Below are 71,277 nucleotides of genomic sequence, written 5' to 3'. Positions count from 1 at the left end.
ATTTTCTCATTTTTTAAACCTTTAATCCATTATAGAACAAAATTTATTTCCTGAAATTCTCTAGTTGAATCTATTATGATTTTATTTGAATAAAGTTTTTTTCTAATATTGTTGCTTATGTCCGAATTTATTAAATAACCTTCATTTTGAGCATATGTTAAAATTATTATGAGAACATTTTAGGCGCTTTGGGGGAAAAACATATTAGGGAAAACTAACTTCACCCACGGTAAGGAAAAAATTACACAAATTTGAGTTTAAAAGTACAGAGTAAAGTTTACATTATGGATCCAAATAAACTGAAATACTCTTGAGAGTCCACACGGTTTCACAGTTAAGCTATAAAACGAGGAGTCCTCTTTTTATTCAGATGGACATAAAACAGGAGAAGGAAACAGAAACCAAGCCAGGCTGTATTCCCTACACATGGGCCATGGGCGGGTCATCCAGCAGAGGGCGCTCCGCAGCGTGATTTCTGTCAGTGGGTGGAAACTAAGGGGTTCTTAGTTCTCATTTACTTTTCACATTCCAAATGGATTGCCAAATTAGATTTAATGCAATATCTACTCCATGTTGTAATTTCTTTTGGAGTTTTATTTTTAATTTTCAAGTATTTAAATTGCTTTGAGTATCATAATTTGTAGTTTTGTGGGTTTTTTTTTTTATTTCATTGAATAAATCAGATGATGTGACCTATGAGTCCCTCCAATTTTAATTTATGGAGGTTTCATTTGAGATATTATCAATATTGCTAAATATTTTCTGAATTATAGCATATTCTGAAATTATTTGCAACAAATTAATTTAGTCATAATAATTAAACTATGTAATGCTGCAAAACTTTTCAAAGATTAAAAAATTGGAGAGATGGAAATGTTGATACCCAAATTTGGTCATCGTAGTTTATACACATGCCTTGAAAATTCATGCTGTGCCCTGTAATATGTACAATTAAAATAGTATTTAATTTTAAAAACATTTACTCAGTCCTTAGATGATAAATGGAAAATAATTTTGATTACTCAGGTCTCAGTATTTTGGGAGGGCAGTGTAACATATAGAACCCAGAAAGCAAGAGCCCTCCCTGGGGGTCCAACAGCTGGCCCTGCAGGAAGGCTTCACCACTAAAGATACAGCTCGAGTTGAAAGGAAAGCCCCAAACTGCAAAGGACATCTGAAAGAATATGCATCTCAGGGAGGGCAGATATGCAGGCAAGTTCAGAACAACAAAACACTGTAGTCATCATGGCTGGGAGGTGTGGTGTCCCCCAAGCTCATGGTGAGGCAGTGAAAGGATTAGATTCCAAGAGCCAAAACCTGGTCAGTGCATTAATCCACTGACAGATTCACTGGGTGGTGACTTGGGAGGTGGCGTGTGGCTGAGGACCTGGGTCACTGGAGTGTGCCTTTGGGTTTCTGTTTTGTCCCTGGTCCATGGTGCTCTCTGCTACCCTCTTCCCACCACCCTGCCTACTGTGATGTTCTATCTCACCTTGGGCACAGAGCTATGGAGTCAGCCCTCTATGGACTGAGACCTCTGCTCTATATTGTTCTTGTCAGTCGTTTGTCACAGCGATAAGAAAGCTGACTAACAGAAATGGTAGCATGTAGGACACCTAATACCAGCACAAAAATTAAAAGGCAAAAGTACTAAGGTCAGCTATCGCCAAAAAAATCTGTTAACATAAAGAGAACTGAAATCAGAAATACATAAAGATAAGTTGCTATCAGCTTAATTTACACACGTCTCAAGACGTGTGTAAATGCACTTTATGCAAAAAAAAGATGAAGAGGAAAGTCTCAAAGCACATCACCACATGTTGTAGCCGGCTTTCTCACTCCTGGGATCAGAAGAATTGACGAGCAGTTAGAGGAGGAAGAGTTTATTTGGGGGTCTCAGAAGTCTCAGTTCATAGATGGCCAACTCCATAGCCTCTGGGCCCAAGGTGAGGTAGAACATCATGGCAGAAAAGTGTGGCAGAGGAAAGCAGCTGGGGACATGGCACCAGGAAACAGAGAAAGAGGGGTTCCCCTCACCACCACAAAATACATACCCCAAAGACACATCCCCATGACCCGCCTTCTCCAGCCACAGCTCCCTATCACACAAGATGTCTCAGCAAGCTCAGGAGCACGCAGCCTGGGGCTGCAAGGAAACCCAGACCCCAAATCAGCAGAGAGAAGGAAATAATAAATACAGGAAAGAAAAACAATGAAACTGAGAATGTAAAAATAGAAAAAGGAAAAGAGTGGTAAAATTGAAAAGTCACCCAAATTGACAAACTTCTATGTGAAATAAATTTAAAAAGAGAAAATTCACATAAACATTTAGAAAAGGAGACTTTATAACAGATCCTGCAGAAAAAAGGATCATAAATAACTGGGATTAACAAGTGTTTCCCAATAAAAAGGGTAAACAGAAGAAATGGATAAATTCCAAGAAATCTAGAGCCTCTCTAGAATGAATCAACAAATGTAAAAAATAGGAACAGACCAACAGCTAAGAGGAGATTGAACTGATAGTTAAAAAGTTCCCAATAAAGGAAGTTCCAGAATCAGATGGCTGGGACCTTGAAAACCCCATTGCAATTCAAGGATTATTGGAAAATGTTGTGACTGTTTTAAATAACACTTAAGAATATCAATTTTTAAAATATCTTCCAAAAAGCATGTTAGGCAAAACTTACAAACTGATCTTGATGAGACCAGAGTAAGCTACACTCAAAGCCACACAAAGTCACCTGAGCACAATAAAAGCCAGGGCCATATCAGAGGAACCTGGATATTAAAGATCCTAAACAAACTGTAGGAAAAGATGCGTCGATACATTAGAAACATCCAACACCTCTATGAAGTGGGATTTATCCCTGGCTTGGAAGACGATCCCTGTAGGTACCTCAGTGATTCGCTGCTCGGAAAGACGAAGATTAAAAGTCACACAGCAACCTTAGCACACGTGGAAAAACGTTTCATGAAGTTTAATACCCGTTCCTAACAGTATTCATCAAGAAATTAAGAGTAGGAGGAACTCAAAGCAACCCAAGAAAGGTGTTTATGAAAAACACAGCTAACGGACTTATAGACGAAGAATGATCACCTTTCCCTCAAAGGTGGAGGAAGGCAAGGACAGACCCCCTGATTCCCCTCACCACGTACTGGCAGCCCTAGCCACAGTTAGCAGGCAAGCAGAAATAAGCTATACAGTGTCAAAAATGGCCTGGTGTGGTGGTCACCCCGCGTCTCCTATTTTCAGAGACTGTTATGTGTGGAGTCATCACAATCCTTGTGACAAGACATTCCAGTGTTTTTTCACTAGGTCATTGTTCTTTCTCCCTTGGGTGAATTTTATGGGTACAGAAGTTCTCTCTTCCTACGATGGTCTGTGTCTGTCCTCAGGGGCTCTTCTAAGTCCTGGAAGTGGCTGGGGCCTGTCTCTCTATTAGTTAGCTCTGCTAAGGAGCCACCAGGTTCAACTGAAATAAGGGCTCTGTCTCCAGGTCTTGCTCAATTTGTTGCATTTGTGTTTCAGGTGATGCTGAGGAATCCCGGGCTGTCAAGAAGGCTCACTTGGTGCTTTGCAGCATCGGGTCCCACATTGGTCCCAAAAGGGACATGGCCCTGAGAAAGAGCTGAGGGGCACAAGGGAGAAGCCCTCAGGGGGACCACAGGGAGCAATGGGCCCTGGCAGGGGATGCCCTCCAGGGCTGGTTGGCGGGAACTTGGTCCCAGTCCCCGAGACACTTATTAAGCAGAGTACTCTTATTGAGTTTGACTTTTGCCCTTTGTTTCTAACATGGTTTGTTTGCTGATGATTTGTAAGGAGCTGACGATAAACAGAATTTTTCCTTTCATCGTTACTTTGAGTGGTTAAGGAAAGACAGGAGCTGGTGGGTGAAGCAACTGGTGAAGTGCCCGGGTGTGCTGTGTTGCAGGAGGGGCGGCCTGGTCCTGCTCTGATGGCTGGCTGGGCCTGGACTGCTCTTGTGCTCTGGGCTGTGGAACTGCCACTGGCAGGAGGTGCCGGCTTTGCTCACTCAGGGGCTCCCCAGCTGGGATGCGAACTGCAGCCTGTTCCTCACGCCATGGTCCTGGCTTCTAGGCTTTGGAGGACAGAAAAAAAAAAAAAAAAACATGCTAGTGAGTAAGGATATCTGGGACCTTGAAAACCCCATTGCAATTCTTTAAAAGGATTATTGGAAAATGTTGTGACTGTTTTAAATAAAGTTACCCCTTCCCCCTACAGGAGAACCCGAGCCATTCATTTGAACACCCTTCTCCAGGGATGCTTCACATGCCATGAAATTCACCCCATAGAATATATACCCCATGGTCACCCCTTGGTTTCACAGAGAGCCACAGAGTTGTGAAGCAATGGCACAATTATAGATTTACATCTCATTTATTGGCATCTTTACTTGAATAATAGAAGTATGTATAATTTAATGGTATATTAAATATTGCATTATGTGGTATTTTATTGTAATGTAAGTACATTTTATATTTACATGCATCCATTTTTATTTGTTTCTGAATGATTATATTCATGTGGGTTTCTATATACGTTCATAGTGTGTGTGTGTGTGTGTGTGTGTGTGTGTGTGTGTGTACTGGGGATTGAACCCAATGGTGCTTAACCACTGTGCCACATCCCCAGCATCTTTTGTATTTTATTTTCAGATAAGGTCTCACTGAGAGCTTAGGGTCTCAGTGTGTTGCTTAGGAACTCACTGAGTTGCTGAGGGTGGTTTTGAACTCGCTATCCTCCTGCCTGAGCCTCCCAAGCTACTGGGATTACAAGTGGGTGACACCACGCCCAGCTATTTTAATATCTCAAGAAACCAAAGAGTTTTTGATGAATTACACAGGAACTGAGCATCTCCTTGTTATGAGAATTCAAACTTTGCTTTGTGCTGGAGCTGAATTGCCTCTCCTCAGCCCCCTCCTCAGCTCCCACAGATGCCTGTGTACATGTGCTTATGATGTCACAGTTAGAACAAGACAGCCGGCTGCGGCTCACCATGTGCACGCTCTGCAGTGTGCAAAACAGCCATCAGATAAGACCCAGTGACACAGATCATGCTTTCCACAGCAGCAGTGCGTAGCCCCGCTGCCTCCGCAATTCTGTCAAGGACTGTATGCAGAACTTCAGTGACTATAGGGGATACCACCGCACCGTTTCATGTGGCCAGGGGAATCCTGCTACCAGGCTCAGCAAGACATTATGGGGAATGGGAACTAAAAGCCAAATGCTTCTCTGCTACTGAAATCCAGGACCATATATTCCCGATCTTGATTCAGTGATTAAAAAAAAAAAAAATCACATTTTTTCATAGGAATTCTCAGGGTTCATAACAACAGATCACTGATGTTTGGAATCAGTCATGGAAGAGTTGAGAGAAGGCACCTTGCCACTGAATTAATGCAGAGGACATTTGGTGCCAGAGGGATGGTGGACCTGGGTGCTCCTCAGGGTCAGTCCTGAATTAAGGGACATAGTCTGTGGCTCATAGGGGTCCCTCAAGGAGAAGACTGGACTGTGTCTCCTGCCACTGAGGAGTCTCAGGATGAGAGTGTGCAGGCACACCCTTGGTGAGGAAGTAGTGAGCAGGGAGGGCACACTCAGATCAGCCACAGCCCGTGTCCATCAACAGCAGGACTTGGTCCAGGCTGCAGAGACAGCTCTCAATCCAGGTTAAGTGACACAGTGAGGACCACAGACCTACTTCAGAAGACACAGAAACTCCAGCCCAGTGCCACTTACCAAGGAATCAACAGGAAGTGCTGCTTTCCCAGCCTTGGTCAGTTGAAGAGAGTGACTGTTGGCAGTGACAGTTGGTTTGGAATGTCCTGTGTTCTGATTCAGTTGGAGAACCCGGTGGATGCTGGTCTGCAGAATGCTGTCCTCAACACCAGGAAGGTCCACCACAAGGTATCTGGCACTGTGAAGTGTGGCCTCACAGCTGAATCTCATCTTGTCCTCCAGAGGAGCTTCTTTGATGTAAAGTGCAACTCATTTGGGGTCAGGGACTGAACCATAATAGAGACAGAGCTGGTCAAGGACCTGAGCCCTTGTGTTCAGCCACCTCTTCTAAGGTGTCAGCTCTTCTCCATGCAGAAATGCCTGGTCATTATGTTTGAGGATGAGCTTGGGGGGAGCTCGAGGTTCAGTGGTCCAGGGTGTGACTAGAGGTCTCAGGACTTGATGGTCTCTGTCCTCAGGGAAGCAGCTGCATTACTGTCCCAGGTCTGCTATCTCTGGCATGTCCCTTCTTGTAAATGCAAATGCCCTTAGCTGTAGAATCTCTCTATTCAACTCATGTCACAGGGTCGACTTGGGGATCACAAGCCATGATGCAAAAGCTCCCCAGAAGCTGCAGATCACCACACCCAATAGTGGAGGAGAGGAGCCTTTCCCCCTCCCCTGCCTTTAACCATCCAACTCCCTCCCTGGAGGCAGCCACTAGCCAGGGTGTGGCTTTTCCTCCTAGATATTTAAAATTGAAAGGCCATGCATGTCTATGCTGAGCCAGCCATTTCATGCTAAAGCTTCACCTGCATCTGGTTACATTCAGCCTCGTGATACCAATAAGGAGGCACATTTCTGTGCTCAAATGACAGAGCAGAGGACCCAGGACACAGGATTGCATGACTTACCCAGGTCCACGGCTCCAGGCTGGTCTGAGCCCAGGCCCTCTGCACCAGCACCCAGGCACTCAGGCCCTTTGCTCTTCTTCTGGTTCTGCACGGTTCCCACCCACCCCATCTGCAGGTGTGCTGAGGGCTCCTCTCCACAACCTCCCTGAAGCCCCACTCTGACTCAGGAGGCTCTATGGGGCATCAGTGAACATTGATATCCAAATTTAAACTCTCAATCTCAGCAGCAATTCCACCCTGGACTAGGAACTTTGTATGGGCCACCAGGAGGAATGGAAGCCATGAGCGTCCAGGAAAACACAGCTCACAGGCCAGCGCCATCTGTGGACTCAACATTTCAGGCTGACCCGAGTGTCCTTCAGCTGCACAGCTGAGGACCTGAGCCCCATTCCTGTCCTCTCCTCCCTCTCCAGGCTTCTTCTGCCCAGGATGGTGGCCCAGCATCAGCTCGATCCAGGCTGGTGAAGCAAACTCCTCTGTCCACTCTGGTCCTGTGTCCACATGGAGCCAACTCCCTGAGGAATTCATGAGCAGCCCCACCAATATGCTTTCTGACAGGTTCTCTGTGCCCTCCTGGCCTCCTGGGGCCCTGCTTCAGGAAGAGGCCCCTCAAATGCCAAGGTAAGTAAAACTTACTTCTTAAAAAATAGATGTGGTAATTTGTTGGTTTATTTTTAAATAAATTCACACATGAACGTTCCACCATGTGGCTTACAGATAACAGGTGCAGTGTCCTAACAGAGCTACGTCATGGGTCGACATCTCTCCACTGCCTCAAAGTGCACAGCCCACTTTAAATGTGTTCACTCCAGGCACACACATCAGTGGACTGATGAGCCCTTCAGCATCACCTAAGAAGTAGCACTAGCCCCTGAACATCAGAGTAGAGCATTGGGGGCCCCATGTGTCAAGAGGAGCCTCACTTCACACTGCTGGTCCTCTGCCTGGGTGGCTTATGATCCCTAGTGGAGTATGAGTGGTGATGGGAAGACCAGCAAAGCCCAGGGGAGCTGGAGGACCCTGCTGCCCACAGAACCTGGGTGAGGAGCTGTGCTGCAGTCAGGTCCTCACCTCCAAGTCCCACACACTCTGCCACAACCGTCTTCCTGGGGAGACTTTAATCTCTGCTGTGGGCTCAGCACCCATTAGGATGTTTACCCCTGTGGCCTGGCCCCCCCATGTGGGGCACTGACCAGGACTGAGTCTGCAGGATCTCATGTCCTTGCTCTTCCATATAATGTGGCATCCAGTGGTGGGGTCCTCTGAGGCCTCACACCTGTCCCTTCCCTCTTTCCCTGAATGTGGTTTTGCAGGAGGGATCAGAATGCCCTGCCCTGGTCTTGAACACCTGATGGCTGGGCAGGGCTCCTTCCTTCTGCAGCTAGACCCAGGGCAGCCCCTGCCACCCAGCCCTGGTGGGGACCTGAGAGAGGAGGAGCCTGAGGAGGACTGGGGAGGCTCACTCCAGGCCTCCCCACCTGAGCTGTGACTCTTCGCTTCATGTTGCCCCAAACAGAAAATGTCACTGCACGTGGACAATCTTCCTCCCATGTCCTGATCCCCCGTGGTGTCTGTGTGGTGCCAGAAACACTGTGACCAGCAGAGGAGAGAGGCCTCCTTCAGGGGCGGAGGGTCAGGGTGGGACATAGCCTCCTACTTGGGAGGAGGAAAGGCAGGCTCTGTGTAGGAGGGAGGGTGACCTCAGCCTGTGATAGGACAGTCCCCAGTGTCCCTGTCCAGCCTCCCTGGGGAAGCATATCCTGGGCTCTTCTGTAGGACTGAACAAAAGACTGTGTTTCAGGTAAATGTAAATATAAGTGGACTCAGGCTTGGTTTTCCCTTTGCATTGCCAATTCCTGGGGAATACATTACAGTAATTAGCACCCGATGGCCTGCAGGGGTCAGCACAAGCTGAAACCACTGGACTGGGAAATGCCTCCTGTTGGCCCAGATCTGCAGCTCCCTTCTCAAGGCCACACTGCCCTGGAAGTCCTTTTCCTCTGGATCCTAGAGGCACTGAGGGGGCCCTGCTATGTGGGTTTGACATATAACTGGGGGCATCTGCAGGCAGCCCCTGGCCTTGGGCTGCAGAGGGAGGATTTCTAGGGGCAGCAGGAAGACAGCAGGACACCTGGCCTGGGAGGGGAGGGGCATTCCCTGTGCTAAGAGGAGGAGATGAGCACAGCATGGCCTGCCCCAGCCCAGGCTGTTGGTATGGACACTGTGTCCCTCCCTAGGCACAGGGAGGCAGGGGCAGCCCTGTGTCTGCTGTGAGCCCTTGAAGCCTGGAGGCTGGAGCTTGCTTCCTGCTCCTCCCCTCAGGGCCACTGGCAGAGGCAGGGGATGCAGGTCAGGTCAGCAGTTTAGGAGGAACTGGCCTCATCTCCCAGAGTGTGGGGATCTGGTCACAGAAGTCACCTCCTTCAGGGTATCTTGGGCTCCTCTTATCAACATTATTTTGGGCCTGCATTTCCCCTCCAGTGAACAGGTAGTTTGCTAAGGAATGTGACATATCCTGTCCACTTAGGCCATGCAGGGCTGCAGCTAAATTGCTTCTTGGAAAATAAAGCATGTGGGGGTCAGCATGGTGGGCCCATTTGATAGAATCATTCTCTTAACCTCGTGGTCCCACCATTCACATCTGACAGTCCCCTAACAGAGGGATCCTGGCCATGCTGGTCACTGTAGAAGCAGACACTGTGTCCTCATTGATCCTCATCCAGAGCTCAGCCCCAAGTAGCCCATCTTGGGCTCAGGGCATCTCTGATGATACACCCCGTATACATCTGCTCCAGCTCAGGTGAGGAAAGGACCCTCCTCAGCTAATCCAGGGTCCTGCTTAGGGTGTGATCCAGGGTAAGGCCTGATGAGGAGGCTCCTGGACAGAGCAATGTGACCCCTTCCCTGCGCCTGCTGCTCTGCTCCTGTCCAGCACAGGAGTGGCTGGGCCCCTGCTCCTCACCTCTGTTTACAAACATGCCCCCTGCTGGGAATTCCTCAAGGACCCTGATATTAGCCTTTGTGTCCCTGGGCCTCAGATAGAGGCAGACAATTCTGCACATGCAGGCTATTGATAAATACCTTCTTCCTTAAGTGTCATCTCCAGAGGTACCCTCCCCTGAGTGGTGGAATGAACCAGATGCGCTGCTGAATTTCCATTAATTACCAAGAAACAAAGTAACCATCCCAGTCCTTCCCTACACTATACTCAGTCCAGGGTCCAAACAGTGCTATTCCCATGCAGAGGAAACTCTCACCCTCTCAGAACTGTCTGGTGGGCAGAGGTCTGGGCCTGGCCTGGGTCCCTTCCTTGGAGTCATTAACACAGTGTGTCCATTGCAGCTGCAGCTCACCGCTCACAGGACTGGTTCTGAGGGCTGCAATGATCCTAGGCATGTGGGAGTGTCACCTTGAGTTGTGAGGTTTTGCAGGTGTGAGCCTTGACTGCTGAATCTCTGACCACACAGAGCCCAGGTGAGTTCTGAGAAGCCAGGGGAGGAGCAGGGCGAGGTGTGGACAGTGTGTCCTCCCTGCAGCTAACGACTTCCCACTGTGTCTCTAAAGGTCCTCTGTCAATAGAAGATATGATTCCAGTAGTGACCATGAAGAAACTCCAGGTAGATCCCATCAGTGAGACAGGATCCAAGGGAAGGGCGTTCCTGGGAGTCACTGAAGTATAACTGCTCAGCTGGAGACAGAGCAAGGGGCTATGAAATCAGAAAGAAAAAAGAAATGTGACTTTTCACCTTCAGCAGCTAATGGTGCAATAAAAGAGCTGTGATGTCTATGGGCTTTGAGTGCTTGACTCCCAGCCATCTTGCTCTGCTGTCAAGGTGTCTTTCCCACAAGGTCAGCTGTCTCCTGAATCTGCCTCTGACACACCTGAGCCCTGGGGTTGCCTGGGTAACACCTGTTGAGAATGGAGCACAAAGTCTTTGGGTGGGGTCTGGTGCTGACCTATAGTGCAGGTGTCTCATAGACCTGGATCTCTCATGGCTTCCCGACCCTGAATGTGGAGGGGATGCTGTCCCAGGGAGCTCAGGTGTTGGGTGGTAAGGAGCCCTCTCCTCTGCTAGACTTCAGGTCTTGCTCAACAACCTCAGGGGTGTGTCCTGGCTGTTTACTCCTGGTGCACTGATGCCCCCGGGGTCAGGTTACCTGAAGAATCCCCTAAGTGTGGTGAGGTTGTAGCAACTCAGCCACGTGCACGGTGAGCCCTGGAGCTGGTGTGGCCCCCAGGTCCTGGAGAGTGTGCCAGAGCTGGAGCTTCTTAGCTGTGCTCACCTCAGACACATTTATATTTCATAAGTTAGCCATTTTTGAATGCTTACGTGCTCTGTTTTGTTTCAGAATTTTCTCAAAGGTCAATGGAAAAGATACATAATTTCCTATTTGTAACATTGTTTTTCTAAGTTTTTCTTAAAATTTTGCTGCTATGTTAATATTTTCATGTAAAATTATAGTGGTTTTATATCATTATTTTATTAAATATTTTGTGTGGTAAATGACCACTGGCTGACATGAATTCAGACACACTGTGTGTGTGTGTGGTCACCTTGTCCTTTAATTTGTACAATTGGTGACATACTGTTGCACTGACTTCAACATCACATTGTTAGCAAAAACCTAAAAAAAGAAGCGAAACTCAGGAGTATGGTGTTGGCCTCTTCCCCCAAGGTGGTGATCAGTCTCATGAGCCCCGGGGCTACACACAGCCCCTGATAAGAAGGCAGGAGGGTCCTAGGAGCAAAGGGCGAGGCTGAGCCAGGTGTGTGTGTCACTCAGCAGGCTGTGTCCCTGTGGAAGTGGCTGCTGCTCCCCAGAGCACAGGAAGAGCAGGCTGTGCACTCAGGCTGTACCCCTGCGCTGGTGCGGGCAGCCTGTCTCCAGCCAGGGAGGCTGAGAATCTGGCAGGGCTCCGGATCCCAGAGCCAGTGACCTGTTAGGCCTGGAGGTTCGGGGAAGTGGTGACGCTGGACCCAGCTGGCCGCGGCCCTGGGCTACAGGGGAGGTGATGGTCCCCCAGAAGTCACCGGGGAGAGAAGTGGCCCCCGGAAACGGGCGAGGGGCGGAGCTTCAGAGGTGCCCTCCCCACCCAGCCCTGCGGCTCCCCAGAGTCACCTGGGCAGGGATCAGGAGAGGAGCCCCGGCCTGCTGAATTCAGCCGGGCTGCTCTACAGGACGGCACTGGGCAGCCTCAGCTCTTCCGTCACTCCAACACTGGGGGCGCGGCTCTCATGCAGGTGAGCTGCCACCTGATGCGGCGACCACAGGTTAAGGGGACCCAGGGCCCGAGCTGCGCTTCCCGGCAGATCTTCTCTCCGGAGCCCGACCCACAGCGCCCTCTAGTGTCCTAGAGTGAAATCGTCGTTCCAAATTTCACTCCAGCTACTTTCTCTATTCGCACCTGGGAGACAAGGTCAAAACCAGGCCAGTATAAGACTCAAGAAACCAGGCAGGTTATGTTCGCTGGCCATCCCGGCGACTGGGAAGCTGAGGCAGGAGGATTGCAAGTTTGAGGCCAGCCTCAACAACTTAAGTTAGACCCTGACTCAAGATAAAAAGTAAAAAAAAAAAAAAAGTTTGGGAATGTAGCTCAGTGGTAGTGTGTGCCCCTGGGCTCATTCTGCAGTGTCACAAAGGAAAATAAAAAGGATTTAAGAAAAAAAAAAAAAAAAAAAAAGAGAAACAAGGCAATTAAAGTGGCCCAGGATTGTTGAATTAAAGAAGAAAAATACTTTATACTTTATCACTTCAAAAATTCATCACATCACCCAAGAAAATATGTAAATAGCCAATAAACACACTGATATATTTAATATTGTGGTTCTAAAAAATGCAAAATTAGATTATCATATTATCCCATTCCAAGAAAAACATACACAACCGAGTCCATGGGGTGACCTGCCACCTACTGGCAGCATATAAAGTAGGTGGACTCTGACACACTCTGGGCAGAAGGCAGCCACTTTGTAAGAAGTTAAAATAAAGTTAACAAACTTTCTTGAGTGTGGTATTGTTAGTGAATTGTCCAAGAGAATTACACAGTAATTCATAATTGAAATTGCATAACAGGATTGTTCATCACACAGCCTAAACATCTGACAGTAAGCCAACAGATAGAATTTCAAAACCATTCTGCTTACATCAGAAGACCCACAGGACAGAGTGCAGGTGACATGTCTCATGGAGATGAAACTCTGTAAAAGAGAAATCTGTAGTGACACAGACAAGGTAAAGTCAAAGGAATATTGACTGAAAATTGCCATAATATCATGGTTGATAGAAAAATTTTAATTTTCATTTTGAATTCGTGAAAAATATGAATATATAAATATGATATGTAAACATTAAATAATTATAAGCAATAAATAATATTAATTATATATTTATAATGTTAATTATAAATTAAATATATTAATTATTAATTAAACATACTTGTTATGTATTTCTCTCTCTATTTATATATATTATTTATATTGTGTATACATATTTTCCCACTCACCAAACTGTTCTTAAATGGATGCATATTATTTTGTATAAGTTCCACCTTTATATTAAAACAATGATCACAGTATGCTGAGATGAAATCACAAACACTTTTATGAACTACTTTTCAAAAAATTATGCCCCTTCTAAAGAGAATATTACTGGTGGGAAAACAAAAAACTTAAAGGATGAAAAAATAGTTGAACACTCCTGCCTTCTGTCCTTGGTTGCAGACGAAGTGATATTTTCCTAAGACACCACCACTTTTGGAGTCAGGGGTTTCACCTCATGGGATGCGCCTGGCTGGTTCCCTCACGGCTCCTGCCCATGGTGGCTCAGCTCTCCTGAAAGCGAGGATGTGGGTGGGGGGAGAAGGATGCTGCTAGTGGGAAAGGTGGCCTCTGCTTTTAGCTCACTTGCCAGCAACCTTCAGATGGGAGCTTCAGCAGCATATGTAAATACCGAGAAATGAAATAAAAACAAATGAAATTAGTTTTGTGCAGTTTTCGCGTATGCATTTACAGATGTGAACTGTGAGTTGTGTGACTTGTTGGATCAGCATAAAGATTTACACTTAAAATGGTGCTGCTCACTTTTCAGATAAATAGTGAAATCCACAGTAATAATTTAAACTTACCATTTTCTCATAACAACATTGAATGGCCAACTCATTCAAAGGTCAGAGCAGACAGAGATGCCGAGAAGAATGAAAGCCACATGAATCAGTGCCTCTGCTATCCAGCTAGGCCCACTGTGCCCCTTGTGCAGGTGCCAGTCACTGCAAAGATGAGCTTGGCAGAATTTGGGGTCTATTCAGCCCAAGGCTTGCAGGAAGAAGCCTCATGTCCATTTCCCAAGGACAGGATTTATGGATCCTTGTGCAATAGAGTAGCAGGTTGTCTAAGGCTTGGGAAAGGTGACTAGAGGCCAGGGAAAGAGGAGCCACTGGTGGTCATGAGGAGCCAAACATCTCAGTCTTCATAGGACACATGTTTAGAAAAATGGCAGCCTTAGCCTGGTGAGGCAGAGGCTTGCCCTCCAATGTCAAAGACATCAGGTGTTGGAAGCTCAGCAGGCCCAAGGTCAGTGGTTTCCATTGGTTTCAGACAGACATGAGTGGCTTCCAGCTTAGTCCACTGTGACCACCATCATCCACATGACCAGGCATTCTCTACAGCAAAGCTAGGGGGCTCTTAGCTTCCTGGCCTCTGGAAATGGTGTGTCCAAGTCAGCTGAAGCAAGGGGAGGAGGCAGCCTTGAGGGTACACTCAGGCTCAACTGGAACTCCTGCATTATGGAAGAGGGCCCCCAATCTGGGACCTCACAGATCCCAGCCCCAGGCCAGTAATAAAACACGGACAGCGTGAATGTTAACAGAACATGGTCAGCTAAAATTCACATATAGGAGTGCTCTGGGGAGCCCCAAAGTGCCCTCCCTGGTCCCTCACTTCACTGTCACAGTGGCCCTGTGGCAAGTATCTATTGTAAGGGCTTCAGTGGCAGGCTTCCTTTTGCCCAGGCAGGTATGTCCCCGTCATGTGAATGGGAGACTTGATGGAGCTCATTGGCCTGATCACTCAGAGGCAGATGCAATCCAGCAGCTTCCCCTGGAGTGCTGCTGTGCACCTGCCCAGGGGCACTCAGTCTTGTCCTGCAAGCTGTGGTTGGGCTGTGCAACTTCTCCTGCCCCAGCCAGTTGACTTCCTGTGCAGCAGCTGCAGCAATATTCAAAGTATCAGAAATGTGTGACAGAGGGCAGATGACATTGTACCACCTCTTACATGAAATAGTGGTCATAATCCACTTTAGTTTATGATGGGTAAGAGAAGTACTGAGAAGGTGATGAGCCTTAAGACTTCTGGTCAAGGAGCTCACCCCAGCACTGAGCTCAGGAATCCTGGCCCCACGCAGCACCCTGCTCTTTCAGGTGGGGTTTTGCATTCTTGGAAAGCATGGAGCGTGGTCATGGGATATATTTGTGTGGGAGCTGGGAGGACCCCAGGATCCATAGGAGGAAATGTGGCATTTCAATTGGGCCTCCAAGTGTGCGCCGGATAGGGAGTGCCAAAAGTCAGGGCGTGTAAGTAGCCAAGGGCGGAGTGGAAAGAGCCCAGGGAAGAGAACACTCCCCAGTATCCAGTTCCCCACGTGTTAGCGTGCTGTGAAGTGTGCATGCACTGAGGAGCCCATTACATGGAAATAAGATTGTTACATGCTCCTTGACATGTAGAGTATGCTGCTTACATTTCATATGTTAAAATTCCATAAAGTGCCACTAAGTCTTGCCCAGAAATCTGGAAATGGGGATTTTGTCATTTACAGGATCATGCACAATCTAACTATAAAAGTAGGCTTTTTTTTTTTTTTCAGGAAAGAAAAAAGTAACCTCAAATGTGAAAATTTTCCTAATTTAAGATCCATTTTTTAATTCAAATTCCCCCTGGAGGATGATCAGCCCATTATCATTCAATACTATGCGGTGAAATTTAACGTAACCTAAGTGCTGCCCACTTATCTACCTGCTCATTTTCATTTTGGGACCATGTTCAATCAGCGGCCCTCCACTCCTGCCCATCAGGGTCAGCCCCACCCTTGCCTCCTGGCAGCTGCCCGCACTGGCCACACCTCCACCTCCTGCAGGGCATTGCTCTGGCCACACACATCCTTGTAAAACGTTATTGTCACAAACTGAAGCAACTGCATATTTCATGACATCTAGCTGTGCTCTTCATTTTCTTGTTGAGATTTAATATAAAATGGCTTTAGATGATGACTATATTGATTACATATCCAATAGGAAATGTGATACCCTACTACATGCATTTTAGTAGTAACATGTTTTTATTGACTTTCTGATAAACACATTTTACCTTTAAAATAACTTTTATTGTGTGCACTTAGGATACACAGCATAGTTTTGTGGGATACACACAGACTGAGAAAAGGCCACCGTCAAGCAAAGTAAGGTATTCTTCATCTCACAGACCCTGCTGCTTTTCCTGTGGGTATTTCCTGGACAAGCTGCTAAGATGCACTTGTTCAGCAGGAACCTCAGATATGCTACATTTCTTACGTTAGCCCCCAAGCTGTGATTGGATTTCTAGGGTTGTGCTTTCTTCATGTCTGATACTCTGTGTCCTCTGACCTCTCTCCCTGTCTCTCCTGCTTTCTCTGCCTGGAAACTCCCACATTTCCCTCTCCCTTCCCTTCTGCCCCCTGTCCCTTTCCTTTTCCTCCTCATTGCCTTCCTCTCCCTTTCCTTCCTGTTTTATACTCCACACCTAAGTGAGGGCAGGTGATTTTTTTTTTTTTTCTGTCTGACTTATTTCGCCCTCCATGTTCATCTGGATTTTGGTAGATGACAGGATCTCCTTTTTAAGACTGAATGGCTTTTCAGTCCAACAGTATACCATGTTTTCTTTACCCATGGGCAAAATCCTGGGCATTTAGGTTATTTTTATGCCTTGACTAATGTGAACGCTGCTGCAAAGAACCTGGGTAGTCAGATATGTTTAGGAGATGGGGCTTCTTTTCCTTTGCAGGCTATTGGGGGTCTTTTGTGGTTTCATGAGGATCATAGGGCTGTTTTCTACTTTCTGTGAATAACACCTTTGGAATTTTGATAGAGGTCACACTGAATCTGTGTATCATCTGAGTAGTGTTGCTGTTTTGATATTAGTGTTTCTGATCCATGAACACTGGATATCTTTCCATTATTTGCACCTTCTTCAATATCTTTCATCAATGTTCTATGGGGTTCAATACAGAGATTTCACTTCCTTTGTTAAATTTATACTGCAGTGCTTTTTAAAATGCTACCTTTCATGGAATGGTTTCCTTGACTTATTTTTTCAGATAGACCATTTTTGTGTATAAAAATGTTTTACTTTTAAAAAATATAGCTTGAGGTAATAAGTGAAAAGATGAGACACTGAAACCAAAAACCTACAAACTTAATTATCCATCCCCATAAAATTCAGTCACCACTCCACGCCCTGTACCAAAGGGACTCAGGGATACAGGGAACCCTCTTAGGAGTCAGACACGCACAGGCCCAGAGATTAATTTCCAGATTATTTAGTAGTTGTTTGAATTGTACAAAGCATTTTGTTTTAATGTTATGTAGAAGAAAAGGAGAATTGGTCTTAGAAACTTCATAGATTTTAAAGCTTTTCCTAGCATGCTCTGTTGTTGGACCCTAGGCTTGCCTTCTCTTCCAAACAGAGAGAAACAACTATCACCATGAGAAAAGCTGTGAGGAGGTGAAATTAGAACTCCACATGGCCTCTGCAGTGCTGAGCTCAAGGGACAAAGTGTGCCTTGATCATGGCCTGTCCCTCTGAGTCACTCAGGTAAACAAATTACTGCTATTCCCAGAAGAGAGGAGCGCGCCCCTGTCCCTCCGGTTCCTCTCCTCCTTGTTAATCTCCTCTTAGGATCTGAACCCCTGTGCAAGTCCACCTCCGCTCTCTTGGTCTGACCTTCAGAGAGAATAAAAACGTACAGGTGGATCCCCTCCCGACAAAAAGGGTACGTACTCGGAGCTCTTCTCTGTCTCATCAGAGTCACCCTGAGTATGTGAGTCCCAGAATCATGACACTCAGACTTTTGTAATGGCACCGTCAAGGTTCCTGTGGAAGAGTGGGCTAAGCCCAGGTTGAGGAAGCCACCCTAGAGCTCACGGAGGTGCCCTGAGGGAGGCGCTGTAGGACTCTCTCCAAGAACCTCAGGCTGGTGCAGTCAGGTGCTGCTCCAGAATGTGGCTTCCGCTGTTTCGATAGCACTGTGTGTCACCAACTATGTGCAGATTCTTCCTCCGGCAAGTCACCGGCCACAGGGAATCAGGCAAACAAGGTGAGCTTCCATTCTGGTCACGAAAGGGGCATTCAGCCTGATCACAGGATGGGGAAAGGGCAGGAGATGTCGTCCTGTAGCAGAGGAAGCCAGTAAAGCCCCTCACTACAGAGTGGGCACCTGCCCAGCGTGCAGTGACCCCGCCCAACACAGACCTCATCCCGACTCACCTGCGCTTGGGTGAAGAGGTAGAGAGAAGTTAGTTAGATGCTATAGGGATCAGAGGGAGGGAACTGTGCGGGTCGGAAGCTCTGGGTAAGCTGGGACTGGTGGCTGGGTAAAGAGCAAATGCATGTTCCATTTAGTGGCAGGGCATTACCGGTGCTTGTTACACTGCCTGGCACAGGAGCTCGGTGCGAAGAAGGAGGCCTCCTGAATGGGCCTTCAGAGGAGGCCTGTTCCGTGGTTGTGTATTTGAAAGGAGAGGTCTTCTTCCTATATCACACATCTGGAGGATGACAGTGAATATTCCTATAAAACATAAGGAGCAGTTACAAGTTCTGAATTTGGGAGAACCTCCTGAGACTTAGAAAGAGTCTCCAATATGTACACACCAGACATGTTTTATAAAGAAGTTCATTAGGATCCCAAATGTAAAATCAATAACAAACAAGCCTTAGGTGATTCAGGGACACTGTGAGAAATAATAACACCCGCACTAAAAATGGCAGGTCCCCACCAGCCACTGTGATTTTATAGCCACACTTCCTGTTGAAGGTCATAATAGCCAGTTAGATTTACAACAATATAAACTAAAAATATAAAGTTTTGAAAAAAAATTAAAAGCCCCCAATGTCAGGAAGAACGTTCTGGAACACATAACTTAATCAATAATTCAACTCCAGTCAGAAAAAATAATATTCAGTGTTAAATGAATTGTGCCCAGAACGTGGACCGTAGGCTGTGTTTGGGACATATTTATTGAAGGAAGACACTGGTCATGTGAATGGATGGATAATTACTTGTTTGCCAATAGTTATAAAAACTTATACCTTGATAATATTTAGAATAAATGCGGGTATTAATTACATCATATTATAGTAAGCATTTGGAGAGTAGAGACACTGTGAGGCTGCAAGACACTTGGTGAAGGATTCTTGTAGGGCAGGAGCACTATCACATCTCCTAGGGAGAGCAGGGCACAGGGCTGTGCTGGGCTGAAGGGCCTAAAGCCCCTGAAAGGGCATGGGATGTCAGGGGAGCCTGCATACCTGGCAGAGGCACTGTGCAATGACCAGCAGAGAGCAAAGAAGCCAGAGAGGGGGCCTGGGATCACCAGTGACCAACATTTATTCTCACCCAAGTGAAGAAGCTGGCACAGGGCATCTGCCATCCTGGTTGGGATACATCAGATGAGCAGGGACACTGCTCAGCCACAGTAACTAAATCTGCTCGGGGCAACTAGCATGGCTGCCAAAATAAGCCACTTTCTAATAAGGTCGGTATGGACAATGTGATTATTGTTGGCAAATGAAAATAACGGGTCCAGTTAAAAATCGGCATTAGTCACAGTTCATTTCCAATATTGGGGAAGAAACCATGCTTTCTTGAAAGCAGTTGAGACTGAGTCGCAAGATATTTCTGTGCGTATGCAGACATGATGCCAGAGACACAGACATGAGTGGCAAACATCGGAGGTAGCAAGGCTTAGGGTGGCATTTAGTTTCCCACACGTCATGAGGATACTGTGGGGCTCCACCATTAAATGTTCTCTTCTTCTAGATTCAATGGGAAGATGGAAAGAGGAAACCTAACAGCCATCAGGGAATTTGTCCTCCTGGGACTCTCGGACTCCTCAGCACATCCGCACATCTTGGCCCTGCTTTTTCTCTGTATGTACTTGGTCACCGTGCTGGGAAATGCGCTCATCATCCTGGCCATCGGCGGTGACCCCCGCCTCCATTCCCCCATGTATTTCTTCCTTAGTAATTTGGCCTTTGTTGACATTTGCTTTATTTCCACAACAGTTCCCAAAATGGTAGTGAACCTCCTGACTGACACCCTGACCATCTCCCGCGAAGGCTGCCTCGCCCAGCTCTTCTTCTTCATTTCTTTTGTGAACATGGACAGCCTCCTTCTCTGTGTGATGGCCTACGATAGATACGTGGCCATTTGCCACCCTTTGCACTATGCCACCATAGTGAGCCCTCAGCTCTGCCTGCGGTTGGTGGCAGGGCTCTGGGTGGTCACCTGCCTTCATGCCCTCCTGCACACCATGTTGATGGAACGCCTGTCCTTCTGTGCCTCCAATGTCATCCACCATTTCTTCTGTGACCTCAACCCTCTCCTGCAGCTCTCCTGCTCGGACGTGTCCCTCAACATCATGGTCATTCTCACGGTGGGGAGTCTGCTGGCTCTCACACCCCTTGCCTGCATCCTCACATCGTATGGTCTCATCTTCTGCACCATTCTGAAGGTCACCTCTACTCAGGGGAGGCAGAGAGCCTTTTCCACCTGCAGCTGCCACCTGTCAGTGGTTGTGCTATTCTATGGCACAGCCATTGCGGTCTACTTCAGCCCCACCTCCTCGCACACGCCCCAGGGAGATGCCCTGTCGGCTGTCATGTATACAACTGTCACCCCCATGTTGAACCCTTTCATCTACAGCCTCAGGAGCAGGGATGTGAAGGCAGCGCTGCAGAAGACACTCTGCATGTGAACTGCTCTCAACGGTGACCACGACCCAGAGGTAAATCCAAGTGCCAGAGCAAGGGGCCAAGGCAGGCATGTCCCACGTGGGCACCGCAGCAGCCATCAGGGCAGACAGTCAGCCCTATGCCTCTTCACACTGGAAACTGCGTCCAGTGCTTTGTGTGTATCCTCACACTCTGCCTGAGCAAGCACTGGGCGACCCAGGAAACCCATGGTCAGGATGAGGACAGTGCGTTCTGGAGAAGCAGGTGGGGAATGCCAGGTCCCTGATTTCAGTGCAGCGAGGTGTGATCAAACTTCAAGCTGTCCAGATGAGAATAAGTCCTGCTGGGGCAGCATCCGAGGTTCAGACTGCACCGCGGCTGGGCTCCAGTGCAGACCCATGGGTGGTGGGAGCAGGGCTCCTCTTGAAGCGCTCTCGGGAATGCTTCCCTGTCTAGGGAACACTCCTTCCCTTTGCTCTCTCTCGACACACCTCAATGTCCCCATTCTGTCCACCGTGTCCTTGTCACATGTGTGCCCAATTGTTTCTGGCATAGAGGAAGATCACCTTCTGCTCAAATCACGTTCCCTGCCAACAGGCAGAAGCTGGCAGAGCTCTCTGCAGATGTGCCTGGTGCAGCCCACTCCCGAGGAAGAGTCATGGACTGTCCTCCTTCGGAGGTAACAGGACCTCATCAAGGGAAGCCTTGCTCCAAACCTCTGAGTTTTGTTCCATCCTGTCTTGCTAATAGCAAATCAATATGCAATATGCAAAAGTGATTACATCAGCGGTTATTCCGTTGAATAAACTCTATGTAGGATATGGCTCCAATCCCTAGTGCTTAGGGACTCACTCATTCCAGTTCACCTTTGGGAGTGTCACCTGTCCTTCTCCAGAATCAAAATGTCTGCTTTTGTGCCTCTGTAAATGCTCAAGTGAACACACACATCCCACTTTTAAAACCTAGTAGAAATTCACACCTTCCCAAGGAAAAACAAATACAGATGCAAGAGTTCAAATCCCTTTGAAGAAAAAAAAAATGTTTTTCAAAAAAAAAAAAAAAAAACCAACACAAAAACCAACCAATTTGGCAGATAAACTTCAGCTCTTTTAACATACCTATCTAGCTTACAATATGGATAAAAATGTAGATTCATGAAGGCAAATCAGTAAGTAAATAAATAATGTATGGGGAGGTGGCTTATAGCTTCAGCTCTACCTAATGAGCATGGGACTGGCTTCCTATCTGTATACCTAAAAGGTCACCTGTCCAGAAGTTCACTTAATGCTTTGCTAGGATTTTAGGTATGGAAAATCATTTGGGATGATGGGTTTAGAAAGGGGACCCTTCTGAAAATGGAGATTATGTGTGTCAGGCTTTCAGATGTCACTCAAGCCAGCCCTGCCCTGAGTGAGATCGTCATGAAGGTGGATCTATCAGCAGGTACAAGCACCATCCTCACCCTTGTCCCCATCCCTGTGCGTTCTTTAGATGGCATGTTCTCTCCATCACCTCGAGCCCTTGAATTACCCATTACAGAGCCATGGGAAAGCGCAGAATGTTTAGTAGCTTCCCTGAACCAAAATAGGGACCTCAGAGTAATTATTTAAGGGTTTTCTTTTCTAAACATCCAAGAGTCAACTAAAATGGTAAAGGTACTCCACATCTTCCTTTCAAGAGTACTTTGCAACTTCCACCTGGCTGCGGGTGGACTTCAGCAAATCCAGGAAGGAGGCTCGGAGGACCTGGGGTGCCACCACTCACAGGGAGCGCTCTCTAAATGTGCTTCTGCTCATCTCACACGTTCTTGAAGAAAAAGGAAAAAATAAGAAATGCACGAGTATGTAGAAAGGAGGAAGACGACAGTGGTTCCTCTGGTGGAGGGAGCAGCATGGCCAGACACCAGGGACTCCTTAGAGCACAGCAGATACTGGGAGATAAATGGGCACCAAGATGAAACAAAGAAAAGAAGAAGCAAAAGGGAGATGCCACCCAGTGTCATTAGCCTGGTTTTCATGATATAGTGCCTTTGCATCCTTCAAAACTTCTGGGGAGTGCAAATTCCTCCTTTCCCATTGAGGTGGTAAATTGGACTCCTGAGAACTGGAGATTTAGCCAGTTTTCATTTTACTAGTAGTTCAAAGCGTGCAGAGGACTGCAAGACACTGGCAAAACGTGAAGCTTGAGGCCATCTGTGCAGCTCCCAAAGCTGTATTTACCACGTCCAGACGCACCCTGAGCCAGATGCAACTGTGAGGCCTCCTGATCCCACGCAGGTCATTGCATTGCACAGGATGATTTATGTGTGAATGAGGAGAACTCTCCACGGTCTGGCTGTTACAGCACTCAGTTGTCCTTGAACTCTTTCAGCAGGCCATGTTGTGTATCTGCTGATTCTAAATTTGTTACATAAGCAACCTGGAGAACTAGGCATAGTAGCCTATGCACATTCCATAAATAAGACCTTCAGATGTCTTTCCACTAGAAATCACCATGAGGAATCTTATTAAAGTTAATTGCAAAAGCATTTGGCTCCACTAGTTTTTCTTGCCTGTGTCCCCAGGGCAGGCCACAGGCTCAGCTGATAGCCATCCCTCCTGGACTCTCCTGGGGTGGGCGGATGAGGGGCAGCAGTGCCTAGCTGGCTGTGGGGCTGGTGTGGGTCAGGTCTGCTGCCCCAGGGCATTTCCTCCTCCCAGCCCCCTGGCTGTCCTCCTCTGTTCTATTAGTTCTGAGCAAAGTTACAGTTCTTCCAACAATGGGAAGACTATGGATAACCACAGCCAAATCACACAAAACAAATGCTTTTCATTCAAAGTCCTGGAAGACACATTACTCAACTGCGGGCATAGTCTATCTTGACATGTACAAGAGCTAAATTATATTGCTGATGGCATTTTTTTTTTTTGCCTGGTTTCTGTTGCTCAGTATTGTGTTTGTGAGAGTCATCTATTAAAGAACATCAGGCCAATTCCCCTCCTGAGCGTACATGCAATATCCTTAGCAAAATCCTAGCAACCCAAGCTCAACCCCACATCAAAAGGGTCATTCACTGTGGTCAAGTAGCCTGTAGCCCCCAGGATGCTGGTGGGTCATTATGAAAAGATCAGTAACGACGTTCAGGTAAAAAATGTCTCAGTAAGCATGAGATCCTGCAGCCAGTACGGAACCAAGTTTGAGCAAGGAAAGCCCCCAGGTCAACCGCCCCAAACCGCCCATTGGCAGGGCACTGGAGCAGAGCAATGGCACAGAAAGGGACCTCAGAGGGCCCAAACAAGACAGGAGGAGGTGAAAGGGTCTCACTGAGCACATGACTGCATTCAGAGAAAACCTTAGCTGCTCCCCAAGAGCTGCGGGCAATGAACTAGGAAGGAACTATTAAGCCACAGGGAACAGAATCAATGCAGACAAATCAGGGTGGGTTCACTGGGAAGGACAAACATGGTGAAGCAAGTTTCCGCCTCCTGCTTTAAGGTCAACTTGGTGATTTACTGCACTCTTGCCATGACATGGAGACACGCCCAAAAGGGCTGATCATTGGGCACATGCAGATTAGACCACAATGAGGCATCACCCCGACCTGTTAAAACAGTTGTTATCAATGGGAGGCTAAGACGAGGATGGTGAGTTTGAAGCAAGCCTCAGCAACTCAGTGAGAGCTTGTCTATAAATAAATATAAAAAGGGTTGGAGACATGGATCAGTGGTTAAGTATCCCTGGGTTCAATCCCCGCTACCAAAAAAAAAAAAAAAAAGAAAGAAAGAAAAAGTTTGTAATCAAAAAGATGGAAAGTAAGTATTGGCAAGGAAGTGGAAAAAAATGAGCCCCTAGTGAGAATGCAATTTGTTACAGCGATTATGGAAAATGATAGACAAAGTCCTCAAAAAAAAAAAAAAAAAGACTTACTCTATGACCAGCCATTTCAGGTCTGGTATTTACCCAAACACGTTGAAGTCAGCATGTCAGAGGGACAGCTGGCCTGCCACGTGGGATGTGGTGTTACACATAGATGCCAACGAGCCAACCTAAGTGCCCACAGATGGATGGGTCCCAGGGAAGGTGCGGTTGTTCACACCAGGGCTTTCCTATCAATCAGCTTCAAAGAAAGAGAAATTCTGTAGTTTGCGATGACATTGATGGAGCCAGAGAATGTCATGCCGAGTGAGGTAAGCAGAGACCCAAAGGCCTCTGGTTCTCACTCACAGGTGGACCCTAAAAGGTCACCTCCCAGGAGCAGAGGCCAGCTTCCATGTGCCAGGGTGGGGGCCTGGGAGGAGGGGACGGCAGAAATGGACGGCAGCCTCAGCTGGGCAGGAGGAAGTCTGACTTTTCTGAGGTCACTACACACCATGGTGGTACAGCTGACAATAAGAACTGTGTGTTACATATCGCTGAGAGTGAACTTCCAATGTTCTCATCAAGAATGTGTTAAGTGTTTGAGATTAATGCCTATTTTCATTAGTTTGGTTTGATTTTTTGTATTCAGAAAAATCATGACTTTCTACCCCATAAATGATCCTTTAAATATGTAATAAAAAGTAAATTAAGAAGGTCAAAGACCACTTTTTTTGGATCGACTTGAACAAGATCATACTTCTTTCCAGGTCCCCTTTTGCTGTGCATGCATCCATATCATCTCCTGACACCCAGGGTGCTCCCCCCACCCCCAAACCCTGCCAACTGCTACGCCCACCTCCTGGTGGCAGGCCTTGTCCCCCTAAGCTCATTCACTGTTATGGAAGGATGAGGGCCCCTTTGTGTTTTAGGTCTGTGTTTGTGAAGGAGACTTCCTGGTGGCCAGAGGCTTTGTATGTGTGTTCAGGGCGCCTGGTGCTGCAACCTCGTTGTGGGGCCAGAGAGCAGCTCCATCTCCTGCCATCCACTTTGCAATGCTGGGCGTGGAGCCAGGGCCCGCTGGGCGAGGGCTGCATCAGTCCTGTTTCTAAGGGGAGTGCCACCGGCAGGGCAGCTGCAGTGGCCTGGGGCCTGGGGACATCCCTAAGGTCTCCTCTGCTCTCCCTCAGTCCCTGGGAGAGCAACTGTGACCCTCACGAAAGCGAAGTCCTCAGGGATCCCCTGTGATGTCCCAAAGTTGAGCCCAGCTCTCCCAGGCTAAGAAGTCCTAATGAAGCCCCCAGGGAGATCCCTGGCCTTCCCTCCCCAGCCCAGACCACAGGGGAGAAAGACAAGCAAAGACTGGGGTGCTAACTGGTAACACAGATGCTGTGTGACGGCGAACAGCACAGCCGCCAGGAGGTCCCCGCTACATCGATGAGACAATGGGTTCATTTGATTTGAGCCATGGCCTCGCTGAAAAGAAGGACTAAGATTATTTGACCAACAACATCACATTTCTGAAAATGAGCAAAATACAACAGCACGTGAGTGTACCCAGGGAAAAGCTGTGCACCCGCTCCCCAGTAGCCCATAGGAAAGGGCCAGGCCCATAACTGCCCAGCAGTGATGCTTGTGGCCTAGCAGGACCTCCTCCACGTGGGAGCAAAGACTGCAGGCTATGCATTAAAACCACCAAATTAATAAAGTGTGAGTTGCTTTTTGCACTTGAGTTTTATTTTAATGAAAGTATTGCTTGGTTTAGAAGATATTTTCTCTCTTCACTTTCTAAGTTTCTGCAGCAGAGGAACATGGAGCCTGCCTGTCAGTACACAGGACTTGGTGACTAGGGAAAAGACTTAGGAAAAGGGAGGGACAGTGTGACATTTCAAATGCTGTTGGATTGTGGTGTAGCAAGAAGTACAATTTAAATTTTGTTACAGAAATATGAAAAAAAATGTCAGCATTTTTAGGTGACTAACAGACATCATTACTTTATATATATGTGTGACTGCATGACCAATATGTTCCTATAACAAGGTACACTCAGAAAAATGAGAAATCATATCCCATCTATGTATAGCAAAGTGCATAAATGCATTCTACTGTCATGTATAACTGATTAAAGCAAATAAAAAAAATTTTAGAAATGATATCCCCAACCACAGTAACATTACTTGATCTTCTAACTCTGTAGCGAATAATTTCCAAGATCCGTCAATGAAAGCTCCCCTCCCTTCTTCCCCTGTGCACTGCAAGAAATGTGGACGCCCTGGGGGAGCCTGTGGTTCTGGTGACTGAGAATCTCCACGTTCTAAAGCAGGAGGTAGACAGACAGGACCCAGCTGACCGCACGTCGCACTCAGCTGTTGTTTTCACGATGATGCTGGAGACAGATGCCTGTGTTGTTTCTGCACAGACTTTATAAACGCTTCCATCCCATTCTACACATACGAGAACATTTTTAGGTTGACTACCCAGATATTTTTTTCCTTTATATCATCATCTGGATTTTTGGCACTGAGACAACTGGGTGTACCTTCTGGGAATCCTCACTTCTCTAGAGCTTTCTGGTCCCTTTAAGAATCTATTTGCTTGACTATTTCTGACAGATGCAAATAACAGGTGCAAGGATTCTAAAGTGAGCCAGAACTTGGGGGGTGAAGAGTGCCGGTGAACAAACATCTTCCGCTCATGTCCCCTCCACCCCTGCTTTGTGCTCTGAGGCTGGTTTCACGGAGACCACCCTCTCTGCCCGCCCTTGACTGATGGATCAGATGACAGGTCCCCAGGCTGAAGCTGGGGGCACTCCACCTTCCCGAAGGGCAGGCCCCCATCTTGGTCTCTCAGGCACCCTCTGTGCTTGGGAGGTGAGTTTCCAGTGACAGGGCCATGCCAGGATCAGTCCTTTGATGTACAAGTTTGGACTGGCCTGGGGCCACCTTCCTGGTTTCCAACCCACCATGCCACTGAAGGGTGAGGAGACCCCTAAGAAAACAGCTGACCCCCTCATTTCCTCATCTGTAAAACGTGGATTACCAGAACTGCCCCATGGGAGGCTCTTCCTGAGGATCGGCCAGACAGCCCAGGTGAAGTCTCCCAGGTCCTGAGTGTGGTCGACTCCTTCCCAACAAGAGGATGCGGCATGGACCTGGCCAACAGGACAGTGGTGAGGGAGTTCCTTCTGCTGGGGTTCTCGGGAGCGCCCTGGCTGCAGCACGCGCTTTTCGCGCTGTTCCTGGCCGTGTACCTGCTCTCCCTGGTGGGAAACACCCTCATCATCTTCATCGTCCTGGTGGAGGCCACGCTGCAGACACCCATGTACGTTTTCCTAGGAAACCTGTCCTTCCTGGAGATCTGGTACACCACAGCCACGGTGCCTAAGCTGCTGGCCACCTGCCTGTCCAAGGGCGCGGCCATCTCTGTCCCTGGCTGCATTGTCCAGTACTACTTCTTCTTCTTCATGGGGGCCACTGAGTGCATCTTGCTGGCGGTGATGGCCTACGACCGGTATGTGGCCATCTGCAGCCCTCTCCACTACTCCCTTCTCATGAGCCTTCAGCTCTGCCTGCGCTTTGCAGCTGGGTCTTGGGTTGGGGGCTTCTCGGCCCCCCTCCTACCTACCATACTCATCTCTCGCCTGAACTTCTGTGGCCCCCAGAAGATCAACCACTTCTTCTGTGACTCAGACCCCATTTTTAAACTTTCCTGCTCAGACACGTTCTTGGCAGAGGCCTTGGGCTACACCTGCAGCTCTGTGGTGATTCTCAGCTCCTTCCTCCTCACCATGTCCTCGTACGGCAACATTGTGGCCACCGTCCTCAGGCTGTCCTCCCTAGAGGCACGGAAGAAGACCTTCTCCACCTGTGCCTCCCACCTCACCGTGGTCACCATCTACTACGGCACCATCATCTTCGCCTACGTCCGCCCTCCAGCCAAGTACAACTTCACCATTGGCAAAGTGATCTCCGTGTTCTACTGCGTGGTCACCCTGCTGGTGAACCCACTCATATATACCCTGAGAAACAAAGACGTGAAGAAAGCGTTCAGGAAAATTCTGGCACAGAAGAGATTCCTCTTGACCAGAAACAGACAGGAGTTTTGAGATATCAACACAGAAAAGCAGTTTAGAATGGAAACTCAAACTCATGTGCAAATGGTAAGTACTAAAAACCATAGTCTGCTGTTGATACCACCTAACGTGGCCACCCGTGCATGGTACTTGTGTTTTGAACTCCACTGGACACCGTTCCATGTCTGCTCTGCCTGTGGTGCCTTAGGACAGCGCTGTGATCGGGGAAGGTACCTGACTCAGGCTCCTGCCCTAATGCGTCCACAGGCTGGCCGAGCGGCAGTTTTCCAGGGACCCCGGGGGCCACAAAATCTCTGTTAAGTGGGGGCAGTGGTCCTTCATCTAATGATCTGATGGTCTGATCTATACTTGGTCCCTTGTACCTCAAAGATGTGTCCCCTTCAGGGACATTTCCTACACACACATGCCGAGTCAATGTTCTTCTCAGGCATTGATGTTGACTTGTCAATGATAATGCAGTTAGTAATTCTGTTAGAAAAATTAGGCCGTCAGAATTTTTCTGAGGAACATAAAGCCATGAGTAAATGGGGAGGGGGTTGTGGCTCAGAGGTAGAACACTCGCCTAGCACGTGTGAGGCACTGGGTTCCACCCTCAGCACCACATAAAAATAAAATAAAGGTATTCTGTCCACCTACAACTAAAAAATAAATATTAAAAGAAAAGAATATTAAATAAATAAATAAATATTAAAAGAAAAAAAATGAACTGTATTTCAAAAATTAGCAAGGATTCCATGACTCAAAAGTTAAAAAAATAAATAAATTAGATCTGGAAACTGAGAATGGAATATCTTAGGTGGTGAGGTATGACTGTTTCAGATTCCTACAACGTAGGCAAGGAGACACCCAATTAAGCAAAAAGAAGTCTGATTCTGAAAGAGAAGAATGAAGGGCTCCAGGTGTTCCCCGCTGCTCAGGCCTCTCCTGTGAGGAGGAAGCCCTGTCATTCCCATCAGTGCAGCACAGGAGCACAGGTGACAGCAGGGGACGGACCTTAACTCCCGAGCCAGCCCCCTAGGTCAGGCTTCCTCCACCTGCTCCCTGTAAGTGCCATGGTGGCCCAGTGGCCAGGGCAAGCCGAGTGATGGCACGACCTCACCTAGACCTCTGGGCTGAAAACCTGCCCGGCTAGGAGGTCAGGACCACATCCAGTCTCCAGGGGCAAACTAGAACAAACTACTTGACCAAGGTGTTTTTAATGACAAGAAAATGGAATAAAATCCAGAGTTTGTAGCACAGGACTATGATGAGATTCTCTGAATTCCACGAGAGCTATGATAAAATCTTTGGTGAATGCCTGGTTAATTTTCACTTTTGAAGCAGTGAACAATCTTGCAATTATCACCAAGGTGACCTTTACAGGTAACATGAAATTTGAGCCACACGACATCTTCTCTAAACCTTGGCCTTCCACCAGAACCTCAAAGCCATGTGCAAACTGTCCCAACGATGAGGAGCTGTTTGGCGTTGTGTGCAAACCCGAAGAAGGCGAGGTCCTCATCCTGTCATGGTGACAGCCCACCTCTAGGGACACCCTCCTATATCCTGTGTTATGGCCTCAGGCCGTATCTGAACTCCCTCCGTGGCAGCTCCCCCATTCCTAGGGGCTCCCTGGGGCTGCTCTGGGCTGGGTCAACCCGGAGCTGCATGTGGCCTGGAGAAGGGGCTCACTCTGCGCTCCAGGCTGCACCTTCAGACACTTGGAAGAACACCCCACACCACCCGCAGCTCCTTCATTTTCACCCCAGTGTTTTGTTTTGGGGACTCTCAGGGCACACTCAGGTGTGGCAGGAAGTGTGGGTTCACTGGGAGGGACAAACATGGTGATAGTAACAACGGTGGCAACTTCTTAGGTGGAAGCACTGGAGAGGACCTTCCTGGAGTGTCAGTCTGTGCTGATGGAGACCCTCTGGAGACCCTCATAAGGCAGAATAGCAGAAAAAATGGAAATGCAAACCCAGGTCAGATACAGAAGTCCCCAGGGTCTAATGACAGTCAAAAATATTCCATCATATTTAGATCATAAAACTCTATGTCCATCTGAAGGAAGTTCACGAAACTTTTTGCAGGAGACACACGGAGAGGACAGTCCCTTCCAGGCTGCTGTCCAAGTCTAGACCCGACTCACACATTGATACCAACTGGGATGGCAACACATCTGGGGCGTCTCTCCTAAGATTTAAAGCAACTTCTCAATTTAGGAAATCTTTTTAAAGCTTTCTCTTTTTTGGTGGTATATTGCTGTGTGGTGTGAATTTACTAAAATAGTTGATACCACTTAGAGTGTGGGCATGAAATTCGCGCTGCAGCATCTCTGATGTTCTGAGGGACTCGATTTCCTTGTAGAGCCTCTGCCTCTCTGACGGCTACCTCGAGGTTGAATTGTGCCACAGGCTGCGGCAAAGTGACCTCCTCTTTGCCCCACAAACCGTCTCATGCAGCTGCTCAAGTTGGCAATCCTGACCCTCAGCGCTCCCCTGGCTGTGCCGCTCCGTGGCTGCCCGTGAGCACCAATGTCATCCTGTTTTCACACTGTATCTTTCCTCATGAACGGACATGGGTTTATCTCCACCAATAACAGCAGAATCAAGCTGTGTCCACGTTTCAAATGCCACAGCATCCTCCTCAGGGGCCTTGCTTCCTTCCTCTTAGGACACGTTCCAAACTGTCCTCTGTGTCACACCCAGTGGGAGGGTTTTGCAGTGTCAGTCAGAGCTGCCTCTGTCCTGCTTAGCAGACACCAGTGTCCTTGTCTTGCCCTAGTGCTGGCCCTGACCTAGAAACCCTGCCCGGCCTGGCCACCTCTTTCCATGTTCTTTCTTTTGCTAAAGTTAAAGATCTCCATTACCACACACCTGCCACGGCTCCCCCAGCCATTGCACCCATTGCTGGCCTCCTGCAGGATCCTGCTCCCAGCACTGGGGCTGCGCTTCTCCCCAGACCCTCCCTCCCCCAGGCTGCCCTCCTGGTAAGGAGCCCTGGCCTCCCAGAAAATCTCAGAGGGCCAGCTCACCTGCCTTATAGTCAGGGGCCTTCCACTCAGACCTTGCTCAGTCAGTTGCACACCTTTCCATCTGACAATATGAGAGTGGAACTGAAACACAGTCTCTGATCCTACTTCTCATGATAAATTATATCAAAAGTTCACAAAGCGAAGCCAAGGGAATATTCAGCAATCTCAGTTCTTCACCTGTCCTGTTGCCCTGTCTAAAGTGCTCTCGTGATCTCCGGGGTTTTCATGTGAAGCCAAGGAAGGGAAGGCACACAGAGAGGAATTCATAACCTTCCCCTAAAACCCTGGAATTGCATGCACAGCATGCCCTTGGGATCTCAGTTCATTATAAAATGTCTTGAAGAGGGTTCAGTATCAGGGTGAAGAGAGACTCTTTTTTTTTTTTTTGGCCATCCTATGTTCCATCAAATGTCCTGTTGTGCAGATTTCTCTATTATTGGATGGTTTCTGATTCTGATTTCTGCTATTTCAAAAAAGTCCTAGACAAATAATGTTATGTGGTAGTGTGTGCATGTAAATGTAGATGAGGGTGTCCATGTTTGGGTGTGCATGTGAATATAGATGTGCGTGTATTTGTGTCTATATGTGTGTGCATGTGAATGTAGGTGTGTGTATATATGTGTGTGTGTGTGTGTGTGTGTGTGTGTGTGTGTGTGTGTGTGTGATTCTCAGGAGTGGAAATGAAGGTCCAAGTAAAATGAATTCACATATTTAATAGATAAATTCAATTTTGTCCCCAAGAGAATTTCAAAATTTTGTATTTCCAACAGCCATTCTACCAGTGCAGCTCCTTTAGAGAAGATCTTTCCAAAAGATGAATTTGGTCAATCTGTTAAGTAAAAACCCAAAGCAAGCAAACAACAACAACAACAACAAAAAAAAAAAAAAACAAAAAAACAATTTTGATGAGCTAAATTAGTACTTTGACTATAAGTTTGATATTTCACATAAATATCCCAAATCCTGGTATTCTACACCCACAGAATCTGTCTTGTTTGTTTTTCCCATTTTTCTGTTGTGCTACCAACTCATTCCTGTCAGGATCAGGGATTTTGTTCTGGTTTTAAGAAATGCTAACCTTAAACTATGAGCTGAGTTGCAAATATTTTCCTGTTTGCGACTTTTAAATATATGCTTTTATCAACCTGTGGAAAATACTTTTCATTTAGTTGTATATTTCAATCCTGAACATCACGAACCTTATATTTTGAGGAAATACTTTTCTTATACAATTATTTGAAAGGATTTCAACATGTTTTCTTCTAGAATTTCTTTCTTTTTTTCTCAAAAAGCATAATTTGCCCATAGGAAGTGGTCACCTTGTATACAATTTGTAGCAATAGATTAGATATTTTCAAGGTAAATGTTCATTCACGGCAACATTATGTATCAAGAGGTCAATCAAAAATAAAATCAGCCTCAAGAAGAAGAAAGAAAACCGCCATAGATGTCCTGCCTGGTCTGTGTGTGGTGCACAGCTGGCCGTCCTGCTCACACTCTGTGCACTTTGGGAAGGGGCCTCTGCTGGGGCTGAGGGGCCTTGGCAGCCCTCTTGGAGGCAGCTGGCCCCTGGAGCTGTCCAGCTCTTCTGTGCTGGCTGGTTCCCGCTCAGCCAGCTCTGGCTGTGGCTGAGCTTGGGTAAGCATGTTGCCATGGTTACGGGTCTGTCCATCTCTCCCTGGGGCAGTCAGTTTGCTCCATGGGTCCTGAAGCTCTGCTGGGGGTGGCTCTTGCTGAGCTGATGGTTCTATCATTGCAGCACCTGTTCTTACTCTTGTAGTTTTCTTTAGGGTAAAAATCAACAGCCACCCCCGACTTCTTTGATTAGTGTTTGTGTAGAATATATTTTGATTCTTTTACTTTTTTTTTTTTGGAACTGGGGATTGAACTCAGGGGCATTCAACCACTGAGCCATATCCCCAGCCCTATTTTGTATTATAATTAGAGACAGGGTCTCACTGTTGCTGAGTCTGGCTTTGAACTCATCATCTACTGCCTCAGCCTCCCAAGCAGCTGGGATTCAAGCATCCACCAGGTGCCCAGCTGATTCTTTTACTTTTATCTACTTATACCATTATATTTAAAGTGAATTTTTTTGTAGACATTGTTTACTTAGATCATTTTTTAAAGTCTACTTGACAACATTTGCTTTTTAATTGTTCTTTTGACAATTAATGGCATCCAATGTAATTTCCAATATAATTGAAATTAAGATTATAAGTTTCTTATTTGTATTTCATAAATTTAAATTATTTTTATGAATAATGTTTTAATGTACAGTTTATATTAATATTTTAAAATGAAAAAAGAAGCAATTAAGCCCTTTCTCCTGGTATGAATTATTTAAATCAGATCATACCAGTCCCTGAATTGGGGTCTTGAAACACTACCAGTCAGAGGGTAGTGAGAGTCGTCCAGCTGAAGAGGGTCAGAGCAAGGCCACTGTTTCTGTTATGTGTTTTCACTCCTGGAAACTCTTGTTACTAACAGCTCAGTCTTTGTCCCAACACCTATCCAATAATGAAGACAGAGTTTTGAGGAAAAAAAAAAAGTTTTATTGCTTTGCCAGCAGAGGAGAAGCACAGGGGACTCCTGTCCCAGAGGCTCTGATTCTGCCCATTGGGGGAACAGGGGACTTTCAAAGAGGTGATTCAAAGCTGCACTCTGGGTGTGCCCTATGAGGGGGTCATAATTCACTGGAAGACTTGGGAGATGGCTGTTTTTGGGTCTTCTTGCAGTGTCCCATGTCTGAATTACTGCATTCCTGTGGTGTGGGAGCTCAAGGATAGCTAACTCGTGCTAGGACAGGAAGAATGCAACCTTGCTCCTTCATGGCTAAGGAGCAGGAGGGGGAAAAGAGAAAGAGGGGAAAGAACATGTCAGATTTAAAGCAACCCACAGAGGCAGAGCAGTCACAATGTGGGCCCCATTAGGTCTGACAGTGGCCTTGGAACACGCCCCAGGCCTTGCAGGGCTTTGGATTCCAATAGTCTGACATCTCAGGGAAAACAGAGCCCTCTTCACTGTTGTTGGCCAGTTGAATGGATTAGCGCTTGTGAAGCCCAGGAGGTGCACACGCCTTTAAATCTGAAGCAAGGACCAGGAGAGGTGACTGAGGTTTCTGTTAGCCAGCTTTTCTTTACTGTGATGAATACAGAGGAAATCAGCTTAGAGGAGGAATCATTTGTTCTAGTTATGGTTTCAGAGGTTTGGGTCCAGGGTTGTCTGGCTCCTTTGCTGGGGCCTGAGGTGAGGGAGAACCTCATGATGGAGAGGGCGTGGGGGAGCAAACAGCTCACCTCAAGGCAGCTAAAAAGCAGGGACGAGATATCGCCCCCAAGGTCCCATGCCCTTCAACCAGGCCCTGCCTCCTGCAGGTGCCTTGACCTCCCAGGGTCCACTCAGAAACAGGGGACTAATCCTCTGTGAGGTCAGAGCCCATACTATCCCATCACCTGCCCATCCCCGTCCCCAACATTCCTGCCCTAAGGACCAGCCTTCAACACGGGATACTGCAAATCCAAACAATAACAATGTGGTACTCAACTTGGCATTTAGAAGGCGCGCGTGCGCATGCACACACACACACACACACACACACACACAAAATGGTCTTGTTCATCCAGATCCCATTTTTGCACAGGGGGTGTCCTGTGAGTTTAAAAAATGTCTTAAACATTAGACCTTCTGTCTCCAGTTCCATGGTTCCTGAAGACTACCCTCGTGGGCTCTGGGGTAAGAAGCCTGCGGAATTCTCACCAGTTTCCCCCATGCTTACATTTCCTTGTGGAGGGAGAGCTTCCTGAGCCCTGGATTTGGCAGTCACTTTGGCGCCATGAGGTCAGAGGAGCAAATGAAGAGGTGCTTTCCTATGCACCACGGGCACTAATCAATTCCATCTGCTTCTTGGGTACTCAACAGGAGGCAGCACGAGATGGCTCCATGAACTAACAGGACCACTGACAGTCAGTAGGGCTCACAGGGACATCACTGATAGGCTTTGATGTGCAAGAACTGACCTGACTCTTCCACCGTGTGCACACATCATGCTCATGGTGTGCAGCCATGAAACGCATGAGTAGTTTCCAGTTCTATCCTGATTTATTCACCTAGTCATTACAAGGTCAATTTATGGTGAGAACTCAGACAACAAGGAGCCTCTACACTTTTTGAGGAAATAAAAAGTAGGATTAAATATGTAATCAGGAAATGTCTCCCAAATTCCCTATAAAACATACATATATACACATTTGTGTGTGTATAAGCACAAGAACATACATGCAATGTACAACTTATATATGTACACACAAATATGCATCTGTGCACACACAGACACACAGACATATATACAGGTCCATGCCAGCTCACAGTGGCGTTAAAGATGGATTTCTCCTGACATACACATCTGTATTTCTATGTTTTTTCTTCCAGTTCTTCTGCAGCTGGCAAATTCAAGACTGCTCTTTCTATACCTTTGTCACTGTCCCCAGATCCATGATGAACTCTGACAAATGCCCATTCTCTTTCTTTCCTGGGATAGGCCCCACCTGCTTTTCTTTTTTCTTATAATTAATTAATTTTTGCTGATCCAGAGTATGCCTTTATTTTTGTGTGTGTGATAATGTGTTTTTATTTCAAATCTGAAGATAATTTTTTAAAAGCCTAAAAACTTAATGTAAAGTGTCTGGAAATTATTTTTTTTAAAGTTTATATTATGGGAAAAAGAAAAAAAATAAAAAACCATTCTCTTTAATTATTGAAGAGCTACAATTATTTTTCTTAACAACTATTATCTTAAAGACCAGGGCATGCATTATATGTGTACACACACACACTTGTATCATATATGTAGTTATGGTAACCTGACATATAGTTTGGTAAAACTATATTATTATTAGCTTAAATGAGAAAATTAGATCAGCATATGGATTTGGGGAGGACGCCCCAGTCCAGGGTCCTGAGGGTATCCTATTATTCATAACTTTGTGTTTGAGAGATACATTCTCCAAGCCATCCGCAGCTCTGTGTTGTCTTCTTTTTTAAAAAAAAAAGATAGAGAGAGGAGAGAGAATTTTAATATTTATTTATTTTAGTTTTCGGTGGACACAACATACTTGTTTGTATGTGGTGCTGAGGATCGAACCCAGGCCGCACGCATGCAGGTGAGCGCACTACCGCTTTAGCCACATTCCCAGCCCAAGTCTTTCAGTCAATGTTGAAGTTAATTCCTCCATTGTGATTGACTCTGCTCTGGATGTGTACTGTTCTGCTGATGAGATTTATGCGGCCTCAGATTTTCCTGATAATCATAACCTCAATGCCTGTGACTATGATTCTCTCCCTTCTGTGAATTGTTATCTGTGGGATAAAGGAAAGTGAGATCACTGTGTGTTAATGATGGCACATCTTCATTTTTGAGTGATATTTCAGATCAAAATGCAGCCTTTCCAACCTCAGAGGAAACATAATAATGAATCCTATAGAAATGAGACAAATATCATTAGGACCTCCTTCTTGGCCCCTTCAGACATGCCCTGGGGCTCCCACTTCAGCTTGCCTGGAATTCAGAGAGGAAGTGGGTCCCTCTGACTGCAGTGGAGCACAGTCCCAGTGCTGTGGGAGCTCCTCCCAGCTGGGAGGCTGGTGGCACTTCTCAGGGACATGCTACAGGAAGAGGCAGAGCACAGAGCCAGCCGTGAGGCCTGTGGGCTCAGAGCCAGACTGCACGCTGCTGTCACTCCAGGCCACCAAGGGTCCACAGGGCCCAGCCAGGGCCCCTATAGAATTGCCCTAGTCTCCTCCCTCAGTCCACTGTTTCCCAAAGGATGCTGCAGAACACAGTGAAAACTATTTCAGGCTCACTGAAAAGAGGGGACGTCAGACAAGATGAAATCACTGAGCTTCTCCCTCACACCCAGGATAGATGAAGACTCTCAAGAGAAAGAAAATTTCAGCATTTCTGGTCCTTCTAGGTGGGTCTGAATACTGGGGCTTCAGGGGGTGGTAGGGAGGTAAGTGTCTGTGGAGGGGGATCACGTGGGCTGCCGAGGATCCAGCACGGCAAGTCCAGAACATTCTTTCCCTCTGTGTCAGTTCAGTCAAGCAAGGAGCTCAGTGAGGTAACCCTACATGTCCTTTTAATTATTTCAAGATTTAGATTCTTTTAAGTTGCCACATCATGGTTTATATTTATGGGGTCAGTGTGACAATTCCATGTACATACACAACCGGTGACAGTCTCATCAGGGCAGTTAGCATCTCTACCTCCTGAGTTTGCCACTCTTTCTGCTGGGAGCCTTCAAGCTCTGTCTCCCCTGAATTTTACTAGATCAAGCCTGGAAGCCACTTCAGCAGAGGTCAAGGCTCCTCTGTTCTGAGATGACACCTGATCCAGTCACCTAAGGCAATGATGGTCCAGATGGTCATTGTCAGGAAGCACGAGGACCAACTGTCTTCACACTGTTTTAATATGGAACTTAATGTAAACATATTTATTAAAGCTAAGAAAAGGCCATTAAGCTTCTTTACTGGTAAAAATTAGGTTCACCTCAAAAGTCAGTCATCTTGCACAGAGAATATTCAGGATAATTGAAGAGACACAGAGAACTGTGGGAGGCGAGCCCCTTTACAAGCTTGATAAACTTGATTTCCCTACATACTATGCTAAGGACACCAGTGCTCAGCTGAAAGGACCTCTGGGGGTGCTAAAGGCACCCGAACTAGAGAATCCTGTTGGGGTGACTCATGGGCATGCTGGGTTGGGTTGATGTTATTATGCACATAAAATAATGAGTCTGTTTTAGAGAATTTTCTTGGGAATCACGAAATCCAAATTCTTTTTTTTCTTTTTTTTATGTTTATTTTATTAGTTTCAAGTGGACTCATCATTATTTTACATTTATGTGGTGCTGAGGATGGAACTCCGTGCCTCAAGCATGCTAGGCAAACTTACCACTGAGTCACAACCCAGCCAATAAATTCAAATTCTTTATTTTACAATGAGAAGAACTGGAGCCAAAGAGACGCAGAAAATCTCTTAAGTTAGCATCCCCCCCGCATCCCTGCCCCGTGGTCCTCACTGTGGGGCTGTTTTTCCTTCCTGGGAAGTGAACTCACTTCTCAGGTTTGATAGCCAATGTACACACAGGTCACAGGAGGAAGCATCATCAAAGGAAGAGGATTATTTGGGGTTTAACAAAAATTACCACAAGGCTTAATTTCCTTCGGGATGAATAATTTTGAAAACACCAAGTGAGTGTGTGATTAAAATGAAAATATCAGGCTGAGTCTAGGGCTGTGGCTCAGTGGCAGAGCACTTGCCTCACACGTGTGAGACACTGGGTTTCAGCCTCAGCACCACGTAAAAATAAATAAATAAAATAAATATATTTTTAAATAAAAATATTCTTAAAACAAAATGTGCTGTGACTGCAGACTCTACAGGAAGGTGGTAGCATCTTGCTTGACACAGTCTGGCTGGTCACCTGAGGGGAGGGAGTGGAGGGAGGGTGGGAGAAGAAAAGTCTCCTGCACAGTGTGTTTCTATGCAGCCTCTGGGGCAGGAACGGTGTACATTCTCCCATATTCCCAATGCTCCTCCAACCTATCATCCATGACCACTATTGTTTCTTCATGGTAATGATACACCTATGTGATTACAAATTTCCTCTTTCACTTTTTATCTCTCCTTTTTGCCAAAAGCTTTACTTTTAATTTTTCCTTTAAGTAATTATTTAATTATTTGGCACCCGGAATTGAACCCAGGGGTGCTTAACCATTGAGCCACATCCCCAGCCCTTTTAAAAAACATTTTATTTATAGACAGAGTCTTGCTTAAGGCCTCGCTAAGTTGCTAAATTTGGCTTTGAATTTTTGATCCTCCTTCCTCAGTCTCCAGAGTCACTGGGATTACAAGTGTGTACTACTGTGCCTTGCAAGCTTTAATTTTTATACTTTAAATTTTATACTTTTGTGATGGAAATCTCAGACCTGAATGAAATGAAATTATAACATCATTATGAGGAAGAGTCTATGCCTGGGGAAAGGGTTAATTCTCCTACACTGTGTAACTCTCTGAACACTGTACAAACATAGGTACATCACTTAATTGCTAGGCCAATTAACCGGTGTCAAGTCAACTATGAGCTTATAGGCTTAGTTCTTTGGGAGGGAACTTGAGTTACTGCTGCCTGTGGTGAGGGCCACTTCATGAGAACACTCGCAGGTGTTGTACTGTCCTTGCTCTACAACCATGAACTACTTACCCTAAGTTCCCCGTGCATGGTCTTCCGTCACGTAGGCAGGAATTCAAACCCACCAGTGTTGGGACAGTTATGAAATGATGTCAGATCTCCCATCAATACCCCTTGTAACATCATCTCAGGACCCAGAACTTCAGAGCACCAGCTCATTTTGGTCCACAGGCTTAAATAAAGAAGTTCTTAATAAATAAGCAGGGAGTTCTTCAGCTCTTCCAGTGGTGCTTGGTCTCTTGCTGAGTGTGATTTTCTTAACACTTTCATTTAATGCATTTAATAATAAAATGAAAACATTTTTACTCTCTGTGAAAAATGAGGCAGTAAGGACAAGATTATCCCCTCTTAGAGCTGCTTTAGAAGTTCAATGGGTTATGCCAATAACTTCACTTAATAGTTCAGCTAATGAGTCAGGATATATTTTATAAAGTTGCCAACATTATTGTAAATATGTCAGGTCCACTAAAGGACATGTTTCTCAGTTTTCTCCCCGATCAGCCTTCTTGGCATTGCTGTTGCGCGCATCTGGAGTGAGCTGGGCAGGTCGTTGAGCCTGCTGTGTCAGGAGAGCCGTGGGTGCATGTGTTATCGCAGAGCAGAGCTGGACCCTGCAGTGGTGAGCACACGCTGTTGGTCCAGAGCAAGGCTCATTGGGAACCTGTCGTGTGTCTGCCCTCCCCTTCCCTCCATCAGGTCCACAGCATGGCGTCCACAGCCAACCACACGGTGGGGATGGAGTTCTACCTCACACCATTCTCCGAGGACCAGGAGCTCCAGCTTGCACACGGCTTCCTGTTCTTGCTGATTTACCTGGTGGCACTGGTGGGGAACCTTCTCATCATCGTCCTGGTCACCGTGGACCAGTGTCTCCACACCCCCATGTACTTCTTCCTGAAGAACTTGTCCCTCCTGGATGCTTGCCTTGTCTCAGTCACTGTCCCCAACTTCATTGTGAGCTCCTTGTGCCACAGGAGCACCATCTCTTTCTCAGGATGTGTCTCACAGGTCTTGTTGGTGACTCAGTTTGGTGGGACTGAGCTGTTCGTCCTCACGGCCATGTCCTATGACCGCTATGTGGCCATCTGCCACCCCCTGCACTATGATGTCATCATGAACAGGGGGCTCTGTGTGCAGATGGTAGCTGTCTCCTGGTTCCTTGGGGGCATCTTTGGGGTCTTATACTCTGCAGGAACTTTCTCTTTATCATTTTGTGGCTCCAGAAAACTCCCACAATTTTTCTGTGATGTCCCCTCTCTGCTGAAGATTTCGTGTTCAAAGTCACATGTCACCATTGATGTTAGTGTGGTCATTGGAGTCACATTTGGACTTTCCTGTGTTCTGTCCATTGGATTTTCATACGTGTACATTTTCAAGACTGTCACAAGAATGCCATCCTCACAAGGACGGTCAAGAGCGTTCTCCACCTGCACACCCCATCTCATAGTGGTGACCACATTCATAGTGACAGGTGTCACTGCCTATTTGAAGCCAGTGCCGGAATCTCCACATCCTGTGGACTTTCTGGTGTCTGTTCTCTATTCCGTGATGCCTCCATCTTTGAACCCTGTCATATACAGCCTGAGGAACAAGGATGTCAAAGCCTCTCTGTGGAAGATTTATGGAAACTGTGCCGTAAGTATTATTGGGGAAACAAGAGAACTAGTTTCTAGGAAGCATCAGTGACATGTCTTTTTGTGTTGGCTATGTGTGTTTTTAATAATTATGTAGATCTTCGTGATGTAATGTAAATAAATCAATATCTTGACTCAGTACTCAATTTAACTTAAAAGTTCAGGAATGAGATTTGCAGGTTTGCAATCAGCTCCATGACCTCAGAACCTGTGTGAGCTGGACACGTGTTCCTCCAGTGTTTCCATGCAATTCACTCAGAAGCACATGGTGGGCTCCGGATGAGGCTTGCAAGCTGCCGGGCTCCAGCTCTGAGGAACTGGTGCACATATTCCTTCACCTTGCACAAGGGACCTTGCTGATGTGATGAGGCAGTGTGGATTGGGCATATTGGTAAGGTGTCGCCATCTAAACATGTCAACCCTACAAGCCATGGGCCTCCTAAGACTTGCCCAGAGGGAAAGATGTGCTGTGGGAGGCCGGACCTGCATCACTGGCACAGGAGATGCAAGGTGGTAGCTGCAGAGACAGTCACCTCCAGCCCTGGGAGGCGGATGAAACACACCCAATGGAGACCCCAGTCAGGAATGCAGCTCTGCTGAGGTTCAGCATGATGTGAGCGTTGCTGCCATTCTAAGTCTAGAAGCTATAAAATAATGAACTTCTTCTGTTTTAGGATAAGGTGTTGGTGACACCGTATGACTGCAGCAGTATGAAATTAGCATGAGCCTAAAATCTTTGTCCCTGCAAATTCTCTTAATCATACCTGGTGTGAACAGGTTTGCAGCCACTAAAGTCTCAGAAAAGCTGAGGAATGTTGGAAAGAACACACGATTCTTGCTCTCAATATCTTTACAATATGGCAGAAAATCTTTCATTTATGTCTATATTTTCCTTGTATTTACTCATATTACAAATAAAACATTAATATGTTCTCATTTCTATCTTGTCATCAGCTTTAATATTAAGAAATCAGATATTATAAAACTTCATCAACCTATCATTTCCTCAATTCTTGTCTTCGTTGTTGTTATAGATATTCTAGCAGTTAAAGTTGGTAGTTGGGATTGCCAGTTATTTTGCCTCTATTTTATCAAAATTTATCGATGCCTTCATCATTATCCATACTGCCCTTTTATATATTTTAAACTTATCAAGACACATTCTTATTGTGTGGGAGACTGAAAGTCTAGCTTAGCCTTTGTGGAGACACTACACAGTCAGATAAGCCCTGTTGAGAGTTTGGGGGCAGCCAAGCCGGGGCTTGTGGACTAGAGGGAGGTGGCCCAGCAGTGTTCCCCTGCCTGAGGACCTTTATGGCTCAAGCTGCTGTGCAGTGTGGGGAGATGACTTCACACTGCAGAGCAGGAGCGGTGGTTGTGAGACCAGGACGCTCCTCACCAGTTCGGGGTGCTTATGGAGCACACCAGCCTGCAGAGCTTCCCCATGCAGGCTTCTGCTCAGCTCTGGGAGAGGACATCTGATACCAGGGCAACATGGTCTTGACTGATGAGCACCCTGCATGGTTGGCTGATGGCTATGCCTCCTTGACTCCTCATTGGAGGAGCAAGGCTGGCTTGGACTTCTTGTAGGCACAACCCACCCCCATGATCTAATGATTTCCCACAATCCCCAGCACCAAGGACCATCTACTGGGGATCAGTTTTCAGCCTAAGTTTTAGGAAATGTAAACATAAAGATTGCTTTTCAGCAGGCACTGATGTTTAATAAGGAGGATCAAGGGCAGCCAAGTTCTTCCTAGGCTCAGTGAAAAAAAATTTTTTAAAAAATATATTTTTAGCTACACGTGGACACAATATCTTTATTTTGCTTATTCATTTTTATGTGTTGCTGAGAATGGAGCCCAGTGCCTCACATGTGCAAGGCAAGTGCTCTGCCACTGAGCCACAACCCCAGCTCTCAGTGAAAAAAATTTAATCTACCAAGATTTGCATCACAGGGACAATTCCTCAATTCTGAAATAGTGATTTCATTCAAATTTGGGTCAGTGAAGATTTCTTTAAACTTTGTTAATTATGTGACATCTATTTTGACACATTGTTTTTTATTTGACAATTTTCACTTTTCCCCCCACAACATTGCTGACCTCTGTGGGATTTATGGGCAGCCCACTCCTTCACACTTATGTCGAGGTATCCAATTAGTGAGATATTGGATTTTGATATGCACATGGAGCTCTCTAGACTTTCTGTGCAAAAGAATTCATATTTAATTTCTTTAGATATGTCATGGAAGAGTTTGATCCCCAATTCTGAACTTTAAAAAAAACATTACATTTTTTTTTTAGAGCAAGAAGGGAAATAGAATTCCCCAGGCCCTCTCCTCCAAGGAGACAGTGAGAAACTGCATCACCACAAGAAGATGCTAGCCAGGGCTGAAAAATTATGAACTGCGGGGGGGGGTGGGGGGTGGGAGGGGGGAGAGATAGCAAAGAAAATGGGGGTGGGTGGAAAGGCTTCAACTGAGATTAACACACAAATGCCCAGAGAAGACAGGTCTTCAGAAACATTAACAAGTCCTCCCTACTCTCTAGCTGGCACGGTTGGTAAAAGCCTTCTCCTGTGTGAACCACTCGTAAAGACTTTAAGAGGTGTTTTATTTTCATTGCAAATGCCCAAATTCCAACAGTGAGAGAAAGAAAAATCACAAAATAACAACAAAAAAAACCATGAAACATGAATCAATAAATGCAACAGAATAAATCTCCAGAAACTAACCCTAGAGACACTGAGGTTTGTGAATTCCCTGAGGAGGAAATAAGAACGACCATCAACGTTCAATGTACTTAAAAATAATACATGTAGATAAGTAAACAAAATCAGGAAAATGATGCAGTCAATAAAAAGAAGATATCAAATTTTGATTTGAAAAATATAATAACTGAATTGACAAATTTACTAGAGGTATTTAATAGCAGACTTGAACAAACCCAAGAATCAGCAACCATGGATACAGGTAATTCAAGATTATCAAGGTAAAGGGGGAAACAAACAAACAAACAAAAAAGAAAAGAAAAAGAAAGAAAGAATGAAAAATTAGATACAGTAAAGTGAAAAGAAAGCAGGGAACTGATGGGGCATTAGTTTGTGGATCAAGGGAATTCCTAGAGGAGAAGAGACGGAAAGAGCCAGATGTCCTAAGACAGAATTGTGGTGGAAAACTTTCAAAGTTTTAAGAATGAAATGTATGTACAAACTTGTGAAAATCCAATAAAATAAATCCAAAAAAACCTATACCAAGGCACCTTATAAGAAAACTTCCAGAAGTCACACAGAGAACCCTAAAAGAGGGACAAAGTGACTGGGCAGATAGGAGGGAGCTTCCATTGTATTATCAGCAGACTTCTCAGGAGAGACTCCACCAGCCAGAAGGGAGAGGAGCAGCATATGCAAGACTCTAGAAGAAAAGGAGCTTCCTGCCAAGGAGGATGCCCGCAGCCAAACTGCCTTCAGAAACAATGGGAAACCAACTTTCCTGAGCATGGTCAACATGACTAGAGCGTCCCCAAAGAAATGCCAACAGGAGCCATTCTAGTGGGAATGGAGCACCTCTAGATGCAGAATCAGAATATTCAGCACCAAAGCTCTCAGGTGAACGTACAGAAAACACAGGTTTTCTTTACTACTGTAATGTTGGTGTGCAAATCACTTCTAGGAATGCATAAAATGATCACAAAACCATGATACATATGTATTATGAAGAGATAGGATTGTGAAATCAATTACACGAAGCTGAAGAAATGCAAAAAAAGAAAAAAAATAGATGGTGTATGTTATTTCAGTACAGCTATCAGTCAAACACAGATCACTGTAACTTTAAGACTGATCTGATCCTCAGGGTCATCACAAAGAAAACCATTTGTGGGAAATGTGTAAGAGGAAACAAGACTCCAACTGTGTGGCTACAGAACAGAGCAAAGGCAGGCAGCCACAGAGGGAAAGAGGGGCAGTGAAGGAGGAGGGCGTGGCGCCGGGGTGCCTCTGAGGTCAGTAAGTGGGGGGCCTACAGAGCTCCGGGGACCAAGGGCACCATGCATCCTGTCCATCACCGCACTCCAGAGGAATCTATCAAACTCTCCAGGCAGAAGGCACAGGCAGGTTAGATGGACATTTTTTAAAATGAGACTCACCTTCCTGCTCAGTCTGCAAGGAACTCAGGTCAGCTCTGAGGATGTGTGAAGCCTGACATGAAAACCGTGAGGAAGACCTCCACGCTGGCCAGCCCAGGAGGCAGAGGGGCCATAAGGTAGCCAAGGAGGTTTCAAGCTGGAAGCTCCACAGGAGAAAAGGCACAGGTGTCAAGAGCCATAGCCGAGTCGGGATGGTGCCTAGCATTTTGCCAGTACTTTTGAGTTCTTGCGGAGTTCCTATTGAGTTCCAGTTGAGCTCTCGCAGGGATTCCTGGAGAGCTCCCGTTGGTTGGTAAAGTTCAGGTGGAGGGAGTTCCGGATGGTGTGTGGTGTGCCTGGGGGGGCTGCGTGGGTGGCGTTCTTGTGAGTTCAGAAATAAAGTTTGTTCCTGCTTGAGTGGCTCGTGATTTGTGCCCAGCCAGACTGCAGCATTTGGTGGCATATGCGGGGAATGCCTGAAGCTTGGGGGGAGAACAGCAGCCGATTTGGATTCCAGAGAGACTAACAAAAGCGATTTCTATAGAACAAAAAAAGATGATTTGACTCAAATCCATAACAGCTGATATCCAGAACCCCAGCTTGGCTATTCTTACATCTGTGACAGTGATTCTCCCACACCTGGAGGCTAATGAATAATGATAATGAATAACCATTAAGGCCTATTTCAAATGTAAAAATCCTTGGGGCTTGCTTGTAGGATTACTTTCAGACCCATATGCAAGTTACAGGAAGAAGGATGGGATATCAAAAAAAAAAAAAAAGTCAAACCCAGGTGGTAACCAAGATGCCTGTTTCAATCTCTATTTTATTATTGCCTTTTCCCACATCATGAAGTTCTATTTTATTTTTTGAGCTCATACAGACCTAGGTTAATGTTTTCCTGATCAGTTCTATTTTTTTTTTAAAGAGAGAGAGAAAGAGAGAGAATATTAATATTTATTTTTTGGTCTTTTGGCGGACACAACATCTTTGTATGTGGTGCTGAGGATTGAACCCGGGCTGCACGCATGCCAGGCTAGCGCACTACTGCTTCAGCCACATCCCCAGCCCATGAGTTCTATTTTTTGACTGTGCAGTTTTTAAACATTGCAATGGAGATTTCACCTGTGTAAAGCTACAAGGCCTTTACTATTGTCTTATGTGTTGTATGTTATGTGTGCATACTTGTGTTTTGTGTTGTATGTCTGTATGTGCATATGTCCATATATCATATATAAGGAGCGCTCATGAAATAATGGATCCAAGTATTTTTTTTTATTCACGTGATTTAAATGATTTAATTCAAATTGGGTAAACAGCTGTTGAGGATTGTTTTAAAATGTGAACAAATAAGGAGGATAACAGATCTGTTTGTTTACTTTCACCTTTCCTTTTCATTATATTTAATAATTCTGTTCAGGATAATGTAAATTGTTCAGAAAATTGTTTTCTTAGTGCCTGTTGAGAGCCACAGCCCAACGGGCCCCAGCAAACTTTCAGACTGCCAGCTAATGATTGGCTCACAGCAGCCCCAGCAACATCTAGCTGATTGGCTCCTCTGTGGTGATGCTCATTGTAGATGCTCATTGGGCCATTTCCCTGCCCTTTCAGGCCACGGAGCTGCTCAATGGGGGACTTTTTTGGCTCCGCCCACACGACCCAGCCAATCGGCCTCAAGAGCAGGAGGATTGGAGGAGGTGGAGAGGCTGGGGGTTGGGGGAGTGGCTTGTGGGAAGCTGGTGGTGGCAGTTGGGCTCTGAGGGTTTTTCCTGAGGAGCTGTTTTGTTTGGCATGTGTGGTTCTAAAAATAAAGTTAGTTTCTTTTGACAAGTGGCTCCTGAACTATGCCCAGCCAGACTGCGGCAGTGCCTGTTGGAAAGTTACATAATTTTTTTTTTAGCCATCATTGCCAGAATTCCTATCTTCATCCCAGTGCCAGTGAAGAGAAAGATAAAACCAAACTACAGCTTCTTCGATAGCTGTCACAGTAAACTGTATAAACTGATGCATCAATGAATAATAACTCAACAAGTAATGCTCAATCAAGGAGTCGATTTACTTTGGGAGGAAATGGACATATTAATAGATTCCTCTGCTTTGAACTGCTTACAGAACTTGACTGGATTATGTATCACTTGTATGCATTGAGAACTATCTGTTGTGCAGTAACTTGTGGTAGTGCTGGGGTATCTTTGCTGATGGTGTCATTGGTGGTACAATTTTCCACAAGGAACCGTCATTTGGCTTGGTATCGTGGCATTTTGCATCCTCCTCCGTTCTGCTTGTAATGGTCTAAAATTTGGGGGCCAACAGAGGTGAGGCAAAGAACCTCACCCCCCCACTGGTGCAAAGGCATTTCCACAAGTATGGCTGTATGCTGGACCGGTAGTCAATGACGGGTAAGATCCAATTGCAATGGTACCAACCTAAGACAGGAAGCTGACGCCTTGAGGTAAGCTCATTGGATGGCGGGTAAGGACCATATGTAGTATTGGATAACCTAAGACAGGCATGGTCCCTAAGCCACATTGCTTGTTGTTTAATTAAACAGCAGCAGGGAGATGTTGAGAGCCACAGCCCAGTTGGGATGACGCCTAGCATTTTGCCAATACTTTTGAGTTCTTGCAGGGATTCCTGGAGAGTTCAAATTCGTTGGTAAAGTTCCAGTGGAGGGAGTTCTGGTTGGTGTGTGGTGTGCCTGGAAGGGCCGCATGGGTGGCGTTCAGGTGAGTTCAGAAATAAAGTTTGTTCCTGCTTGAGTGGCTCGTGATTTGTGCCCAGCCAGACTGCGGCCACAGGCCCTGCAGTGGCTAACGGATGGATGGATCGCTGTGAAGAGACAGCAGCTGCGAAGGCACCTAATACCACAGCCCCCTAGCCGCTGAGAAAATAGTGGCAGGCTTCTTTTCTCAAGCAACCAGCCTGTTCACCGCCCACCAAAACGCACAGCCGGCCTTCACCGGTCTACTGCTTCAGATCACCAGATTCGGTTTAATCCGAGCGCCCTGCCCAATCTCTGAGATCTCCAAACACCAGCAATGCTGGACCTGTGCTGGGCATCTGTCTCTGCCCCCAACCGACTGCACTCTTCCCATCACCTGAAGCACCCAAGCGCGTGGGCCAGGAGAGCGGCAGCCAGACTGCTCCAAGGTGAACATCAAGAACAGGTTCCCAGGACCGGGAAGACGCTGAGGTCCACACTGAGTCTGTGAAGAGGAGGAAGACCCCGAGGATGCTCCCCTGAGGTCAGCCACAGGGCACTGCGCAGGCTTTGCGCTGCGTTTTGTGAACCTGAGCAAGGCGCCTTTCGTTCCTGGTCTCTGGAAGACCCTCTTCTGAGAATCTCCAGGCAGAGCTCGGGCTCTGCTGGAGGTGCATACAAACTGCTCGACTTTGACCTGGAGCGTGAGGTGTCCGCCAAGGGCATGACAGCATGTGCCCACAGAACCCGGGTGAGCTCTCCGAAGGAGAGGCTGTCGAGGAGCCAGCCTCCAGGTGTCTCTGGAGCATATCTCCATCAGCATCCCGCAAAACAGGAGTCCTCTTCCAAGGGCTAGTCACCTGCTGGTCTCCCAAAGTCTCTTCTCCTGGGTGAACATTGCAGAATAGCACAATCCTCTTTCCATTTAAGGTCGAGATTAGGAAAATAAAATCGAAGAGCATTTGTCGTCTAGCTAGGAAGCTATCCAGGAGATCCTACAGGAAGTATGGAATTTTGTATTTTTAATGCAAATAGATTGCCACACGCTTTGTGCACCACACATTAAAGAGAAGAGAACACTCAAGACTCGTGTGCCGCAGAAAGCCTTTGCTTTCTGTTTTAATGCCATGGAAAATCTACTTCTAAATCCACACATACTTGATGTAATTGTCTCTATTTTGCTTTCTAAAATCCCTCTTTGTGGCCCTTTTATCAGTCACAGGCATGGATGCTTTAGACTGGCCAAACAGGGAGTGCCCATTCAGCTGTAATCCTGTGTTCTCTATTCACAGCCTGGCTACAGCTCATGGATTCAGTGAAAGAAGACCAGATGGGGGTGTCAGCATTCTCACCCCAGCAATGGGACTCTGTGAGCACAGTTCCTGCAAACTTGGGCACATGGCGGTGTACATGACAGGGGATCGGAATACCAAATGAATTTAAAATTAAAGAGGGAGAATGCAAGAGCAGGTCACTGTTACTTTCTATCTTTGACACCCTCTTTCACCTGCAGCAAAGGAGGGCAGAGGCAGGCAGGCTAGTATGGGCCAGGACTCAGTGTCCACCGGTGAAGAGCAACATCCTCAGCAGAGTGGTGGCCACTCCATACATAGAAAAGGACCCGAGGAGGCCTTGAATAGACATGGTTCCTGGGCGGACGGATGGAAGGAGAAGGGCACGTGGCAACGGGGTACTCAAAGATCTGGGAACATGAGAGAGCAGGGTGGGGCCTTCGGATCCAGGCTCAACTGGAGGTGCCAGTCCCTGTATGAGCAGCCCTGAGACCGTGGAGACCACACCCAGCTGCCAGCCTGCTTGAGCACCTGGCCTACCACAGGGAGGTCCATGGGCCTGTAGAGCCTGTGACACCACCAGCCTCAAGTGACAACAAGTGCACAGACACTGAGCCTCCTATGGGAGAGTGGGGGACTGGGTGTGCAGACGGGTCAGAACAGGGTGGGACTAAGTTGTATGAGGCCACCTCTGTTCGTGCAGCTTGGTTCCTTCATGCAGATCTGGATAAAATTTCAGAAAAGAAGGAGGCACCTTGCTATTCTTTACTTGAATGAACATTAAAAATCACACACAGAAAATTAAAGGAATTTGTTTTTCTTGCATTAAATAAATGGAACCCAGAATAGCGCCATACTCTATCCATTTAAGGTCATTTGCTGATACAGTCACTTCACCCATGCTAAGGAATACACACCAATACATTGACAACCCAGCAGGAGGAACTTTTGTGCTTCCATAATATTATGGAATGGGTGAGTTGGTTTTGGTATGGGGGGTTAATCCTCAAGGTACTTGACCTTTGAGCCACATCCCCATCCCTTTTTAAACAATTTTATTTGTTTGTCTCTTTATTTATTTATTAGTGACAGTGACTCACTAAGTTTCCTAGGGCTTCACTATGTTGCTGAGTCTGGCTTTGAACTCACAATCCTCTTGCATCAGCCTCTCAAGCCACTGGGATTACAGGGGTGCAGCACCACACCTGGCTAGGGGTGGAGTTTACACTCAGGTGCTTCACCAGATCCAAATGCTCTCAAGGCTCAGGCCTGAGTCTTCATCACAGATGTGGGCTCGGGCCCTCTGAACATGGGCTTTGAAGTGGTTGCTTTGCCGTGACTGGTTCTCCATAGGTGACCATGGGAGTCTACTTGTATCTCCGTCTCATTTGTCCACATCTCTCTCTCCCCTTCCCTGAATGATTCAGTCACAATAGTGCTTTCTACCAGAGTCCCATCTGAACCAAGTCTTACCTGCTCCTCAGTGTAAAATAAAGACAGCAGTCCACAGTGTAGAGAACTCCTCAGGGCTTCATAAATGAGGAACATGTATTAAGTCCCTAGAGGAACCTCTGGCACATAGGTGCTCATGGTTGCTATGAGCAGTAATTATGCACCACAGAGTATCTGAGCAGCCATACGGCACCCAGCAAAGAGCAGCACACACACACAGGTCACATTTCTTCCCAATTACCCCTGTCAAGCATGACCATAACGCAAATGATACATGCAATTTTAGAAAGCGGTGCCATCACTCTGAATGACACAGTTTAACCCAGTCTCTGCCACAGTTTGGATTGGAGTGTCCCAGGGCCAAGTGTAGAAGGCATGGGCACCAGCTGTGGTGCTGCAGGGAGATGGTGGAGCCCTCTGGAGGCTGTGGGAGGAATGAGTCTTTGAGCTGCCCTGGAGAGGCAGGTGGGGAGACTCCCACACTCTCTGCTTCCCAGATGGCAGCAGAGGAGACTTGACCTCTCCGTGCATTCCCTCCACCATGTCTGTCCTGCCACAGGCACAGATGGTTGAGGTCAACTGACCATGGGCTGGGACCTCTGAAGCCAGGACTCCGTCTTCTCATACCTAAGGAGGTTGTCTCTGGTGTGGTGTCACAGTGACAGAAAGTGACAGTAACCAACACAGGATCTAAAACACGATCATTTCAACATGAAGTATGAGTGAGACTGTAGGTTTCATATCAGGTGTTTAAAATTCACTTATGTAATTATTCATTTTGGTCACAAAGCTTTCACTGAAAATAATTCATATTTAAAAATCATGAAGTTTGTTATGGGAAAAAGAGATTCCTGTACATAGGTTGTTTCAAACAGCCTTAAAATATTCCAATAAGTGAAACTGAGTCAGGGATCAGGTTCTCCACCTCTCAGCAATCAGCTGTGGAGCTCATAAGGCCTGCCGGCCACACGCTGAATTACACGCAGAAACGTGTCTAGTGGTACTTAGGCACGAGTCTAGATCCCTCTTGGTTTGCTTGGTGCTACCTTCTAAAGTTCTCTTCACACATAATACATTTACTTATGGAGACCCTGTGATGTTTCAATACACATGTTTTATAAAGATCACTCAATAGTAATTAGCATTTCCACCATTTTATGGATCAGTTATTTGCATTGGGAGCATTCAGAATTCTCTACTTAAGAACCACTTCTGCAGTAGGACTTCTGCTGCCCGCCTGGTGTTCTCCAGACATGGGCCTGGACACACATGGTCCTCCGTCGATTCTCCTGTCCTGTTGGCTTGCTTTCTTTTGTGAGGGCTCTGAAAGTTTCACTGCCCTACATTAGTTCCCTCCTCCTGCAGCCTGGGACAGGAACGTGTTTGAAGCAATTTGCCTCTGTTCACATGAGGTCTTCATCCATGCCTACTGGAATACTGCCCACGGCCGAGGGGTCCATCTCCACAGAGACACAGCTATGGTCAGGACTGTAGGTCTAATGAGCAACAGATGGAGTTTTCCAAAGAGACAGTTACTGTGTCTGACCAGATTCGAAAAAGAAATTCTTCACCCAGTCATGAATGTGTGTGTTTGTATGTGTGTGTGTCTGTGTGTCTGTGTGCGTGTGCACTAACACACAATATCAAGGTGCACGTGAAGCAGACGGGACCTGGCATGACTACAGGCAGGATTGTAGCTTGGATCTGGAATGTCCCTAAAGGCTCCTGTGCCACAGTCCAGGTCCCCAGCTGCTGGTGTTCTTCGTGCTAGAAACTTTGAAAGGTGGGACTTACTTAGGTGAGGCTGGTCACGGGTCACTTTACTGATTCCCCCTTGAGAGTTTTGTCATCATCCAATGCCCTCCATTCCCAGATGTGCATGTTTTCCATATTTCAATTCAGCATTTCTGTAAAAGGGATTTAATTAAAAATTGATGGGTTCATTGAATACAAAAAAAAATTTCAGAGAAAGATAAGTTTATGATGGTATAAAATAAACTGACCCGGGGTCAAATGTCTATTAAAGGTAAAGCTTTTGAAGACTCTGAATTGTGAACGACACCATAAAGGCCTCATGGGGGGTCTCATAGGCCAGTGTTCCTGCTGCAGCTTGATTTCTACAAGATACTTAACTTCTTTTCGATCAATATATATACAAGTCCCACTACAAAAAACATTTTAAATTACTTTTGTCTACTACATACAAGGTTTCATAGACTGGAAATGGGAAACTAAGTACTTTATAGCCAGGCTCAGGCTGGACTGGAAAATTTTGGTAGACTATAAACAAATAGAAGATTTCCTGAGGTGGGTCATAGGAGAAAGTTTCAGAGATGCAATGCTGAGCACCCAGTCTGAAAGGTGTGTCCAGTCGACAGCAGGGGTGTTTACTACAGCCCTGTGTTGTGATATGGGCAACTGAGCACACCACCTGTCTTCTGCATGCTGAGCACTGTAGCCACCTCCCCTTGGCTGTGAGGACCAACAGAAGGGGTGGATGTAAAGCCTGCACACAGTGAAGGTGGTCAACAAGCATGGCTTCCATCTTCAGGAAGGAGGCTGTAAGCAGACCAGAGAGAGAGCTGAACTGTTCCCTGCTGTGAGAGCTGGAGAAGAACTTTGCACCTGTAGGGTTCTAGAAGTGTTACATATCCTGGAAAGTCTGGAGAAGGTGGGAATTATCACAACGTTAGTAGCCATGCTAGATGTTGCTTTCAAAAATTACAGAACATTATTAGCACAATATCAGGAATTTGCACATTAGATACAAACAAGTTCTGGTTAAGAGAAAAGTACCTGCATCTAAAAATATAAATTACATGCAAAGATACACAGATGTGATGGAATCATATGCTTAAATCTGTAATGATATAAAGTACCTCAAACAGACAGGCATAATGGTATACACCTGTAATCCCAGGTATTCAGAAGTTCAAGGCCAGCCTGGGAAAATTAGTAAAACTCTGTCTCAAAATAAACATAAAAAGGATTGGGGATGTAACTCAGGAATAGAGTGCTCCTTAGTTCAATCTTCAGTACCTTAAATATATCAAGCATTTATTGGTGCAAAAAGTGAAACTTGTGATAGAATTAAGTACCTTGTTTTGAACTGCAAAATTGTGAAGGTCATAATTTTAAGTTAAAATGATTTTCACCAAATAGTGAAAATCAGAAGGGCTATATAGTCAAGTTGAATCCATAAAGAGATGCAAGAAAAACTCTGAAATTATAAATCGTGAGCTAAATAAAGTGAAACCCAGGAAACATGTAAGTTTTGAAGAGGTAAGAACTTCATAGAAAGCTCACAGAACTTAGGAAGAAGAATCAAAATCAAGAGTGTAGTAGGAAACCTTTGCAATTTCCATAAGAGTAAGATATAAAGTGAAGGGGGGTAAGAAAAGGCTTACTGTCTACGAAAACATACAACCTGAAGTTGTTGCTAAAAGGCTGTGCAACATTTCAATCTCTAAGTAGAAATTTAAACACTTCAGTAGATGCAGAACAACAAAACCCTGAAACTCTAGGTGCCAGCTTCGACTTAGTCCTGTTCCCATTGCCGACTGCTTCTAACCCTCCTGAAGACTTTGCCCAGAGCTGACTGGATGTCCTTGTTCCTCAGGCAATAGATGAGGGGGTTCAAGGCTGGAGGTACAGTGGAGTAGAACACAGACACCAGCAGGTCTACAACAGGGGGCCCATCAGCCGCCGGCTTTAAATAGGCAACTGCACCTGTTCCCAGAAAAGCGCTCACCACAATGAGGTGAGGCATGCAGGTGGAAAAGGCCTTGGACTGGCTCTGCTTGGATGGGATCTTTAACACCGTGGACAAAATATGCACATAGGAGATCAAAATGCACACTAAACACGAGAAGGCATAGCAGACCCCGACGGCCACGCTGGCCTCGATGGTGGTTTGCTCTGCAGAGCAGGTGAGCTTCAGAAGGGCAGGCACGTCACAGAAGAACTGATGCACCCTATTAGAACCACAGAACTCCAGAGAGAATGTCCCAGCTGAGTACAAGACTCCGAAGGCCCCCCCATTGATCCACGACAGGGCCATCAGCTGGACACAGAAAGCGCTTCTCATGACAGCCTCATAGTGCAGAGGGCGGCAGATGGCCACATAGCGGTCATAGGACATGGCTGTGAGGATGCCGATCTCCGACCCAGCCAACAGGACCACCAAGAAGAGCTGCAGCACACACCCCAGGAAGGAGATGGAGTCCGAGAGCGTGAAGGAGTTTAGGATGGACTTGGGCATGGTAGCAGAAATGAGACACAGGTCCAAGAAAGACAAATGCCTAAGGAAAAAGTACATTGGGGTGTGGAGACGGCGGTCAATAAGCGTGAGCAGCAGGATGACCACATTCTCCAGCACAGCCATGAGGTAGATCATCAAGAAAAGCGCAGCCTGCAGCCACAGCACCGGGCCTTCAGCCAGCCTCAGGAGCAGGAACTCCACCACCAGCGTCTGGTTCTTCATACCTTGATACAGGAGCCAGGGTTAAGAAAAAAGTAGGTAAAGCAACACATCAGCTAGAACATCACTTGCTCCTTAATTTCTGAGAAGAGTAGAGGTGAGCATAGTGAGGGAGAAAGCTTTAAAATGCCAAGGTATTCACATATCTAGTGGACCCATGAGTCAGACAACAAAAACCTGCAATATACCTGGACTCAAGTTGATTGCAAAAAAACATAAGAATTACAGATTCTTCCCTGATAACACGAAATGATTTTGGGGTAATTTTTCCCCCAAATAATTTTTCCCACTGATAATTGCACGTTTGGGTACATAATTGTAATTGTAACAGGGTAATAACTTTTTATATAAATAACATCCTACTTGTTTAAATTTTTTTGTGGTAGAGAAGTCTTGAATGACACTTCTGCTTCTTATGCACTGAAATCTTTTAAATAGTTGCTAATTTGACCTAAATCAAGACCAGCAGTTGGCTGAAGCTGTTGGTTTCAAGCAGGATCCTAAAGAAATGGGCTGGGGTGTGGCCCCGTGGTGGAGCACTTGGCCAGCATGTGCAAGGCCTTGGTTCAATCGCCAGCAGCACAAAAGTAAAAGAGGAAAGGAGAGGAATGAGGAAGGAAGGAGGGAGGGAAGGAGGAAGGAAGACAGGAAGGAGGGAGGGAAGAAGGAAGGAGGAAAGAAAGACAGGAAGTTCTTTAGTTGTCTCATATCTTGAGAAATGTAGCAGTGAATTCAGTAGAAACTTGACATCTGAGAAAGAGGAAGACTAAAATAAAAATAAACTAAAAAAAGGAAATATTCATTATTATCAAGTGATGGTGTTGTTTATTGTTCACTTCTCTTCTTTTTGAAGGACATTGAGAAATTAAATTTTAAAATTCCTAGACTCAAACAAGAATAGTGATACAACATACCTGAGCCTCTGGGACACTCCGAGGGTGGTTCTTAGAGGAAAGCTTACAGCGTCAAGTGCCTGTGTTAAAAACAGCAAGTTCCCAAGTAAGCAACCTGAAGCTGCACATCAAGGCCCAGAAAAGCAGGAACAAACTAATTCCAAACATGCATAAGAGAGGAAAAGATCATAACAGCCCAAATTAATGAAATTGAGAATAAAATGTGGGGATTGGTATCCAAACAGACAGGAAGACCAATGGAATAGAATAGAAGGCACAGGGACAAACCTACATAGATACCACCACATGACACTCACCAAAGGTCCCCAAAGCATAATGTGGAGAAAGGACTGTACGGCTGGGAAAACTGGATACCCACATGAGCAAGAATGAAACTCGATCCCTGCCTCTCACCCTGCATGAAAATCAACTCAAAGAGAAGCTGCTAGAGACAAACCAAGACCCAATGCTCCAACACATTGGCACAGCACCAGCTTCCTCAACACAACCCCTGAGCTAAAAAAAACAAAACCAGGAACCGGGAGTAACGCGGATCAGATTCTGCCTGCACATGTACGAGCGTACCACATGCATTCCCATCTTGTACATAACTATGATGGGCCAATTTAAATAAATAAATAGAAGAAAGATCTGTAGATAGAGGAGGGATGGGGTTAGTGTGGAGGAGAGGGAAGGGGCTAGTACTGGGACTGAAATGCAGAAAACTGTGTCATGTGCATTTATGAATATGCCAAAATGAACTCCAATGTCGTGCAAAACTGCAATGCACTAGAAATAAAAAATAAGTAAGTTAAAATGTGAAACCTTCCTTGCTGTAAAGAGATCTTACATTTATTATCCACTTCTCTCTTATTTTGAAGGACCTTGATTCCTCCTCCCATACTTTCGTTAAATAGTGTAATTCTTTGGTGATAGTGCTATTTTAGTGTCTATTTTGCTTCTTTAATGTGGATATTAGCATAGTTTAAAAAAATTAGAAAGCCATACAAATTATTTTGAAAACAACTGGTTTTCAAAAACACAATGACATTTTTCATGACAACAGCAACTCCTAAGACTAAGCCAGGTGATGGTCATAACATTCTAGGCCTGATGTGATTAGCACCAGGACCAGCGCGTGTTAGACATGATCTCTGCACCCAGTAGAGCAGCAGGCCTGCTGCCACCAGAACCAGGGGGCTCTCCCAGAGGCCACTCAAACATCCAGGCTAGGGAGGCCTGTACCTGCTCTTGCCCCTCAATCATCCTTCGCCCAGAGCCCTGGATTCTGCTTTAGCATTGCCTCAGGGACATGTTTTCTCAATGTCACAGGCTGCTCCCATGCACCCTGATGCCAGAGAAGTGGACTTTGCCCTCTGGGCTCCTGGTTTGGACTCCTCCCACCCAAGGCTTCCCCAGCCTTGTCCTGCTCCTGGGCCTTCTGACAGGTGCCTGTCCCCAACACTGATTTTCACCCCAGATAGACAGCTTCAGCTGTGCCGCTGTTCAGAACGGAGTTCCTAACTGCTGTCCTGGTTGGCCTGGTCTGTGTTGGCAAGGCTTGTCCAGCTGAGCTGAGGGACATGGTCTCTGAGTTCTCCAGGATGGCGGGGCACTCTCCATGGAGAAGGCCGACCTGGGAGGCTTCTCTGTCCCTAGCCTCTGTTCTTCCTCTCCACCTAGAGAGAGAGCTCAGAATCTCACCTGTTTTTTTTTTTTTGTTGTTGTTTTTGTTTTTGTTTTGGCAGGGTGTGGGTGTGGGTAACCAGGAATTGAACTTAGGAACACTCCACCACTGAGCCACACCCACAGCTTTATTTTGTATTTTATTTAGAGACAGAGTCTCACCGAGTTGCTTAATGCCTTGCTTTTCCTGAGGCTGGCTTTGAACTCCGGATCCTCCTGCCTCAGCTTCCTGAGCCTCTGGGATTACAGGCATGTGTCTGTCTTCTCTGTTCTTTATCTGACTTCTGCACCTACCAATGCCAGTGTGGTCACTCCTCACCTTAGACAAGTGTGCAATCTGAGCAGCGCAGTTTCACTCACAGCCAAGAATAAAACCCCTGCTTTCACAATAAAACAAAATGAACATTTTAAATGAGACATTCTGTAGTGTAATATTTAGGATGTTATTTGGAAGAGTAACATTTTAAAATCCAAAAAAGTTAATAATTCTATTTCCACTATGCAAAAAAAAAAATGCTTTGAAGTTGTTTTGTTTTAACAAATTAGGGTGTTTGTGAGGATTAGTCATACTTTGATGTTAAAAACGTGCACATAAAAAAATGAGCCACAAAGCACTCACAGTGTGGGGCTTTCTCTTGCTCCCTTGGACGTACCTGGTCTTCCAGCAGGATGCTAATGACGGCTTTCTCTCCTGTTTTCTTGTTCTGGTGCTGGGATCACAACCAGGGCTTCGCAAGCTACATCCCCAGCCTCCAGGCCCTCTGCTCAAAATGCTCTTGGTTCACATTTGTTTTCAAGGATAATGAATCAATGGAGAAAACTAAATAGGTGGTGGAGGAAAGAGCAATTGGTAAAATTGGGCATCAAATTCATTTTATTTTTAGTGATAACCATATGAGAACAATGTAAATCAAAGAATGAGAAAGTAAACTGAAATGTGATGGGGCTCTTGTTTGATTGGTGTGGAACCAGGGATTGAGCCCAGGTTGCTCTATCACTGAACCAGGGTCTCGATAAGTTACCAGGCTGAATTCAGACTTGCCATCCTCCTGCCTTAGCCTCCAGAGCAGCTGGGATGACATGGCATCTGGCTCATATGAGGTGCTTTTCAGAGGCTAGAAGGTGAGAAGCTGTGTTGAAACAGCAACCAAGACACCCAGAACTACAGACAATACTACCCCACACCCGAACACCCACACAGGCACAGTGCACATACAGGCATGCATGCAAACCTGTGCACACACATATACACATGCACACACAAGCACACGCAAACACACATGCATGCCACACAAGCACACACATGTACATAAGCACACATGTATACACACAAGTATGCACAGAAGCACATGCACATGTGCACACACACATACACACATGCACACAAACATGTACACATGTGTACACACAAGCATGCACACAGGTGCACACAGGTACACATGCACACACTTTTCCACACTGCTCTCCAGAAGGTGTGCTCTGAAAATCAGCCTAGGCTTTCATAGTCTTCATATCAAGAGAAACAAGTCCTTTCAGTTTTAATATTAATTACATTGCTTACTTAAATTCTCCAAGAATGCGTTTCTCTTTCAACCTTAAAGTTGAAAGACCCATCCGCAAAGGAAACCTCCGGCTACCTTGCACACTCTGATGTGCTTGCTGTGGGAAGGCAGCACTGGCCCCAGCATGGGCAGCACTGGGGAACCTGACTCAGGTTGCAAATAACCCCACACTCTCCTCTCTCCTCTGGTGAATGCCAAGCTTGGAGCAGCTCTGAGGGCAGGTTCCCAGCCAGCCAGCTTCCCTCATGTCACCTCCCTGTGCTTCCAGGGTCCAGAGCTAGCAGCAAAGCCTCTGGAGTCTTCTCACACCACAATTGGCTTCCAAGGCAAATCTCCACCCTGGAGGGCTCCACCCTGGAGGGCAAATCTCCACCCTGGAGCTCACTTTGATTGCTTGAACCACACTCCTCATGGCCACTTAGGAAGTGAGCACTGGAAAGCCTGCTGAAGCCTCTGTGGGCTCTGCTTCACAGAGGACATGGCACAGCAAGGCTGTGCCCCACTGTGCCAAGACACTCACGGGTCCAGAGAAGCTCCACGCGATGGGGCAAACATGCAGCTGTCCCATCCAGCCCTACAGAACCGGGGCACAGAACAGCCCTGCATCCCCGGGGGTCTGTTGCGCCCACAGAGCTGGGGTAGGGCCAGGAACAGACACCTCTCTACTGTTCATATACAATGTTAAAGTAAACTCCCACTCTGGGCAGGAAGAGCAGGAGAGGGACAGACAGGATGGAGGAGAGAAGTGAGGGTGGAGGACTGGAGGACCGCGGTTGCTCCCGTGGAGCCTGAGCTTCCTGCAAACACTTCCAGTGCCCAGAAGGGTCCACAGGAACTTCCCACATGAGAGCGGAGCCAGGCTCCAAGCCCCACCCTCTCCTCTGCCCCTCAACTCACTGTGGCCCCCAGGCCGTCCTCCACATGCAAAGTGTGCTCCCACTGTCAGGCTCCCAGTTCTGGGGCAGGAGAACTGTGCTTAGTGGCCTTGGTCTCGGGCACTTGTCCAGGAGGGTCAGGTCTTTAAAGCCATAGCAAGCAGGCCTGTGTGACTGCCTGGGCTGCTCCCCGAGGCGCTCCTGGCTGCGCTGAGATCACTGCTCACACCCCAAGCCCAGGAGGCCAGGCCTTCACCCACCCCAGACTGAGCCCAGCCCACTCTGCCCTTTCTATAATCCTGCAGAGCGGGAGCTCCCTCTGGGTCTCATTAGGGTAGCTCTTAGTAGTTCCTTACCTATTTGCTGCATGTAGGTGACAATCATGTCCTAAGACGCCCATTAGCTTCTAAAGCATGTAACAACTAATTTATATCTGCATGCCCACTTTCTTCCCATTGGCTGCCCTAACTCAGCTCAGTTCTTGGGGAGAGGGACACTGACCCACAGTCCTTGGAGGTGGGGGTCTGTCGTGTGGGCTGTGTTAAGTCCCAGGCCCCTGAGCTTCTCTTTTCCTGGCTCCCTTCATGCACATCAGCTTTGTCCTTCCTCAAGGCTGAGTAATACTCCATTGTGTAGATGTGCCACATTTCCTCACACATCCATCTGTTGATGGCACCTGGGCTGACGCCATAACTTGGCTGGGGTGAATTGTGCGGCTAATGACCACCAAGTGCCTGTGGAGCTGCCTTTAGTTCTTTTGGATAAACACCAAGGAGTGGGACAGTTGGGTCCTCAGATGTCTCCATTTCCAGTTTTCTGAGGGACCTCTGTAATTCTTTTCAGAGCATTCGTACTCATTTTCAGTCCTGCCAACAAGGTGGGAACTTACCTTTCCCCACGTCCTCAGCAATATTTATTATTATCTGTATTCCTAATAATTGCCATTCTAACGAGAGTGAGATGGAATCTTAAAGTATTTTTAAATTTGTAAATGGACACACAGAATCTTTATTTTTTATGTGGTGCTGAGGATGCAATCCAGTGCCTCACACACACTTTACACTAGCCCCAGCCCTAGCCCTCAACATACTTTTGATCTGCATTTCCTGGTGGCTAGGGATGGTGAACATGTTTCATGTATTTGTTGGCCATTTGTATTTCTTCTTTCGAGAAGTGTCTTTTTAGGTCTTTGCCCAGGTATTAATTCGATTGTTTGGTTTTGGTGGAGGTTATTGCTGCTGTTGTTTTTGATGGGTTTTTTTTGTTTTCCTTTCTAAGTTGTGGATATTAATACTCTGTTAGAGGAGCAGCTGGAAAAGACCTTCTTTCCAATCTCTTCATGCCCTTAATTGGTAAAGAATTTGTGGTTTAGAAACTCAGTCCCAAAGAAGAATAAAGTTCTGGCGTTTGCTGAGTGAAAGAAGCCAGACCCAAAAAGTCAAGGGTGACTTCCTCCTTTATGTACACCTATAAGGTATGCATTAAAAAATAACTACAGACAGAAGGAAGCCTGGTAGACAGAGGAAGGGCAGGGGTGGGGGAGGTTCAGGGAAAATACTGGAGCTACAATGGGACAAATTCTATTTACTGCTGCATGATTGCATCACACAACTCCCAATATCATGTATAAATCACTCAAAAAAAAACCCAAAACAAAACATAAGATTCCTAAATTTGTTAGTCAGAACTCCAAAAGAATTCAAAGATATGTTGGCATAAGAAATGGCTTAAAAAAACCCCAAAAGCAAAAGCCAGGGAGGAAAATATTGGTAAGTGTGACCGAGTAAGAGTTGGACTTGTTTTTTAACAACAAATACATGATGTTGAAAGATAGTCTCAGACAATAGTTTAACAATGTGTAACCATCAGTTTGCAGGATTCATAGATAAGATAAAATAATTTAAAAACACAAATGAATTAATAATAAAGCACACACATGTGCAATTTAGAGAAAATACCCAGAAGGCAAAGAAACATTAAAATTTGATCAAATTCAGGAATGAAAAAGAAGAGCCACAGTAAAGTCCAAATTAGACACTCCACTATAGTTATTAGAAAAAGTTTTCAAGTTCTAGCAATACTAAGTGCCACCAACATTGTGGGCAAAGAACAGTGACTGGCGTGGGTCCTTGTGGATTCTGGAGAGCAAGGGCACACTGAGATCATGGGGTCTGTGCTAATGCAGGATACTGGGTGTGGGCCCGCCAGGCCTAGGGCTGTAAGACAGACCATGATGACTCCTAGGTTGAACCCAGAACTTACAAGGGTTACACAGAGGGCAGGAATAGCAACCTCCAGCTGTGCACCATGAGGCATCACTGCAGGTAGTAATTGTACTCCTGGAGCAATAGGCACCAACAAGGAATCTGGCAGTTGAGAAAACTTCCATTTCACATTCGACACCACTGATTCTTGTGAACTGGAGTTTGACAAACTCATGAAATGTTGGTGCTCCTAGACATGCCACCCATCTGGCGCTGTTTAATGTGGGGAGGGGGCCTCTGTGCTCTGAGCCAACTGCCCCATAATTTTTATAAAAAGAAATTGCTTCCTAACAAGGATAGTTTAATTCTTATCCCACCAATAGTGTTTTGTAACATGAAGTTCTAATTTTCTTTTCACTGTTGAACAATCAACTCTATTTCAGTCATAGGAGGTCCCAACACCATGAAACTGAAAGATTTAATAAAAATACAATGAGGACATTATAGTTGGTGCTTTGGGACAATATCTGGGCATGAAATATTACTAATTTGTCTGTTAGTTCAAACTTCCTGTCTGATTTATTTTAGGGGATAGAGCCCAGGGCCTCACCCCTGTCAAGCCCAGACCCCACCCTTAATTTTGAGATGTGTTTAGGTTTCCTTTAGACTTTAATTTGTATTATTCATTCTAAAAACAAACAAACAACAAAAAAAACAAAACAAAAACACTATTCTCTTGTTTTTCAGATTTTATGAATGATTAACATCTAAAGCCAGAGAAATACCCTTTTCCTTCTTTGGTAACTTTGCCATTTAGATTTCTCTCTCAGTGACTGGAAAGGTTCTGAAGCCTGGATCTGGGAAGATTTAGTAGAAGGCCATGTCTTGGTGAACTGACCCCAAGTACCCGAGGGACAGATGGAGCCTCCACCCACAGGGCTCCCCACACCTAATTACTCAACAGCAAAGCATTTCCCTGTGAGGCTCTGAATTCTCATGAGGCGGAGAAAACACAAGATATCAGGAGGCAGATTGGCTGTAAGGGGACACGGCAGAATAGGACAAAAGGAACAAGGAACAGCCTGAGAGGTCTGAGGACCAAGGAAGATCCCGCCAAAGCATCCCGAATACCAGGAGAAGCACCCATGGAATAATAAGAGGCCGGGAGGAAAGAGGGTGATCTAAGTCAGGAGGGAGGGGAGAGGGTGATCGAAGTCGGGGAGAAAACCATGGATGGGAAGAGCAGGGACAGGTGAGTGTGGAGTGGCTCTGGATGGGAAGGCGCTGCATGCTCCGGGGTCATGGGAGGGCCAGTGTCTGTGTACTCCACACAACTCCACTCTGCAAGCTGAGTTCTGTGGCCAGCCTCCAGGGGCCTCCTGTCTGCATGCAACAGAAACAACCTGAGTGCAGTCATTTTTAATGACACCTTGCTTTGTGTATGAGAACAGTTATTTTCTTTATTCATTTAAACTTTCTGGGTATTTAAATTACATATCATATCTAGTTACTAAATCATCATGCATTTTTTAATAAAATGAATAACCCTGGTAATTAATTTTAAAAATAAAATGAAAATTTATTCAAAAGTAATAATCAAACAATGTCTTTCTCTGATTTTTAAAAACTCTTCAATCATGTGCCAAGAATATCTTAGAATTAGTTCAAAACCCATTCAACTCTAGAGCGATAGACACATCGATTTTTAGAGATGACGTAATCTCAGCTTCAAAGGAATCTTCCTATGTTAAAAGCTGTGCTCTGCTGTGGGACCCCAGGGCTGGTGAGCACCACTCCACCTTGGGCAGGTTCTTTACACCTGTGCTTGTTCCTCGTCTATAAGAGTCTGTGCTGTGCCCCAGAGTCCTCAGGATTCAGACCCAGAGCTGGAGATCTGAGGGCTTGTGGGCAACCACCAGGTGTCTAGAGGACAAGGGAATGTGATCTGAGGGTGGTGAAGAGGAGGACATGGCCGGGCACTTGTTCTCTGTGCAGCATCTCTTCCCTCTGGGAAAAAGGCAGGCACCTGCCACCTGGGGTTACCAGAGGAGAAAGAGGAAGAGGAGGATGGAGAGGATGGGGGAGGGTCTATGCCTCTGCCTGTGCTTGGCTGCCTAGTTCATCTGCACACCGAGGCCCATGCTTGGGGCATGGGTACCGAGCCCCAGCTCTGACATAGGTTGGCCTGGGATTACAGTCCAGGTGTTCCTGGGCTCCTGTTTACCAGGAGAACAGAACTTGTGGGCTCAGTGCTCAAACTGCAAGCGGTCGTTACTGTTGCAGACTAACTTTTCTTGTGAATGACACAGGCGCTGAAAAGTGTTAGCTTTGGGAAATTAGGGAAAGACATTAGGTAGCACATTTTGCTAAAGAGTATTTTTCTCTGTATTTCTTCTTGTCTGAGTCACCCTTGATATATAAATCAATTTTCTCCTCAGTAGGATAATTAATAATCTAGGTGTTTTTGGTTTTTTTAACTACAGTGGGCATGAAAGAAATCTTTTCCCCTCCACTTCTCTTAGATTCACTGGCTGGAGCCCTGCCAATTAGAGAAAACACAAATTTATAAAAGAAAAGCAACCTTCAGTCTATTAAAAAGATCCACGCACTTGGAACACTTAGGTAAGTAGCTCAGAGGAGGGGTCTAAATGTGGACTCAGGCAGCGCCTTTACAAAGAGTGAGTGTTCAGAGCAGAGGCAGGCAGAGGGAAAGCCCAGCTTCTGGGGGTGGTGACTGTGGGAACTGCTGGAAGGCCAGGGTCATTTCTGCATGGCTCGTCATCGGGGCTCCTCTGGGTCCCTGGGCTGACAGTCATCGCCTTGGGGACCGGTCACCCTGTCTCGGTGGAGCCACCAGCCAGGGACATTTCCTTATAGCTCCTATTTATTTCCAGCAGATTTCAGCTCAAAAATAATCCTATCACCAGAGGAGCATATCTGGGGGTGACATGCTCTGTACCCTCCCTTCAGACAGCCAAGCAAACCTGGGAAAAACAAGTCACTCTCTGAGCTTCAGAGTATTTGCCTTTGAACTTGAATTGGTCTATAATAACTGTACAAGTCCAGGTACAATGGGATGGTTTTATAAAGGAGAAGGCTGGTAGACCATTCCTCAGGTGTGGTCCAGCCAGTGTTCACATCCAGAAGCTGGGTAAGTGCAGACCCACAGAGGATGAACTACACCTGCCCTGGACTCCACCCTCAGGTCCCCCTTAAGGCCTGAGAAGCACTTCCTGGAGGAGGTCAGAGGCCCCTTCTGCTGGACATTAGGTAGACCCATGCTGTGGACGCATCAACCCGCCCAGCCTGGGTTCTTCATGTGCTTGTTGACACAGGACATGTGCAAGAAATTCTAGTTTCCTGGAGGAAGTGTGGCACAGGGTGGTGAGGAGGGTGGTACTGGGGACAGAAAGCTCCTGCTCTCTAGAGAGCTCGTGGAGTGAAGCCACCCTGATCCTATGGTCTCTGCTCAAGACTCTGCCCCCAAGTAGAGGCTCTGGTCACCTGCATGCCTGACAGGAACAGCTTACCAACGCATGTAAAGTGGTGTCCAGGGTGCACTAGAGAATGAGGATGACACTCAGAATGACATCCTCCCTGCTCCCGCTTCCCCGTGAGGGTCAGTATGTCCCGGTTGTGTTAAGTGCTTTGTTCAATATGGACTTTTGCTTCTTTTTTTTTTGAGAAGAATGCATTGCCTTAATAAATTTAAATATGAAAAAAAAAAACAGATCAGAATTCTTATACTTGACCTCTAAATGTTCTTTATGGGGACGGAGCTTATAACCTAGAGAAACAGTTGAGAAGCCAAGCCTATCATGCATGATTAAGGTCAGCACTTATGTCTGGGGGCTGCCTTCTGAACCCGTGCCTTCATTGTAGGGTCACAGAGTGCTGGTGGGCCCAGCTACAATGGCAGGAGGCCCAGATGGGTGTGATTCATGGATGTGGAGTTTCCTGGGCTGTGGGTCGACTGGAATGATGCTTTCTTCTGTGCTTTACTATCATGTTCACCACGCCTGGCTCCAGTGTGAAGCCAGCAGTCAGCAGACAAGAGCTTTCATGAGTGCTTCTCTGTGAGTCCTTCCAAGGGGTGGTCAAGGCTGAGTGGCCCTCTGCAAGTCCCTGCCATGGTTGCTGGCAATGAGATGGAGGGCAGGGGCTCTCTGCTGCTGGGCTTCCGGGGGCCCCAAGCCCTGCAGCTCTCGCTCTTCCTGCTGTTCCTGGTGATGTACATCCTCACAGTGGGCGGCAATGTGGCCATCTTGCTGCTAGTGAGCACCTCCCACCAGCTGCACTCCCCCATGTACTTCTTCCTGAGCAACCTGTCCTTCCTGGAGGTCTGGTACACCACGGCCGCAGTGCCCAAAGCCATCCTGCTGGGGAGGAGGCAGAGCATCTCCTTCATCAGCTGCCTCCTGCAGATGTACCTGGTCTTCTCGCTTGGCTGCACGGAGTACTTCCTCCTGGCCGCCATGGCCTACGACCGCTACCTCGCCATCTGCTACCCCCTGCACTACGGGGCCATCATGAGCTGCCTGCTTTCTGTGCAACTGGCCCTGGGCTCCTGGGTCTGTGGCTTCCTGTCCATTGCAGTGCCCACAGCCCTCATCAGCCGCCTGTCCTTCTGCGGCCCCCGAGCCATCAAAAACTTCTTCTGTGACATCGTGTCCTGGATCGCCGTGGCCTGCACCAGCACGCAGGCGGTGGAGCTGGTGGCCTTTGTGATTGCTGCCGTGGTCATTCTGAGCTCCTGCCTCATCACCCTGGTCTCCTACATCTACATCATCCGCACCATCCTCAGCATCCCCTCGGCCAGTGGCCGCAGCAAGGCCTTCTCCACCTGCTCCTCCCACCTCACCGTGGTGCTCATCTGGTACGGCTCCACCATCTTCCTCCACGTGTGCACCTCCATCAAGGACGCCTTGGACCTGACCAAAGCTGTGCATGTCCTCAACACCGTGGTGACCCCGGTTCTCAACCCCTTCATCTATACCCTCCGCAACCAGGAGGTCAGGGAGACTCTGCAGAAGAAGTGGAAGAGAAAATAGCTCTGCAGCACAACTGTGTCATGTCACGCCCACCCACCCCCCCCCCCCCCCCGCCACCTGCCCGGGGCAACAAGTGGGAATTCAGAGGCTTGAAGGCAAGCAGCCATTGATTCCTGGAGAGAGAGGAAAAGAGGGGACACAGAGACAGAAACCCTGAAGACCCAAACCAAAGCACACAAAGTGGGTATGCAGTCCATATATCCATACACAATGGGAACAGCAGCTTTTAAGACTTTAAAACAGAACTTAAACTTCATATATATTAAATTAGCTTTCCCCCTGGCTTTTCTTTATAAACTTGGGGGCAATTATACAGAGGGAAGGGGGCCTTGCCAAAGCTCAGGGCCCATCAAAGAAGGCCAGGTGACCCCTGCCACTCAGGAGGCAGTTCTTGGGAGGCAGGGCATCCCTCCCAGGCTGCTTCCCCCTTCTCCATGCCCAGAACCGCCATTGCAGGCCGAGCTACGAGGCCATGCTCTCTGCCTGCTCTGGATTTCTGCCAAATGCCACTGATGGCAGATGACCCCCTCACGGTGACGAACTCTGAGTGAAGTGCTGACATGGCCGACCATCTGGTGTGGGTCATGGAGGCTTGGCTTCCTGTTTCACAGGTGTGAGTCACAGTCCCACTGTCACATATGATCTGGCTGTTGTCCCTCTGAAGCCGGGCTGTTGTTATGGTGTGTGGAAGTGAGATGTCTCCCCAAGCTCTTGCTAATGCAGGGGCAGCAGAGGGGAAATGGCTGGACGGTGGGAGCTTAACCTAAGCAGCCCATCCTAGATGGAAAGGACCAACTAGGTGGGTGAGGCTGGAGGAGGGGTCACCCAGGCCTGGAAGGTGCATCTTCCAAGGCCCCTTCTCTCTCCTCTCTGCTTCCTTTCTGCTGGAATGAGCTGCCTCACCTGGGCCCAGAGCAGTGGAGTTGGCCATCGACTGCTGGGACCTCTGAAACCGTGAACCCAAATAAACTTCCCTGCTCTAGGTTGTTCTTGTCTGGTGTTTTGGTCACAGCAATGGAATGTGACTAACACAGTTGCTAGGCTCAGCCTCGGCGCCAGGCATGCAGGGCTCACAAAGGTCTGAAGTCCCCAGAGGTTGGGGGAGCATGGACTGGGTTCCAGGAGACCTGCAGGTGACTGCCTGCCTGTAAGCCAAGCCCCTGAGTGTAAACATATCACCTGTAGAGGACTGAGTACTTCCAGTCCAGCATCATGTGCAGGCCTGGATTCTGAGCTTATGCCACTTGCACAGAAGACAATTTCAAGACCCAAATCACCATTAAAGTAGGATTAGGACCCCGATACCCCACGATTACACAGACACAAGAAATAACTGACCCACAGGATTTCACAACGCGGGGCTTGTGGCCGCCCTCTTCTGCCTGGACGGCAAGGGGGCAACAGTGGGAAGGCTGCAGATGACAAAGCTGAGCCCAGAAAAACATGGACACCACAGAGGTCAGAGGCACAAAAATACGGAAAGGAATTGAAATTTTTTTCAAAAATGACAATATAGTTTACTTATAAATCAAGATATTTAACAGTTTAAGTAAGCAATGATCAGCAAAAGGTAAATTAATAGAAAACTGAGATGATATTTTACGTTTTTTGACTGGGAAAAGAATCTTTTGGTGATGCCACATGTCAGCCTCACGGAGGGGAACCTGTTGACACCTAGTCAAGATCACAGTGCTGTCCCCACCATGTGGAGGTTGGCCTAAGCAAATGCCCCCAGGTGATTTCTGTGGGTACAATGTTATTTACAATATTAAAAATCAGAAAACATTGAAATAAACCTTGGTACAAAATGGATAAATGAATTCTGAACCATGCAGAAAATACAATATCCCCAAATAGTGTGCAAGTACAACAAGTGCAGAGCGTCTTCTCTGTGGCTGGCATGCACTTAGGACATGTGAGTGAATAAGATGGAGAAAAATGTACCCTTACACTCTGCTGGGAGGAGACAGAACATAACTAAAGAATGAGAGATTGTGAAAGTGTTTAAAGATGATAAGTGCCCCGGAACAGATGCATTGGTAGGACACAATTTGTGTGTGTGTGTGTGTATGTGTGTGTATGTGTGTGTGTGTGTGTGTGTGTGAGAGAGAGAGAGAGAGAGAGAGAGAGAGAGAGAGAGAGAGAGAGAGAAGAAAGACAGAGAGAGAGAGAGAGAGAGATTGAACCCAGGGGTACTTAACCACTGAACCACATCCCCAGCCCTTTTTGTTTTTTATTTTGATACAGGGTCTTGCTAAATTGCTTAAGCCCTCACTAAACTGCTGAGGCTGGCTTTGAATTTGTGATCCTCCTGCCTCAGCTTCCCAAGCTTCTGAGATTATAGGTGTGTACCACCATGCCTAGCCCAGGAAATGTTTTGAAGTCAGTTGTTTGAATTAATTTAAAAAAATTAGGAGACAAAACAAAAATCCAAACAAACAAAAAAAACCACTATGATATTTAAGAGTACATTTGAATATAGAAAACATGCAAATATGACTGGATGCAAACCGGATTCATGGAACTCTGGCTGTTCTGAGGGAGGAAAAGAGGAAGACTGGATTTGGAGAGCATAAAATTTTTTATCTGCAACTTGCTTCTAATGAAAAAAATCTGAAGCAAATCATTTGAGTCAAATATGAGGAATTTATTCTGAACACAGTGGAGAAATAAAGGAGGAAGGGACGTGAGCAGCGTGAGGGGCAGTGTGAGGGTCTTCAGAAGTGGAGGTGGAGAGCTGGGGACACACAGGAGGGTCTGTCCCACCCCTGAGAGCAGTAGGGGTCGATGGGAGGCGCCGCAAGCTCCCTGGCTGGCTGGGTGGTGAGGGCTCCAATCCACAGAGTGCCCTTCTCTACAGCTTAGCTTCATGGCTTTAAACAGGGAGATCTTGGGCATCTTCCAGGTGAACTGCACAAGACTCCACCCAGGAGGGTCCCGCCAGGTACCTTCTGCTCCACCCCTCTATCTTAGGTGGCCCATTAATTTTTTGAAACACTTCTTATCTCTTTTCCGGATGCAGGATCCGTCTCCCAATTACCCTGCTTTGTCTTAGGAGTGTGCACTGCTTGGCCTCCATGCCTGACTTCCCACTTAGTGGTATTTCCTGCCAGCACCAGCGGGGAACCCACCTCCTGGCCTCCTTCACATCTGCACAGCATTCCCCTGGTGCACACACCACGACTTTATTCAGTCTCTTCTGCTGGATACTGTGGCAGTTCCCATCACCTACCATTGCAGTGGTGCTGTGATGGATCAGTTTGCCAGGCTGTGGGTTTTTGCATTCTCAGGTTAGAAATGCACACCGGGTGGAGGCACTAGGAGCTTAGTTGCCATGTGCCATGTTTCCCAGTGGGCTGTGGGCTGGGGGTCTGAGGGGCCCTGCTGCCCAGGCTCACCATGTTGGGGCGGGATTGAAGCATCCACAGCTTTGCAAGGAGGAAGGCACAGGAGGCCCTTTCAACCTGCCTCTGTGTTACTAGTGTGGAGCTCACC

General features: G+C 46.6%; 5 protein-coding genes across 5 annotated transcripts; 4 read left to right on the top strand and 1 right to left on the bottom strand.

Moving 5' to 3' along the window:
* Positions 1 to 19,732: 19,732 nt before the first annotated feature.
* On the top strand, positions 19,733 to 20,656 carry LOC143400181 (olfactory receptor 1C1-like). The gene has a single exon (XM_076857499.2). It carries the CDS (start codon positions 19,733 to 19,735, stop codon positions 20,654 to 20,656), a length of 924 nt encoding a protein of 307 aa, XP_076713614.2.
* Positions 20,657 to 27,612: 6,956 nt separating this feature from the next.
* Positions 27,613 to 28,572, top strand: LOC143400126 (olfactory receptor 6F1-like). Its single transcript, XM_076857427.2, has one exon. It carries the CDS (start codon positions 27,613 to 27,615, stop codon positions 28,570 to 28,572), a length of 960 nt encoding a protein of 319 aa, XP_076713542.2.
* An 11,958-nt stretch (positions 28,573 to 40,530) lies between these two features.
* Positions 40,531 to 41,511, top strand: LOC143400179 (olfactory receptor 14A2-like). Its single transcript, XM_076857498.2, has one exon. The coding sequence runs from the start codon at positions 40,531 to 40,533 to the stop codon at positions 41,509 to 41,511; it is 981 nt and encodes a 326-aa protein (XP_076713613.2).
* Positions 41,512 to 54,569: 13,058 nt separating this feature from the next.
* On the bottom strand, positions 54,570 to 55,514 carry LOC143400128 (olfactory receptor 14K1-like). Its single transcript, XM_076857429.2, has one exon. The coding sequence runs from the start codon at positions 55,512 to 55,514 to the stop codon at positions 54,570 to 54,572; it is 945 nt and encodes a 314-aa protein (XP_076713544.2).
* An 11,347-nt stretch (positions 55,515 to 66,861) lies between these two features.
* Positions 66,862 to 67,782, top strand: LOC143398900 (olfactory receptor 6F1-like). The gene has a single exon (XM_076855616.2). It carries the CDS (start codon positions 66,862 to 66,864, stop codon positions 67,780 to 67,782), a length of 921 nt encoding a protein of 306 aa, XP_076711731.2.
* Positions 67,783 to 71,277: the final 3,495 nt, after the last annotated feature.

This window comes from Callospermophilus lateralis, chromosome 5, assembly GCF_048772815.1.
Source record: "Callospermophilus lateralis isolate mCalLat2 chromosome 5, mCalLat2.hap1, whole genome shotgun sequence".
Classification (NCBI taxonomy): Eukaryota; Metazoa; Chordata; class Mammalia; order Rodentia; family Sciuridae; genus Callospermophilus; species Callospermophilus lateralis.
The sequence above is the reverse complement of the archived record's forward strand: the minus strand, read 5'-3'. Positions and strand labels throughout refer to the sequence as shown.

Coding starts and splice junctions, on each gene's coding strand:
- LOC143400128 (XM_076857429.2), bottom strand. CDS start 55,514: ATGAAGAACCAGACGCTGGTGGTGGAGTTCCTGCTCCTGAGGCTGGCT.
- LOC143398900 (XM_076855616.2), top strand. CDS start 66,862: ATGGTTGCTGGCAATGAGATGGAGGGCAGGGGCTCTCTGCTGCTGGGC.
- LOC143400179 (XM_076857498.2), top strand. CDS start 40,531: ATGGCGTCCACAGCCAACCACACGGTGGGGATGGAGTTCTACCTCACA.
- LOC143400126 (XM_076857427.2), top strand. CDS start 27,613: ATGGACCTGGCCAACAGGACAGTGGTGAGGGAGTTCCTTCTGCTGGGG.
- LOC143400181 (XM_076857499.2), top strand. CDS start 19,733: ATGGAAAGAGGAAACCTAACAGCCATCAGGGAATTTGTCCTCCTGGGA.